General features: G+C 35.0%; 4 protein-coding genes across 4 annotated transcripts in view; 2 read left to right on the top strand and 2 right to left on the bottom strand.

Moving 5' to 3' along the window:
• Positions 1-3652, top strand: part of LOC112703415 (uncharacterized) — a 4719-nt gene extending 1067 nt beyond the window's left edge. The window contains exons 3-9 of the mRNA XM_025754850.3: positions 1-5; positions 379-451; positions 541-720; positions 2025-2122; positions 2582-2670; positions 2764-2937; positions 3276-3652. The exon at positions 1-5 is cut by the window's left edge and continues 179 nt beyond it. Coding sequence (XP_025610635.1) covers positions 1-5; positions 379-451; positions 541-720; positions 2025-2122; positions 2582-2670; positions 2764-2937; positions 3276-3447 — 791 coding nt within the window. The 3' untranslated portion in view covers positions 3448-3652. The remainder of the gene's footprint in view (positions 6-378; positions 452-540; positions 721-2024; positions 2123-2581; positions 2671-2763; positions 2938-3275) is intronic.
• Positions 3653-4554: 902 nt separating this feature from the next.
• LOC112703414 (photosystem II 10 kDa polypeptide, chloroplastic) lies at positions 4555-7119 on the top strand. Its single transcript, XM_025754848.2, has 5 exons — positions 4555-5056; positions 5158-5216; positions 5787-5842; positions 5955-6007; positions 6856-7119. Exons 1-5 carry the CDS (start codon positions 4900-4902, stop codon positions 6948-6950), a joined length of 420 nt encoding a protein of 139 aa, XP_025610633.1. The 5' UTR covers positions 4555-4899; the 3' UTR covers positions 6951-7119.
• Positions 7120-41195: 34076 nt separating this feature from the next.
• On the bottom strand, positions 41196-43153 carry LOC112701588 (protein FAR1-RELATED SEQUENCE 5-like). Its single transcript, XM_025752331.1, has 4 exons — positions 43142-43153; positions 42795-42860; positions 41608-42697; positions 41196-41500 (listed from the first exon to the last, which is right to left on the bottom strand). The coding sequence occupies exons 1-4, from the start codon at positions 43151-43153 to the stop codon at positions 41196-41198; spliced, it is 1473 nt and encodes a 490-aa protein (XP_025608116.1).
• Positions 43154-46415: 3262 nt separating this feature from the next.
• On the bottom strand, positions 46416-52878 carry LOC112703413 (NAC domain-containing protein 21/22). The gene is made up of 3 exons (XM_025754847.3): positions 52364-52878; positions 48539-48813; positions 46416-47241 (listed from the first exon to the last, which is right to left on the bottom strand). The coding sequence occupies exons 1-3, from the start codon at positions 52527-52529 to the stop codon at positions 46711-46713; spliced, it is 972 nt and encodes a 323-aa protein (XP_025610632.1). The 5' UTR covers positions 52530-52878; the 3' UTR covers positions 46416-46710.
• Positions 52879-72089: the final 19211 nt, after the last annotated feature.

Below are 72089 nucleotides of genomic sequence, written 5' to 3'. Positions count from 1 at the left end.
AGCAGGTTGAAATTATTCTTCACATGTTTAAATTGTTTTTGCATAATAATATAAGATAGGGTGTTGTCTCAGTTTTTCTTGTTCATTGATTATGGCGTGTTATACTTTCATTTTGTATAAATGTTTATGGTATTTTGGTTACGGGATAGAAGTTGGATGAAAATGATCATGATTGAAATCATCCATGAAAGTTTTCACTCAATTCATATCCTCCAGCCAAACATGCCCTTAGTGTTGTCAATGCTCATGATGTGTAACTTCCTCTGCATTGTTAACATCTTTCCATCATGTTTATAAGTGATGTATTGATTTGGATTGGATTCATGTGTATATATCATTTGTTAGAATAATTGCTTCTCTAACTTGAATATCTCTTAGGTAGGATTCAGCAAGAGATTTGTTGGTGTTCCAGGCATGAACTCGATATGTAAAGCATTATGCAATGAAAGTGGTATTTACTTCTATTTATGACTTAGTCTTTTTGTTCACAGTTCACTGTGGACCTAGTGAAGAGCTTATTTACTATGTTCTCATCATTAGGTGTGGAAAGTAAGTTCAGGGTAGGTATTGGAAAAGCTGAATGGTTGGATGATGAGAAATTGTGGTCATTGACGGGTGTGGACGGACAAAATCTTGGTCAGTTTAAGGGGCTCGTTGCATCAGACAAGAATATAGTCTCTTCTAGAGTCACAGAAGTCACAGGACAGCCGCCACCACTTGGTATGATGCCTTTCTTTCATCTCACTTTATTCTTCCATGTTCAAGTGATTCATGATTCATTATCCTTTGTGGGGACAATATTGTGCTCTTTTAATAGGTCTTCTTCCCAAAACTTCAGTTGTGAGCATTTTAGATGGTATGAGCCAATTGTCATATCTTTAAGTTGCATGCTAATATACATTTGCGTTGAATGGAACTTTCTGTCTCTTTTTCATTAAATCAGAATTTTCAGTATGAATGAACATAAGTAGAAATTGATGAGGGGAAGTATCGAAACTCACCTGATTTCTATACAATTTTTATTATGAATATTCTCTTACTTCAACTGCCATGTAACATGAAATTTACTTGTGTAATTAACAGGGAGGACGAATGATTTGGTTCCTGATAGATCAAATGCCAACGAATTAGTCACTAGACGGTCTTTATTTGTCTGTGTTGTTGCTAATGCACTAAAATAGTGTTGACAAAAGATATTTTGGGAACTAATTTGTCACTTGTCAGTTTGTTGATTTTTTAAGGACTAATTTGTTAGCTCATTGATCGTTGGGGTGCTCGAGAGAATATAATTTGTCACCAGTGATCTTTTGAGGATCAAATTGGTGGTTCTCCTTAATTAACATAAGTTAAATTTGGGAAGAGATCAAATTGTCAACTACGCAGATTCAACACAATATTGAAATCAATCTGGAAATGTATCTGTAAGAACTGGTACCTGCACGGAACAGAACACACACACACAAATAGAAACAGAGAGATTGATCAAGGTGATCTCACCCCAGTACTTTATTGAAACTATGAAATGCAGAAGTACACAGAGATGACGCTGGGCTGTGATTAGAGAGCCAGCCTTTCTCCTACTCGTATTCCAATCCTCACTCCAAATCTGTCCCTCTCTTTCTAAGTCTGTTATTCAAATACTCTCCTCCCTCATGCTTCCCTCACCCCCTTGCCCATGTGGCAAGTTAGTTAGAAAAATATTCCCAGTTGCATTTTTCCTATTCTTTCTGCTGTAGTGAAAAGGCAAGGGAGGAATCTTCCCTTCCTGATTCTTAGAAGCTTCTATTTCATTCTCTCCTGAGCTCACTGACCTAATTGGGTTTGTTACAGTATCCTGGTGTTTCACCTACTCCTAATAGGCATCCTTATGATAATCACATTGGTATTAAGACAATAACAGAGACACACATTCATATAATGAAAACAGAAAAAAGCTGTTTGTATGCCATGTGTGAAATCAACAATTTTTCGTCCATTTGCTTACTGGCTAATCAACAGTTTTCTTGACATTTGTGTGGTTGCAGATTTCAGTTTGGTGCCAGAGTTGTCGGCAAAATTGCAGAATCTTCCTGTTCAGCCATGTTTTGCTGTGATGCTGGCATTTGCAGAGCCTCTGTCATCAGTAAGATATAGCTATATGCTTCCCAAACTGTCAATGAATTGTTAAAGTTTGATTATTCATGAATTTGACATGAGTTGGACCTATTTCATTAGTCACACTTTTGTTTTGGAAACACAATTTATGTTTCCTTTTTATGTGTAGTCTAGTACAGTAGTATCTGGTTCTCTTTTCCTAGGGAAAAAATTAATGTAGCTTGATATCTACTATATCAAAAAAATGAAAAGTGACATGGGAGTTGTTTTATACAAAAAATAGTAGAACATGAGAACGATATTGCCAAGATAAACAAGTTGAGATGGCTTTTCTAAATAAAATTTCATGCGGGAAGATATTAGGCATAATCAAGTTGACTTAAAGGCTTTGTTATATCTAATGTTTTAACTTTCCTTCCAAGATCATTTTATCCATGATGTGGAACTATAAGGATCTTGATTCATCACAATGTTACTTATGATTCAGATACCATTCAAAGGCGTCTCTTTCGAAAATTCTAAGGTCTTAAGCTGGGCGTATTGTGATAGCTGCAAGCCAAACCGTGAGACCACGAGGTATGTGATCGATGCTGTTGGCACGTTGTGAGAGGATTTTCTAAGTTCAGATTCCTTTTATTGCTATTTAATTTCTTGTTGGCTTCTTTATAGTGAAAGATGGGTTCTTCATTCAACAGCAGAATATGCTGAGGGTATAATTTCTCAAACTGGAATGAAGAAGCCCTCAGATGCGACACTGAATAAAGTAGCCGAACAACTTCTCCAAGAATTCCAGAGTACTGGAATTCACATACCTGAACCCTTTTTTAAGAGAGCACATAGATGGTAAGTAACTATATATGTATATGTTTAGGTAGCATTACTATATATTTCAGGTTGCACTAAGATGGACAGTGGAAATTGACTCTGAAAGCTGTACCTATTATGCATTTATTTTGTCAGATTATAGAGTATCATCATTTGACTTTACCTCTGGTTGATGTTTATATGATACCAGTTAGCAAACCTTTATCTTGTTACAAATTTTGATCGTAAACAGTCTTTGCTTGTTGTTAAGTCGAGTCGCCTGTTATGGTTTAAGAAGAATATAAAATGACTACGGCAGCGCTGAATATGTGTTGTTAAAGATGAAAGGTAACTTGAAATGTTGTTTGTTTTTGTAGGGGAAGTGCATTTCCAGGTGCTAGAGTTGCCCCAGAGGAAAAATGTCTATGGGACAGAAACAAGAGAGTAGTAATCTGTGGAGACTTTTGTGTTAGTCCCAATGTTGAAGGTGCCATAGAGAGTGGCTTGGCAGCTGCATTAAGGCTTAAAGATAGTGCAAGTTGTTTATAGTTGCTCAAACAACACCATGCCTTTCTTTTGGTTGTTCATTTCTTAATTTGTCTGATCAAAGGTAGAAAAGGTGAAAATATGCTATCTACTATCACTATCTAGGTTTGAACAAAGCTATCTTATCCTTTCCCCTTGCTATGATATTTATAGGGGAATAAGGAACTCAGATAGAACAATTTGCAATAAGAATAGCATTTATTTTTAAGCCATTGCATCATAACTAAATAACCATCACCCATTTTGGCTAATAATATTGCTAATCACACATGATTGTGCAATATAATAATTTGTAGAAATTTATAGAAAATAAATGTTAAAGCTTGAAACTTGTTTATGCTCGGGAGAAGAAAAAAAGCAGCCTGCCGCACAAGTATCCTGCGTTAATGTAGGATCTGGGAAAGAGCTACACTAAAGAGTATAATTTGGCTAAAAAATTTTGATATAGAAGCAAAATGAGTGATATATTTAATATGGTAATTTTTGGTGTTTTTTAAAATTGTGGGAGTACACAAATCAGACTCTCCGATTTATGTTTAAAAAGTTGAAAAAATTAAATCGGACCATGCGAGTTGTTTGATTTTAAAATTTTGCTTAAAAATCGTATGGTCCGACTTGTAGTTAGGCAAATATGAATTTCAGAAGCTAGAAAACGGACCCTTCGAATTGTTTGTTGTTGTCAATTTTTTTATGAAATGGAATATCAAACACAATTCGGACCGTCCGTTTACTAACGGAGAACTCATATGGTCCGAGTTCTGTTCCATTGACACCACATGACTGTGAAGCACCTGTATTCCCTATATCCGAGTTTAACACCACTTTTGCTTCCATATTCAAATTAAAAAGTGGTATAATTTATGTAACCTAACTTAATAATCAGCTGTTTTCATGGTTCGGAGAAGAAAATTGTTATTTTTTACTAATATTCCGAACTCTTTACGAATATTCCAAATTCTGAATAGTCTTGAAAATATTTTAGAGCTATGTCCAGTTTAATTTGAGAATCAAATAAATAAATGAAGAAAAAGAGAAAGCTTATATAATATAATATAATATAATATAATATAATATAATATATTTGTCGTCAATATTGAAAGGGCTAGAGTTATTTTATCATATTTTCCATTCGATTATTTATTCCTTTTTCTTTTCCTATTTTACGTTTCCTAATAATTTCATAAAAGGAAGGAATATCCATGTGTCTTGCATCAAGATTTTGTATGTATGTCCCTGAAACAACAGGTGAAAATTTCATCCATTTAGATAATGTTTTGCAGCACCATATCCTCCACTCTGCCACATATATTCTGCCACGTGTCACAGCACCAATCACCAACCTCTTTTCACTCCTAATAATATCATCATACATAGAACCTTGTTTTTGTTGCCCCCTACACCACCAATTGAAGCAGTTTTAGAAGCACAAGAAGAGAAGCAGAAAAGTACAGAGCAATGGCATCATCAGTGATGGCTTCAGTGAGCTTAAAACCTGCACCTTTCACTGCTGAGAGGTCCTCAGTTAGAGGGATCCCATCCCTTTCAAGGGCACCCTCTTCCTTCAAAGTCGTGGCCAGTGGTGGAAAGAAAATCAAGACTGATAAGCCTTATGGTTAGCAATAATAATAACCACTTTTGTTAAATAGACATCAAAGAGGCCTTTATTTTTTTATTTTTATTCTTTTTGCTTATTTTTGTTGTGAATGATTGTAGGAATTAATGGAGGCATGAACTTGAGGGATGGACTTGATGCATCTGGCAGGAAAGGAAAGGTTTGTTTTATTTGCTTTTTTATTTTCTTCAACTTCAGCTTCTTACTCTTAACTAAAACATAGTGATAGATCACTGATAATTTAGTCATGGATTCTATTATTATTTTTAATGTAACTAACTTCAGCAAATGGACATTGATATGTCTATTAATTGTGTAAACTATCGTTTTTAACTGTGAAAAATTTGAACTGCACATAGTTTCTAACTTCTAACCGTAAAACAATGTAAATCAACTTAGATACTCATCAAGGTTAAATTAATATGGCAAAACTATCCAAAATGTTCGACAAAATTATCCAACAAACTACCGATCCTGGATAATTTTACGAGCGAACCCAATCTTTGATGGGTAGTTAGAATTGCTAGCATTTAGAATTTTGATGGTTAGAAATGGCTGTTTATTCTTTTCTAATTTTAATCTTAATTTTTCGTGTGTATAATTAATCAGACATGGATATTGCTTGATTACTTGAGAGGGTGCCCTTGTTGAGATATTTGAATTGATTTACTAATTATAATTTTGATTTAAAAATTTGATTCAACCTTCTAACTATTGAACTTCAATTCAGGGAAAGGGTGTGTACCAGTTTGTGGACAAGTACGGTGCTAATGTCGATGGTTACAGGTACACAATATCTTTTAGAATAATAATTTCAGGTGGCTTTATTATGTGTTAATCGAATTAATAATGAAAATTTTCACTAATTTCATATTTGTTTATATCGATTGTTGTACAGTCCTATCTACGATACAAAGGATTGGTCTCCCACTGGTGATGTCTACACTGGCGGTAAGGAAATTTAATGCCTGAAAATTGTATTGAGCACATAGTAGAGTTCAATTTGCTCATATATCTCTCTAACAAGCTTCATTTAGTTTGGACTCTACAAAGCATGGACACTTCGCTGAGTTATCGTTTCTGTGTGTCGGACACATTTCAGACACGACACTCATCGAATTCATTCGACACACATGTCTGCTATGTCGAACCGTGTCTTAATAAAAAATAAAAAAAAATTTCCAAACACACTTGAACATACTTAAATACCATCACGTGTCAGTCTGTCCAACCTTATTTTTAGCATGTATTTTTGAAATAAATTTAAAAAGAGTATATATTATTATTTACTAAAACAAAAAATATTTTAAATATTTTATATAATTAAAATAAGACATAAAAATTAAAAAATTATTTTATGTTTTAATATCAATAAAATATCAAAATATCATTATAATTTATTTAAAAAATATTTTATATTTCGTGTCTTATAAATTTTTAAAATTTGCATGTTAGCGTGTCCATGTAGTGTCGTGTCCGTGTCGGTAAATTGGTCATGGTGGACTCACCTCTGTTAAATAATCCAAGAAGACATTTGCATATAAAATAGAGAGAAAAAAGGGTTTCATTTTCATGCACTCTAATTAAGTCCCAAATTGGTCCTCTCATTGGGCCTTTGCACTAAAATAGTCATCGAAATCTCAATTGTACCTATTATGTCTTTAAAATTGACGAAAGTTCACTTAGTCTTTGACGCATAATGAATCACTTAATAGAAAAAAACTAAGGTAAGCTTTTGCCAATCTCAAAACATATATCTTTTTGGGATCTTAATTAATTTGTGGGTGTATAAATTGTAGGTACGACTGGCTTGGCTATCTGGGCTGTGACTCTTGTTGGCCTTCTTGCTGGTGGTGCACTTCTTGTCTACAACACAAGTGCTTTGTCACAATAGACCAAGTGTTATACAATTACATGTAACTAAGATTGAAGGGATATAATTGTTCAAGTACTTCGTGGATATTATGGTTTAATTTCCTTCAGTTTAGAGATGTATGTATGTTGTGTGTATTAAAAAGGTTACTGCTCCTTGTTCCTCTTTTAATCTAAGACCTCTTACGCAAGTCTCCAATTTTGTTATTGAAAATAACATACATTTCATGTAACGGTAAAACATGTTGCATTGCTGTCTATTTTCTCTTGGAGTTGCCGAAATAAAAAATGCAGCTACAACCTACAATCTACATATTCTGAATTCTTAAGTCAAAGATAAAAGCACAGATGATCTAATAACAAAAACACATTCGAAGTTCAAATTAAAAGGCAATCTCTTCACACTGAATACAATAATCCTACTATCTGTTGTAATATAGATAACTATCAAACATTCCTCCAATCAAAATTATTTGGGCGATTCAAACATTTAATGAAGAACTGTGCAATTTTTTTAAACTTGAAAAAGTTAACCTTACACGTGTATAAATAGGAGGTATAGTGAGAGACATACACGCATAGGACTAATAAAAGTACTTCTCTTTATATATTTATATATTCCAACAAATGAAAGTGAATTATCAAGTAATATATGAATTATCTGTGTTATATTGAGATAATAATATTAGTGAATATTAATATTAAAATTTTTTATTTATACTTTTTTTTATATTTATTTTATCTTATTTATTTTACAAGTTATCAGCACGAGACTCTGATAAAAATTTAGGAAGACTTAGGTAATAAATTTTTATTATATCAAAGCTTTCTCATCTTGAATTTAATACTTTTGATATATTTGGAAACAACTACTTATCATGGATATTAGATACCGAAATTCATCTTGATTCAATGAATCTTGGAGATACCATTAAGGATGAATATAAAATATCCCAGAAGGATAAAGCCAAAGCCATGATCTTCCTTCGTTGTCATTTTGACGAAAGATTGAAAAATGAATATCTCACACTAAAAGATCCTGCAGATATGTGGAAGAACCTTGAAAAAGTATAATAATCAAAAGACAGTGTTACTTCCTCAAACTCCAAAATGAGTGGACACACGGGGTGATCAAGGACTCTAAAGAATCTCAAAGTCGATTAGGAAGGAAAAGCAAGGAGAGGTTACTGAGGATGGAGAAAGTATTTAGAGGCAAGAGTTATTAGAAGGTCCCATAGGAGCGGATTCTCTATTCATTCTAGAACCATGAAGATGTATCACAATTTAAAGAAAGTGTTCTGGTGATCTGAGATGAAGATGGTGCAGCATCGATTGCGTCAAAAGTCTGATGTAACTAGAAGGTGAAGATAGAACATCAAAGACCATCAAGAAGGCCACAACCTCTCAAAATTTTTCACTAGAAGTGGAAAAGAGTTGCCATGGATGTCGTAAAGGGTTTGTCAAGGACACAGGCAGGATTTAGTGCAGTCAGGATAAATCAAGTGTGTTGTCGTTAGCACTAGCCGGAAACAACGAGGTTGTTAATTGACATTGATGGATGAGATGCTTGGACAATTTGATTAAGTTGATGACTGGTGCACGAATCCCCACACTTTTGTACAACTGTACCAGTAAGTGTACATGGTCGTCCAAGTAATACCTGAGCGAGTCAAGGTCGATCCCACGAGGATTGTGGTTTGATTATCTTGCAGGTCTTAGTCAGGCAGATCAGAAGGTTTTTGGATTACGGAGTTTAGAATTATTATAATAGGGTGCTAATACTTTAAGGATATAGTTGAGGATTGGAGTTGTGAAGGTTGTGGTAGGCTTAGAGAAGGGAGGGTTGAATCTATGCCTTCCTTTTGAGTTGCAGTTATGACCCTTTTAAAACAAACTTTCAATTCTGATTCTGTTTGTACTCAGCAACGGAAATTTATGAGACAATTTATTTTTGTCTCATGAATATCAGAAAACAGAACACAGTAGAGAAGAGAAAAGTTAACACCAGCATGTATCCTGGTTCGGTTGCCTTGTGCTATGCAACTTACGTCCAGTCTCCTCCACAACAATGGAGGAATTTTCACTATAGTTAAAAGTATTACATATACCAATTCCATAGGATTTGACCCAATCCTTTCACACTCAAGTTCTAACCTAACTTGACATTGGCTATTCTAATACCTAACTCTTCACTCTTAGTGCTAACCAAACTAAGAAAGGGATACCTAACAGGTACAAGATACAAGATACTTAATCAACCTAAAGAAATCTGAAATAACTCTAGACTTTTCTCTCAAGTGTATCACTCAGCCTTTTTCCACTCATGGCTTTTACTTGAGCTCTCTCACTATGCCTTTTCTCTCAAGAAATTACAGAAAGATAAATATAGAAAAGTACATCACAATCTGTAAAACATGAAGGAGATTGACTTCATCAACAGCCTCTTTGCTATGTGATAAACCAGATTTGCAAGCCTCTGATTTAGTTCTTCAATATTGGCCGAATGCTTCTTTGAAAGAAAGCATTATCCAAGTAGAGGAACTTCTTTACAGAACACAACTCACAAAGCTCTGGTTTTCTCTCCTTAGCTTCTGAATGAACAGAAAGCTTCTTTTATCTCCTTGCATGTTGCTTGGTTGCTCTTCCTAGGTTAACTTCTTGAGCCTTAAGCTTCACCAACCCAGCCATTCACTTTTTCTCATTTATCCTCAAAATAGGAACTTTGCTTCTGACTTCTCTATCTTGACCGAAAGCCACATTATCAGCAGAAAAAGATTTCTTCAATGGTAAGCTCAGATCTTGACCATTGAACCACAACTTGGTTCCCAAGTATCACTTGTGACCGTAGATACACAGCAGTAAAAAACAAAAATTCTCTTTTCCATATAACCCAAAATAGAGTGGCAGAGAGTTGAAGATGAAGAGAAGTGTGATGCATGTAAAAGGAAATGGGTTACCTTTAACCCAAGCTTGATTTGGTTTGAACTTGCTGATTTGACATCTGCCTTTCAAGCTTAATCTCTCTCTTTCTTGCTTCTTTGGTAATTAGCTTAGGGAAGAAGCTCTCTCTTTCTCTTGCTCACTTTTCTAAGATTTTGTGATTTGACATGGACAGAGAAACAAGGAACGTTGCTTTGGAAGCATGTTGGAGGGAATTGCTGAATTCAGATCGGGCTTGGATCGGATATCCATTAGGCAACCCGTTTGATTTCTTTGACTTTGTTTCTTGTGGGCTTCGCTTGATAAACCAGCCCACCAGCCTTGATGTTTTATTTTCATTCCAATTTGGGCTGCTAGACTAAGTTTTGGCCTGCAATATTTAATAAATAATTAGCAACATATAATTATTAACACTCTACACTAATTATTTATTTTGTCCAAAAATAATGTTTGCCACCACTAATTAATTCAGTTAATTTCTTAACTCAACAATCTCCCCCTTGATGACAAACATATTTAAGCAATAACCAATGGAATTTATTTTTAGCAAAGTTAGAAAACTTTCCTTTGATTGATGTTACTTGCTTTTGTGTTGCTCCCCCTTTCCTTTTCAAGAGTAGCTCCCCCTGGATTTAGGCTTTCCTCTTTGTTCCTATTTTGCATTATACTTATATAAGACATAATAAGGAGCTACACACATTCATCTTGACTATGAGAGTTTAAACAAACAACCACAAAATCAGCCCAACACTGAACATATCATATCAGCAGCAGAATATAAGCATCAAGTTTAATTTAGGGCAATTTATCAACATATGAAAGCAAGTTCTAATGCAGCAGTCAAACAAAAGACACAAAACAATAATAGTAGCTGCAGTAATACCAATAAAATTCACCAGTCACCCTATCCTATTGCTATTACTCCCCGTTTTGTCATCAAGGACGGATAATAAGCAAGATCAACAAAAATACCCCCTTAAATCCTGCAGGAAAGAGTTAGAGCACAGTTCAAAGTACTAACTAAACTACCAAAAGTGCAGCAATATTTAGAGTTATTACAGTCATCCAAGATAAAAAATAGTTCAACAGTAGCAAAAGAAACAGAATTCATGAGACAAAAAGAGAGCAGCAGCAGCAGTTTTCATGAGACAAATTCTAGGCATCAGAACCATTTTCCTCCGAACCAGCTTCCTCTTCAACATCAGTGGCAGGGTCTTCATCCTTTTGAAGGTTATCAATGAAAGTTTGGTGTCAATTGCATGATTTAAAAATTCTTGCATTTTTTGAAAATTCATGCATTCATAGTGTTCTTCATGATCTTCAAGTTGTTTTTGGTAAGTCTTCTTGTGATCTTGATGCTTTCTTGTTTTGTGTCTTTTATTGTTTTTCATATGCATTTTTTCATTCATAGTGTTTAAACATTAAAGATTTCTAAGTTTGGTGTCTTGCATGTTTTCTTTGCATAAAAAATTTTTCAAAAATATGTTCTTGATGTTCATCATGATCTTCAAAGTGTTCTTGGTGTTCATCTTGACATTCATAGTGTTCTTGCATGCATCATATGTTTTGATCCAAAATTTTCATGTTTTGGGTCATATTTGTGTTTTTTTCTCTCGTAATTAAAAATTAAAAAATAAACAAATATATTTTCCTTAATTTTCTCAAAATTTTCGAAAATTTGAGTTGACTTAGTCAAAAATTTTTAAAATTAGTTGTTTCTTACAAGTCAAGTCAAATTTTCAAATTTAAAAATCTTATCTTTTCAAAATCCTTTTCAAAAATCAAATCTTTTTCAATTTTTTTAATTTTCAAAATTTTTTAAAAATTTATTTTCAAAATATTTTTCTTATCTTTATTTCAAAATTTTGAAAACTTTACCAACAATTAATGTGATTGATTCAAAAATTTGAAGTTGTTACTTTTCTAAGTTCAATCTTTAAATTCTAGAATCATATCTTTTAGTTTCTTGTTAGTCAAGTAATCAAATTTAATTTTAAAAATTAAATGTTTTTCAACCATATCATTTTAATCATATCTTTTTATCATATCTTTTTCTAAAATTTTATCTTTTTCAAAAATTTGATTTCAAAATATCTTATCTAACTTCTTATCTTCTTATCTTTTCAAATTTGATTTTAATATCTTTTTCAACTAACTATTTGACTTTTTGTTTGTTTTTTATCTTTTTCAAAACCACCTAACTACTTTTCCCTCTCTAAATTTCGAAAATCACTTCCCTCTTTTTCGAAATCTTCTTAATTAATTAATTGTTTCAAATTTTAATTTTAATTTTATCTCATCTTTAATTTTCGAAAATCATTTAACTCTTTTTCAAAATTAATTTTCGAAATTCTTTCCCTCTCCTCTTCTTCTATTTATTTATTTATTTACTAACACTTCTCTTCACCTCTCTTCATCTCAAATCACTGCCCCTATCCTTACCCTTGTGTTTGGATTCTCCTTTCTTTATTCCCTTTTTCTTCTACTAATAATAAGGAACCTCTTTACTGTGACATAGAGGATTCCTCTTCTTTTTTTCTGTTCTCCTCTCTTTCATATGAGCAGGAACAAGGAAAAAGGCACTCTTGTTGAAGCTGATTCGGAACCTGAAAGGACTCTGAAGAGGAAACTAAGAGAAGCTAAATTACAACAATCCAGGGGCAACCTTTCTGAAATTTTCGAACAAGAGAAGGAGATGGCAGCCGAACCCAACAACAATAATGCAAAGAGGATGCTTGGTGATTTTACTAAACCCACGTCCAAATTTGATGGAAGAAGCATCTCAATTCCTGCCATTGGAGCAAACAATTCTGAGCTAAAACCTCAATTAGTTGCTCTAATGCAACAGAACTGCAAGTTTCATGGACTTCCATCTGAATATCCTTACCAATTTTTAACTGAGTTCTTGCAGATTTGTGAGACTGTTAAGACGAATAGAGTAGATCCTGAAGTCTACAGGCTCATGCTTTTCCCTTTTGCTGTAAGAGACAAAGCTAAAACATGGTTGGACTCACAACCTAAAGATAGCCTGGACTCCTGGGATAAGCTGGTCACGGCCTTCTTTGATAAATTCTTTCCTCCTCAAAAGCTGAGCAAGCTTAGAGTGGATGTTCAGACCTTCAAGCAAAAAGATGGTGAATCCCTCTATGAAGCTTGGAAAAGATACAAGCAGATGACCAAAAAGTGTCATTCTGACATGTTTTCAGAGTGGACCATATTAGATATATTCTATTATGGTCTATCTGAGTTTTCCAAGATGTCATTGGACCACTCTGCAGGTGGATCCATTCACCTAAAGAAAACGCCTGCAGAAGCTCAGGAACTTATTGACATGGTTGCAAATAACCAATTCATGTACACTTCTGAGAGGAATTCCGTGAATAACGGGACGCCTCAGAGGAATGGAGTTCTTGAAATTGATGCTCTGAATGCCATATTGGCTCAGAATAAAGTGTTGACTCAGCAAGTCAACATGATTTTTCAAAGTCTGAATGGATGGCAAAATGCATCCAACAGCACTAAAGAGGCATCTTCTGAAGAAGAAGCTTATGATCCTGAAAATCCTGCAATGGTAGAGGTAAATTATATGGGTGAATCTTATGGAAACACCTATAATTCATCATGAAGAAATCATCCAAATTTCTCATGAAAGGATCAACAAAAGCCTCAACAAGGCTTTAATAATGGTGGAAGAAATAGGCTCAGCAATATTGAGCCTTATCCATCATCTTCTCAGCAACAGACAAAGAATTATGAACAGAATACCTCTAACTTAGCAAATTTAGTCTCTGATCTGTCTAAGGCCACTTTAAGTTTCATGAATGAAACAAGGTCCTCCATCAGAAATCTGGAGGCACAAGTGGGCCAGCTGAGTAAGAAAATCACTGAAACCCCTCCTAGTACTCTCCCAAGCAATACTGAAGAGAATCCAAAAAGAGAGTGTAAGGCCATTGACATAGTCAACACGGCCGAACCTAGAGAGGAAAGAGAGGATGCGAATCCCAATGAGGAAGATCTCATGGGACGTCTCTCAAGCAGGAATGAGTTCCCTATTGAGGATCCAAAGGAATCTGAGGCTCATATAGAGACCATAGAGATTCCATTAAATATCCTTCTGCCATTCATGAGCTTTGAAGATTATTCTTCCTTTAAAGAGGATGAAGATGTAACTGGAGAGCAAGTTGCTCAATATCTAGGAGCCATCATGAAGCTGAATGCCAAGTTATTTGGTAATGAGACTTGGGAAGGTGAACCTCCCTTGCTCATTAGTGAACTTGATACATGGGTTCAGCAAACTTTACCTCAAAAGAAACAAGATCCTGGGAAATTCTTAATACCATGTACCATAGGCACCATGACCTTTGAGAAAGCTCTATGTGACCTAAGGTCAGGCATAAATCTTATGCCACTCTCTGTAATGGAGAAGCTGGGGATCATTGAGGTACAACCTGCCTTATTCTCATTACAATTGGAAGACAAGTCAGTAAGACAAGCTTATGGATTAGTAGAGGACGTGTTAGTAAAGGTTAAAGGCCTTTACATTCCTGCTGATTTCATAATCTTAGACACTAGAAAGGAGGAGGATGAATGCATCATCCTTGGAAGACCTTTCCTAGCCACAACAGGAGCTGTGATAGATGTTAACAAAGGAGAATTAGTCTTTCAATTGAATGGGGACTACCTTGTGTTTAAGGCTCAAGGATCTTCTTCTTTAACAATAGAGAGGAAGCATGAAAAGTTTCTCTCAGTATAGAGTCAAACAAAGTCCCCACAATCAAACTCTAAGTTTGGTGTTGGGAGGCCACAACCAAACTCTAAGTTTGGTGTTGAATCCCCACAACCAAACTCTAAGTTTGGTGTTGGGAGTCTACAACATTGACATGATCACCTGTGTGGCTCCATGAGAGCCCACTGTCAAGCTATTGACATTAAAGAAGCGCTTATTGGGAGGCAACCCAATTTTTATTTATCTAATTTTATTTTTTATTTTATTGTTCTTTTATGTTTTATTAGGTTCATGATCATGTGGAGTCACAAAAAAAAATTAAAATTAAAAACAGAATCAAAAATAGCAGAAGAAAAATCACACCCTGGAGGAAGGACTTACTGGCGTTTAAACGCCAGTAACGAGCATCTGGCTGGCGTTCAACGCCAGAACAGAGCATGGATCTGGTGTTGAACGCCAGAAACAAGCAACATCCTGGTGTTCAAACGCCAGGAATGCACCCTGAGGAGAGCTGGCGCTGAACGCCAGAAACAAGCATGGAACTGGCGTTCAACGCCAGAAACATGCTGCACATGGGCGTTGAACGCCCAGAACATGCATCACTTCGGCGTTTAAACGCCAGAATTGCATGCAAAGGCATTGTACATGCCTAATTGGTGCAGGGATGTAAATCCTTGACACCTCAGGATCTGTGGACCCCACAGGATCATCTCAGGATCTGTGGACCCCACAGAAACCTCAAAACCCTTCACCAATCACCTCAATCTCTCTTCCCAATCACCCCTTCACCACTCACATCCATCCATTCTTTCCCATAAACCCCACCTACCTTCAAAATTCAAATTTCTTTCCCTCCCAAACCCACCCTAAAAGGCCGAACCTACTCCCTTTCCCCTCACTATATAAACCCCTCCATTCTTCTTCATTTTCACACAACACAACCCTCTCTTCTCCTTCTTGGCTGAATACACCTCTCCCCCTCTCCTCCATTTTTTCTTCTTATTCTTCTTCTCTTCTTTCTTCTCTTGCTCGAGGGCGAGCAATATTTTAAGTTTGGTGTGGTAAAAGCATAAGTTTTTTTTTTCCATTACCTTTGATGACACCTAAGGCCGGAAAAACCTCTAGAAAAGAGAAAGAAAAGACAAAAGCTTCCACCTCCGAGTCATGGGAGATGGAAAGATTCATCTCCAAAGCCCATCAAGACCACTTCTATGATGTTGTGGCCAAGAAGAAGGTGTTCCCTAAGGTCCCTTTCAAGCTCAAAAAAAATGAGTATCCGGAGATCCGACATGAGATCCAAAGAAGAAGTTGGGAAGTTCTGACCAATCCCATTCAACAAGTCAGAATCTTAATGGTTCAAGAGTTCTATGCCAATGCATGGATCATTAGGAACCATGATCAAAGTAAGAACCCGAAGCCAAAGAATTATCTTACAATGGTTCAGGAGAAATACTTAGATTTCAGTCTGGAAAATGTGAGGTTGGCGTTCAACTTGCCCATGATGCAAGGAGATGCACGCCCCTACACTAGAAGGGTCAACTTTAATCAAAGGTTAGACCAAGTCCTTATGGACATATGTGTGGAAGGAGCTCAATGGAAAAGAGACTCCAAAGGCAAGCCGGTTCAACTAAGAAGACTAGACCTCAAGCCTGTGGCTAGAGGATGGTTGGAGTTCATCCAACGCTCCATCATCCCCACTAGCAACCGATCTGAAGTTACTGTGGATCGGGCCATCATGATTCATAGCATCATGAATGGAAAGAAAGTAGAAGTTCATGAAGTCATCTCCCTTGAACTCTACAAAATAGCTTTTCCTCATCTTATTTGTCATCTATGTTACTCAGCTGGAGTTATCATAGAAGGAGACATCCTCATTGACGAGGATAAGCCCATCACCAAGAAGAGGATGGAGCAAACAAGAGAGACCATCCACGGATCTCAAGAGATGCATGAGGAAGCTCATCATCAAGAAATCTCTGAGATGCCTCAAGGGATGCACTTTCCTTCCAACAACTATTGGGAACAACTCAACACTTCTCTAGAAGATTTGAGTTACAATGTGGATCAATTAAGGGTTGAACATCAAGAACACTCCATCATTCTTCATGAAATTAGAGAAGATCAAACAGCAATGAGGGAGGAGCAACAAAGTCAAGGAATGGACATAGAAGAGCTTAAGGACATTATTGGTCCTTCAAGAAGAAGACGCCACTAAGGTGGACTCATTCCTTGTTCTTATTTTTTTCTGTTGTTCAGTTTTTATGTTATATGTTCATCTATGTTTTGTGTCTCTACTTCATGATCATTAGTAGTTAGTAATTATGTCTTAAAGTTATGAATAATTCCATGAATCATTCACCTCTCTTAAATGAAAAATGTTTTTAAATTCAAAAGAACAAGAAGTACATGAATTTTGAATTTATCCTTGAATTTAGTTTAATTATATTGATGTGGTGACAATACTTTTTGTTTTCTGAATGCATGCTTGAACAGTGCATATTTTTTATCTTGTTGTTTATGAATGTTAAAATTGTTGGCTCTTGAAAGAATGATGAAAAAGAAAAATGTTATTGATGATCTGAAAAATCATAAAATTGATTCTTGAAGCAAGAAAAAGCAGTGAATAGCAAAAGCTTGTGGAAAAAAAAAGAAAAAAAGTGGTGAAAAAAAAAAGAAAAAGAAAAAGCAAGCAGAAAAAGCCAATAGCCCTTAAAACCAAAAGGCAAGGGTAAAAAGGATCCAAGGCTTTGAGCATCAATGGATAGGAGGGCCCAAGGAAATAAAATCCAGGCCTAAGCGGCTAAATCAAGCTGTCCCTAACCATGTGCTTGTGGCATGCAGGTCCAAGTGAAAAGCTTGAGACTGAGTGGTTAAAGTCGTGATCCAAAGCAAAAAGAGTGTGCTTAAGAGCTCTGGACACCTCTAACTGGGGACTCTAGCAAAGCTGAGTCACAATCTGAAAAGGTTCACCCAGTCATGTGTCTGTGGCATTTATGTATCTGGTGGTAATACTGGAAAATAAAATGCTTAGGGCCATGGCCAAGACTCATAAAAGTAGCTGTGTTCAAGAATCAACAAACTTAAATAAGAGAATCAATAACACTATTTGAAATTCTAAAGTTCCTAGAGATGCCAAAACTGTTGAGAAGCAAAAAGCTACAAGTCCCGCTCATCTAATTAGAATTAATATTCATTGATATTTTGGGATTTATAGTATATTCTCTTCTTTTTATCCTAATCGATTTTCAGTTGCTTGGGGACAAGCAACAATTTAAGTTTGGTGTTGTGATGAGCGGATAATTTATACGCTTTTTGGCATTACTTTTAGGTAATTTTTAGTATGATCTAGCTACTTTTAGGGATATTTTCATTAGTTTTTATGATAAATTCACATTTTTGGACTTTACTATGAGTTTGTATGTTTTTTTGTGATTTCAGGTATTTTCTGGCTGAAATTGAGGGACTTGAGCAAAACTCTGATAAGAATGCTGACAAAGGACTGCTAATGCTGTGGGAATCTGACCTCCCTGCATTTGAAATGGATTTTATGGAGCTACAGAACTCCAAATGGCTCGCTCTCAACAGAGTTGGAAAGTAGATATCCAGAGCTTTCCAGCAATATATAATAGGCTATACTTTGTTCGAGATTAGATGACGTAAACTGGCGCTCAACGCCAGTTCCATGCTGCATTCTGGAGTCAAACGCCAGAAACACGTCACGAACCAGAGTTGAACGCCCAAAACACGTTACAACTTGGCGTTCAACTCCAAGAGAAGCCTCAGTTCGTGGATAGATCAAGCTCAACCCAAGCACACATCAAGTGGGCCCCGGAAGTGGATTTATGCATCAATTACTTACTTCTGGAAACCCTAGTAGCTAGTCTAGTATAAATAGGACATTTTACTATTGTACTAGTTGTCTTTTAACCACGTTACATCTTTGGTCTCAGTTTTATTTTTACTATCCATCCTAGGAGACTATTGATCATGTTTTGGGGGCTGGCCATTCGGCCATGCCTGAACCTTCATCACTTATGTATTTTCAACGGTGGAGTTTCTACACACCATAGATTAAGGGTGTGGAGCTCTGCTGTACCTCAAGTTTCAATGAAATTACTAATATTTTCTATTCAATTCGACTTATTCTTATTCTAAGATATTCGTTGCACTTCAACATGATGAATGTGATGATCTGTGACACTCATCATCATTTTTACCTATGAACGCGTGACTGACAACCACTTCTGTTCTACCTTTGACCGGGCGCATATCTCTTGGATTCCTTAATCAGAATCTTTGTGGTATAAGCTAGAATTGATGGCGGCATTCATGGAAATCCGAAAAGTCTAACCTTGTCTGTGGTATTCCGAGTAGGATTCCGGGATTGAATGACTGTGACGAGCTTCAAACTCGCGATTGTTAGGCGTGATGACAAACGCAAAAGAATCAAGGGATTCTATTCCAACATGATCGAGAATCGACAGATGATTAGCCGTGCTGTGACAGAGCATTTGGACCATTTTTATTGAGAGGATGGGATGTAGCCATTGACAATGGTAATGCCCTACATACAGCTTACCATAGAAAGGAGTGACAAAGATTGGATAAAAGCAGTAGGAAAGCCGAAATCCAGACGGAACACAGCACCTCCATACACTTGTCTGAAATTCCTGCCATTGAATTACATGAGTAATTCTATCCTATTTTATTTATTTTTGTTTACTATAATTTCTTAATACAGTTGAATCTGCCTGACTAGGATTTACAAGATGACCAAAGCTTGCTTCATACTAACAATCTCTGTGGGATCGACCCTTACTCACGTAAGGTATTACTTGGACGACCCAGTACACTTGCTGGTTAGTTGTGCGGAGTTGTGACAAAGTGTGATTCACGTTTGAGAGCACCAAGTCTTTGGAGCCATTGTTGATGATCACAATTTCGCCTACCAGCTTCCACTCGGGCAACAGGAGTAAAGGATTCATCAAAGTCTATTGCTTCTTCTTGGTCATATCCTTGTGCCACTAGCCTTGCCTTGTTTCTTACAATTCTACCATCTTCTCCTAACTTGTTCCAAAATATCCATTTGATGCCGGTCACTTTCTTTCCACTTGGCCTTGGAACTAAAGTCCACACTTGGTTCTTCTCAAACTCAAGAAGCTCATCCTCCATTGCTTTAACCCAAGAGGGGTCACTAAGGGCTTCTTTGACATTCTGAGGCTCCATTTGAGAGAGAAGGACAATGTTTGTCTCTTCATTGGCCTTTCTAGTTGATGACCGAGTTCTAACCCCATGAGATACGTCCCCAACAACAAATTCCTTAGGGTAATTCTTCAAGAATCTCCATTCACGAGGTCTGGTGGACTTGGAGGCAGATTCAGGTACCAATAGATTCTGGGTGCTGCTGGCTTCAGAATTTTCTTCAGATTCATGAGATTAAATGGAATTGTCTCTTGAATTTTCAGCAGTTGCAATTTCTGGTTCAGCTTGTCCATAATTTTCATTTTCATGATTTTGAGCAGTTTCATTGTCCTTTTGAACTTGATTCCCTGCATAACAATCTTCCAACATACTTTGCACCAAGTTAGTATCACAAAATATAACATGTATAGACTCCTCAATAATCCTAGCATCTTGATGATAAACCCTATATGCTTTACTAGTTGTGGAATATCCTACAAATAAACACTCATACGCCTTTGGATCAAATCTACCTAAATTATCCTTGTTATTTAAAACAAAACATTTGCATCCAAAGATGTGCAAGTAGTCTAAGTTTGGTGGGTAACCTTTCTAAAGTTCATAAGGGGTTTTCTTCAAAAATTTCCTTATAATTGTTCTATTCAAAATGTGGCAAAGCCGTGTTAACCGCTTCAGCTCAAAGGAATTTTGGAACATTACTCTCACAAAGCATAGCTCTTGTCATCCCTTGTATGCTTCTATTTCTTTTTTCCACAACACCATTTTGTTGTGGTGTCCTTGGACGAGAGAAGTTGTGAAATATTCCAAATTCCTCACAAAAGGATTCAAATAAATTGTTTTCAAATTCAGTTCTATGATCACTTCTTATTGAAGAGATTTTTAAATCCTTTTCATTTTGAATTTTCTTACAAAAAGGTTCAAAGGCCGAAAAGGCTTCATTTTTATGTGCAAGAAATAAAATCCAACCAAACCTAGTATAGTCATCCACAATCACTAAACCATAATGTTTACCACCTAGGCTTTGAGTTCTTGTTGGACCAACTAAATCAATGTGTAGCAACTCAAGTGGCCTTTTAGTAGAGATGTCTTCCTTTGGTTTAAAATAACTTTTTGTTTGTTTTCCCATTTCGCAAGCATCACAAGTGATGTCTTTGTCAAACCTTATCAAAGTAAGACCTCTTACTAACCCTTTCTTTTACAAGTTTGTTTATTTGAAACATACTTGCATGGCCCAATCTCTTGTACCATAGCCACTTTTCAGAATCTTTAGAATAAAAGCAAGCTACATTTTGATCATTTAGTTCATCAAAGGTAAGTCCATACACATTATTAAAACGCTTGGCAACAAGAAGCACTTCATTTGTCTTCTCATTAACAACACAACATTCAAGTCTTTTGGAAGTCACTAAATATCCTAAATTACACAGCTGACTTATACTCAAAAGATTGTACTTCAAACTACATACCAAAAATACATCATCAATGAAAGTAGATTGTTCATTACCTACTTTTCCAACAGCAATAATTTTACCTTTACCATCATCTCCAAAGGTCACAAAATCTCCATCATACTTCGTTAGTTTGATGAAATAAGTTGACATTCCAGTCATGTGCCTTGAGCATCCACTATCCATGTACCACATATCCTTTTTGTTCTTGGATGCTAGGCAAATCTGCATGAAGGGTTTCAAGTAGTCTTAGGTATCCAAATTAATTTGGATTCTTTGAAGTTAATCCATCTTGGTTGCCCAAGTGCATTGAAATCACAAACAACATTGTAAATTTTGTTTCCCACAACTCTCTTTTCAATGAAATATTGTGCATGTGAGTGACCAGATTTCTTGTAATTTACACAATGATTTTCTGATGTGTATCACCGAAATTGAGGTGAGATGCTTTGCTGGAAATGATTAAAGGGTTGAAATTTTCTGGTTTTTGGAAGAGGTGCATTTCTTTTGACAAATGATTTTTATTAAAATTGTCTCTCTTTGTAAAAACATTTTCACCAGAATTTTTTGAAACATTTGGACTCTTCGAATATGAGGTTTTGTTGTAGAAAAGTGGATTTTTGAAAGCAACCTCCTTATTCGAAGTATATCCCAAACCTGGCCTATTTGAACTGTGTTTGGTTCTTGGTGAAGGTTCAGTTTCACTTGTGTATACTTCATCAAATTTTTCTTCAAATGTTGGAACATATCCAATACCAGATTTGATTGGTGTGGATTTAATATTAGATGAAGAAGCCACAAATTTTATAGAGAAATCATTAAAAACTGCATCTTTCTTGGCTATATAACCTAAACTAGATTTTTCAAATAATGGTCTTTGACTTGCAAGTAATTTGTCCAAGTTACTAGAACTTTGAACAAATTTTGCTAAGTCACCATTTAGCCTTTTAATCATATCATTTAATCTTTTATTTTCAGCAATTAACTCATGAGAAGGATCCACAATGTGCTTTTCTTTTAATTTTTCAAGTTCAGATTTTAGAAATCTATTTTCTTCAATAATGTCCAAAGCACATTCAGTTTCCTTCACTTTTTCTTTTAAAAAATCATTTTCAGCTCTTAACACATCTCTTTCAGATCTGCATTCATTGTACTTGTCAAGCAGTTTTAAGGTATTTAAGGTGAGATCATCAATAATAGCATGTAAATCATCAATGGTCAAATCATAATAATTTACCTCATCAAGATTGTTGTTTCTAGTCATGAAGCAGTCTTTATCTTCACCTTCAAATTCTTCTTCTTCATTTGAGTCGTTCTCAAGTTCCTCCCAAGCTGCCATGAGCACTCTTTTCCTTTTTTTCTTGCCTTTATCCTCCTTTTTGAGCTTGGGATAGTTTAGCTTGAAGTGTCCAGCCTCCTTGCAATGATAACACGTCACTTTGCTCAAGTCCATCTTGTGTTCCTTTGAGCTTGAACCCTTGTGCTTGCCCTTGTTCTTCATCATTCTTCTAAATCTCCTAACAAAACATATGAGTTCATCATCTGAAATACCATCACTAGACTCACTCTCTTTGGGTTCTACTTTTGACTTGAGGGCTATTCCCTTTTTCATTGAGTCCGGGTTTGTGTGTGTGGTTTCATAGGCAAGGAGTTTTCCTCTCAGTTTATCATAGGTTATGGGGCTTAGGTTGTTGCTCTCAGTTAGGACAATGGAAGTGGTTTTCCATTCTTTTGTGAGGCTTCAAAGGAGTTTTCTCACCAAGGTTTGTTCTGCATAGTTTATACCCATAACATCAAGGTTATTGATTATGATTGAGAATCTCTCAAACACTTCATCAATGCTTTCTCCATCCTTCATGTTAAACATCTCATACTCTTTTCGCACCATATCAATCCTCATTTCTTTGACTTGTTTAATGCCTTCATGTGTAACTTGGAGTTATTCTCAGATACACACATACGACTAATAAAAGTACTTCCCTTTATATATTTATATATTCCAACATATGAAAGTGAAATATCAAGTAATATATGAATTATCTCTGTTATATTGAGATAATAATATTAGTGAATACTAATGCTAAAGTTTTTTATTTATACTTATTTTTTATATTTATTTTATCTTCTTTATTTATTTTACAACACGTTATCAACACGAGACTCTGATAAAAATTTAGGAAGACTTAGGTAATAAACTTTTATTATATCAAAGTTTTCTCATCTTGAATTTAATGCTCTTGATATATTTAGAAACAACTACTTATCATGGATATTAGATGTCGAAATTCATCTTGATTCAATGAATTTTGGAGATACCGTTAAGGCTGAATATAAAACATCCCAGAAGGATAAAGCCAAAGCCATGATCTTCCTTCATTGTCATCTTGACGAAGGACTGAAAAATGAATATCTCACACTAAAAGATCCTCCAGATATGTGGAAGAACCTTGAAAAAAGGTATAATAATCAAAAGACAGTGATACTTCCTCAAACCCCAAAATAAGTGAACACACAGGGTGAACAAGGACTTTAAAGAATCTCAAAGTCGATTAAGAATGATAAGCAAGGAGAGGTTACTGAGGATGGAGAGAGTATTTAGAGGCAAGATTTATTAGAAGGGTCTCATAGGAGCGGATTCTCTATTCATTCCAGAACCACGAAGATGTATCACAATTTAAAGAAAGTGTTCTGGTGACCTGAGATAAAGATGGTGTAGCATCGATTGTGTCAAGAGTCTGATGTAATTAGAAGGTGAAAATAGAACATCAAAGACCATCAAAAAAGTCACAACCTCTCAAAATTTTCCACTAGAAGTGGAAAGGAGTTGCCATGGATGTCGTAAAGGGTTTGTCAAGGACACAGGCAGGATTTAGTGCGGTCAGGATAAATCAAGTGTGTTGTCGTTAGCACTAGCCGGAAACAAGGAGGTCGTTAATTGACATTGATGGATGAGGTGCTTGGACAATTTGATTAAGTTGATGACTGGTGCACGAATCCCCACACTTTATTACAACTGTACCAGCAAGTGTATTAGATCGTCCAAGTAATACCTGAGCAAGTCAAGGTCGATCCCATGAGGATTGTGGTTTAAAGCAAGCTATGGTTATCTTGCAGGTCTTAGTCAGGCAGATCAGAAGGTTTTTGGATTACGGAGTTTAGAATTATTATAATAGGGTGCTAATACTTTAAGGATATAGTTGAGGATTGGAGTTGTGAAGGTTGTGGTAGGCTTAGAGAAAGGGGGTTGAATCTATGCCTTTCTTTTGAGTTGCAGTTATGACCCTTTTAAAACAGACTTTCAATTCTGATTCTGTTTGTACTTAGCAGCGAAAATTTATGAGAATTTATTTTTGTCTCATAAATATCAGAAAATAGAACACAGCAGAGAAGAGAAAAGCTAACACCAGCATGTATCCTGGTTCGGTTGCCTTGTGCTATGCAACTTACGTCCAGTCTCCTCCACAACAATGGAGGAATTTTCACTATAGTTAAAAGTATTACATACACCAATTCCACAAAATTGACCCAATCCTTTCACACTCAAGTTCTAACCTAACTTGACATTGAATATGCTAATACCTAACTCTTCACTCTTAGTGCTAACCCAACTAAGAATGGGATACCTAACAGGTACAAGATACAAGACACTTAATCAACTTAAAGAAATCTGAAATAACTCTAGCCTTTTCTCTCAAGTGTATCACTAAGCCTTTTTCCACTCTTGGCTTTTACTTGAGCTCTCTCACTATGTCTTTTTTCTCAAAAAATTACAGAAAGATAAACATAGAAAAGTACATCACAATATGTAAAACATGAAGGAGATTGACTTTATCAACAGCCTCTTTGCTATGTGATAAACCAGATTTGCAAGCCTCTGATTTAGTTCTTCAATATTGGCCGAATGCTTCTTTGAAAGAAAGCATTATCCAAGTAGAGGAACTTCTTTACAGAACACAACTCACAAAGCTCTGGATTTCTCTCCTTAGCTTCTGAATGAACAGAAAGCTTCTTTTATCTCCTTTCATGTTGCTTGATTGCTCTTCCTATGTCAACTTCTTGAGCCTTGAGCTTCACCAACCCAGCCGTTCACTTTTTCCCATTTATCCTCAAAATTGGAACTTTGCTTCTGACTTTTCTATCTTGACCAAAAGCCACATTATTAGCAGAAAAAGATTTCTTCAATGGTAAGCTCAGATCTTGACCATTGAACCACAACTTGTTCCCCAAGTATCACTTGTGACCGTAGATACACAGTAGTAAAGAACAAAAATTCTCTTTTCCATATAACCCAAAACAGAGTGGCAGAGAGTTGAAGATGAAGAAAAGAAAGTGTGATGCATGTAAAAGGAAATGGGTTACCTTTAGCCCAAGCTTGATTTGGTTTGAACTTGCTGATTTGACATCTGCTTTTCAAGCTTAATCTCTCTCTTTCTTGCTTCTTTGGTAATTAGCTTAGGGAAGAAGCTCTCTCTTTCTCTTTCTCACTTTTCTGAGTTTTTGTGGTTTGACATGGACAGAGAAACAAGGAACGTTTCTTTGGAAGCATGTTAGAGGGAATTGCTGAATTCAGATCGGGATTGGATCGGATATCCATTAGGTAACCCGATTGATTTCTTTGGCTTTGTTTCTTTTGGGCTTCGCTTGATTAACCAACCCATTAGCCTTGATATTTTATTTTCATTCCAATTTGGGTTGCTAGACTAAGTTTTAGCCTGCAACATATAATAAATAATTAGCAACATATAATTATTAACACTCAACACTAGTTGTTTATTTTGTCCAAAAATAATGTTTGTCATCACTAATTAATTCAGTTAATTTCTTAACTCAACAAGTTGCTTTGACTTTCTGAATTAACTCTGGTATTACTGTATTCTTTGCTTGTGAGTGATCTCTTCTATGGCAGGCTATATGTGATCAAAGCCATTGCCCGTGGTTATTGATCTCTTCTGCTCCAGATCAAACACCATTTCCTGTGGTCATATGATCTGACGGAGGGTGAAACTCTAGCAGTTCATTCTCTTGGTGATCCTACTCAAAACGCCACAGACAAGGTCGAATCTTCCGAATCAGAGAATGCTGCTTCTTTGGATTCTAGCCTATACCACAAAAACCCTAATCTCCCTGAAAATTGGCTGAAATGGTGTCTTGAGAAGTCCCCAATGAAGTCGTGGATTAGCCGTCTGAGAGATGTATAAACATAGCCGTTGGTTCGTGCTTTCCGGCCACGTATTAACACGAACCCAAGTTGACGCGGGTGTTTGTTAGGAACGTTCATCTTAGTATGATGAACAGAGATGATTGTCACTGATCATCCTATTCACCAAGTTGAAGATCAAATATACATCTCAGAGATAAATCAAGCACGGATCAAAGAAGAAACGGTGATACTTTTATTCATTCATAGGACTCAGCAGGGCTCTTCCCCTCAACCTAGGGGGTTTAGAAACTCATACTGATGTGAAATACAAAGTAAAACTCGAAAAATAGCATAAAGAGGTCTAGATGTTGTTTGAATGATTATGTAAAAATAACTTTAAATACTAAACAGATGACTAGTAAGGGTAAAACAGTCAATCTAGTGCTAAAATTCACTTCTGGGGCCCCCTTGGTGAGTATTTGGGTTGAGCTTTGATGAGATCCACATCCTATGAGGCTCCTAGAATGTAAAACGCTGGCTAGGGGGTCCTCTCTAGGCGTTTCGAAGCCGAGCTCTGCTCTTGGGCGCTGGACACCAGGAAGGGGGCAGAAAGCTGGTGTTGGACGCTAGTTTTGGGCCTTCTAATCCGAAGAAAAATATGAACTATTAGACATTTCTGGAAAGCTCTAGAAGTAAGCTTTCCATAGCCATTAAGAATTCTCCATTTAGACTTCTGTAACTCCAGAAAAGCTATTCCGAGTGCAAGGAAGTCAGATTCGGACAGCATCTGCAGTGCTTTCTCTATCTCTGAATCAGACTTCTGCTCCAGCTCCTCAATTTCAGCCAGAAAATATCTAAAATTGTACAAAAACACAAAAACTCATAGTAGAATCCAAAAATGTGAATTTAACACTAAAACCTATAAAAACTTAATAAAAACTAAACAAAAGATGCTAAAAACTATATAAAAACAATAATAAAAAGCGTATAAAATATCTGCTCATCACAATGCCAAACTTAAACTGTTGCTTGTCCCCAAGCAACTAAGAACACAGTAGGATAAAAAGAAAATTAAGATACAATAAATTTCTAAGTTTCCAATGAAGCTTAGTTACAATTGAATGACAAGACTTAGTAGCTTTTTGCTTCTGAATAATTTTGGCATCTTACTATCCATTGAAACTCAGAATGGTTGGCATCTTTAGGAACTTAAAATCCAGATGATATTATTGACTCTCCTAGTTAAGTTCTTTTTTATTCTTGAACACAACTTTCAGAGTCTTGGCCGTGACCCTGAGCACCTTGTTTTTCAGTATTACCACCGGATACAATAATACCACAGACACTTTAAGTGGGTGAACCTTTTCAGATTGTGACTCAGCTTTACTAGAGTCCCCAAAAAGAGGTGTCCAGAGTTCTTAAGCACACTCTTTTTGCTTTGGATCACGACTTTAACCGCTCAGTCTCAAGCTTTTCACTTGACACCTTCACGCCACAAGCACATGGTTAGGGACAACTTAGTTGAGCCGCTTAGGCCAAGATTTTATTCTTTTAGGCCCTCCTATCCATTAATTCTCAAAGCCTTCCTTTTACCCCTACCTTTTGGTTTAAAGGGTTATTATACATTTTTGGAAAGCTCTAGAAGTCAGCTTTCTATAGCCTTTAAGAATGCTCCATTTGGACTTCTGTAGCTCCAGAAAAGTTCTTCCCGAGTGCAAGGAGGTCAGATCTGAATAGCATCTGCAGTGCTTTCTCTGTCTCTGAATCAGACTTCTGCTCCAGCTTCTCAATTTCAGCCAGAAAATACCTGAAATTGTACAAAAACACAAAAACTCATATTAGAATCCAAAAATATGAATTTAACACTAAAATCTATAAAAACTTAATAAAAACTAAACAAAACATGCTAAAAACTATATGAAAATAATGCCAAAAAGCGTATAAAATATCTGCTTATCAATGACGTTAGGAGAGGAACGCTTCTTGGAGGAAGGAGTTTTGTGAATATGGACGTTATTCATTTTAAAGATTAGCAGAGAATTGAGGAACTACGAGTTGGAGAAAAAGAGAACAAAGTTAGGGTAGGTTTCAAATTGGTGTCAATGAACATTGCATGTGATGGACAAGTTTAAGGATTATTAAAAGCTCGGGAAGCTATACGTTGAGTTGAAAGAGATCTACTCTCGTGTGTTTATAAGGTGACTCACATTTTCAAGTGGGAAAATTTTTATTAGAAGGAAAAAATGTAAGAATCGGAAATAATTAACCAATTAATTAACGTAAAACAAAAATAATTTAATTGCCCGGAATAGGCTCAAAAATTTAGAATTTTCATTAGAAAATTTAAATATGATATTTGGACTTACTAGATTTTTCTGAGTTGGAAATGTAATTTTCTACGAAAAATTGTGTAAAAACGCATACCGGTAAATAAGCCGACAGTACCGGCTTAAGTCTGTTCAGTACTGTACGAGAGTAATAAAAACTGTAGAAAAGTTTAGAAAAATAATTAAAGTTGAAAAACGAGCGCTAATTCTAAAGGTTTGGCCCGAAATTGGGTATAATGGACCAAAAACACCAACAGGTTGGATCGGGCCCAACTTGGGCCCAAACCCAACATATATATACCTCACTTAAGAGCCAATTCAGCTTATTTCCACCCCAAAATAAACAAAGGGACGCTGCTGAGTTGAGAGAAGAGAGGAGAGCATTTACTATTCACCATCATCTTCCTCGAGCCATAACTTGAGCTACGGAGCTGCGATTGACGAGCTGTTTGTGGCCACACGAAGCTGTTGTTGTGCTCTTCATTTTTAGCTAAACAAAGTTGGTAAAAAATCAAAACTCGCACTCCAATTTCTGCCCTAATGAAATCTGTGATTTTACGTTTGGTTTTTTAATAGATTTTGTGATTTTGGTTGTTTAGGTGTGATCTAGTAGCGGTTTATTATTAGGTTTTGTCCCAAATTATAGTGGGTAAGGTAAGATTTCCTTAAATCCTCATGAAATTATGATTTTGGTAAACCCTAGGTATTGATTATGATGAATTAAAAGTGTATAACTTGGAATTTATGATTATTGGAGCATTTGGATTGTGTGTGGTGGCTTGTTGAACTTGGAGACTTGTGGAAGCTTGGTTGAGGTCAAATTTTGGTGTTTGGGGCATATTTGGAATCGGTGAAGGTATGGTTTCATTTTTTTTATGTAATATGTATGTTTCTTGACACTTAGGCTAGTTGACTCTAAGATAGGTGATAAACCCCATTTTTAGGGTTTATCTTGTGCTTAATTTAGGGGATTTTATCACCTTTCCTGACATTTATCCAAGAAAATAGCATGGTTTTATGATTGCCTCCGAATTTGTGCTTAAGTGTGAAAACATGCTTTTAGGCCCTTAATTGCTAATTTTGATTCACCTTTGATTCCACTAGATGTTTTGATATGTTTGTTAGTGAATTCAGAAGGGAAAGGCTAGGAATGGACCGAAAGGATGGAGAGGAAAAGCATGCAAGTGGAGAACTCATGAAGAAATAAGGATATGGGATGCTGAGATCGACGCGCACATGTGGATTGTGGAGTCGCCTGGAATTTTGCTTCCACGCATACGCGTGACCCACGCGTACGCGTCGATGCTCGCACGTGACTCACTTAAAGGCAAAATGCTGGGGGCAAATTCTGGGCTTCCCAAGCCCGGATCCAACTTATTTCTGGGGCTATTTAAGGCAAAATTCAAGGGGGAGTCAACACTTTCCAACACATTAGTTTAGTTTAGTTTAGTTTTGGAGGAAAAGTTAGTTTCTAGAGAGAGAAGCTCTCTCTTCTCTCTAGAATTAGGTTAGAGGTAGATTAGGAATTCTTAGATCTAGGTTAATTTCATGCTTTGATTTACCTTTTCTTTTGTAATTCTTGTTCTTCTACATCTCCTCTCTCTAGTTTAGCATTTAATTCTTGTAATTCTCTACTTTTATGTTGATGCACTTTTGTTTCTCCTATGTTCCTTCTAATGCAATTCATGTTTTGATTTCCTTTATTGCTTAATTGAATCGTTGTTTTTAATTTTCTTGCAATTGAGTAGTGTAGATTTACTTTGCAATCTTATTATGCTTTCCTTTTACGCCTTCCAAGTATTTGATAAAATGCTTGGAAGGATGTTAGAGTAGATTTTAGTGCTCTTGGCTTGGAAAGGTAACTTAGGAATTCTTGAGTCACTAATGTCCAAGTGATTGATAATTAGTAGCCATTGACTCTATCTTTCATTAATTCAATTAGTGAGTGGCTAGAACTTATGGACTTGGATTGATATAACTCATTTGACTTTTCTTTACTTGTTAGAGGATGACTTCATGGGATTGATCCTTGTAATTATCATGTTGTGGTTAGTGATAAGGATAGAGATCCTTGACCACCAAAACTTGCCAAGACCTCTTTTTGTCATTTGATTTTCTTTGCCATTTATATTTCTTATCTATTATCTCAAAACCCCAAAACATACCTCATAGCCAATAACAATAACACTTTATTGCAATTCCTAGGGAGAACGACCCGAGGTTTGAATACTTTGGTTATTAATTTTAGGGGTTTGTTACTTGTGACAAACAAGTTTTTGTATGAAAGGATTATTGTTGGTTTAGAGACTATACTTGCAACGAGATTTCATTTGTGAAATTCTATACCATCAATTTTTCATTCATCAATAGGATTGAATGATGGTTGTGTATGATTAATTATATGTGCAATTATGTTTGATAATGAAGAGGATGATATGGAATGTTGGAATGTGTGATATATGAAATATGATGAATATTGATGTTGAATATGATTATGATGAGTGGTGATCAATATTGATGATGATATTGGGTGTTGAATGTTGTGGTTAGTGTTAATATTGAATGGTGGTGAATGAGGTTTATCAAGAGTTAAATTATGTGAAAATTGTTAAGGTTGAGATATTGAATCATGAATCATGAAATTTTTTTTTAATTATGGTGAAAAGATTGAGTGAAATGGGTGTTGATTTGATTGAAGTATAATGGAATGGTAAAGTGTAGTATGTGGTAGTATTTTGTAATGAAATTGGGTATATTTTGGTTTAGTTTGGTTATGGAATTTGGAAACTAGAGAACTTTGATATTTTTGTGTAAAACTTGATTTTTGGTAAACTTTGGCGTATCATAACTTGAGCCTCAGATATTGAAATTTAATGATTTTTTTAAATTAAAGATTATTTTAAGAGCTTTAAAACGTTATAAAGTTTGAAGAAAATGGAATTTTGTAAAGGAAGTTATGCTACGGTGAGTCTCCTTGTGACTTTCAAGAACCACTACCATACGCCTATGAGTCATATCCTCAACATAGCCCTCAACCATACTCACAAGCCCTCTACCACCAAGCACCTCCATTTGACCCTAATCCTTATCCACCATACCAACCACCTTTTGAGTCATATGAGCTACATATAGAACCACCACCATTCCAATATTAATACTCCCAAGAACCACCTTAATATACACCACCACACCCTTATCGAGAAGAACCACCTTCCTATTATGAACCCTTTCTCCAAAACAATGAACCCTTTTATCCACCCCAAACCTCAATGGATGAAACCCATGGCCTTATACTTCAAGGGCAAGGAGAAATGCAAAGGGAGAAACTAAAATTTGTGACTACCTTGACCGAAGTAGTAAGCCGATTAGCCTCCCAATACTTGAGTACTCAAAATACTCCCATGGTCACATGTGGAGAATCAATTGAAGAGCATAGCATGAAAGAGAGATTGGAAACTCTAGTGGAAAATAAGGGGTGTTTCTTTGTTTTAGAACAATTGGAGGAACCTATGATTATTGAAGAAAAGGAAGAAGTGGTGGAAGATTTAGGAGATGCGGAATCTCCATGGGAACCTAGTATCATAGAAAATTCTTCCAAGAAGATTGAATTTGATGTTGAGGAGGAGAGTGAACAACCTCCAAAGCAATTATTGAATGAAGACTTGGAAGGAATGAAGCAAGAGGTGAGTTCCCATAGCAATGAAGATCATGCATCAAACCTTCTTGGTGGTGAATCCTTTAAACTTGAAGAACCTTCTCCCGGTGAATTAGAAAGCAATGTGGAGGTAGATTTCTCTCATCCTCCCATTTATGACTTGAGTGATGGAGAAGAGTTAGATGAAATTTATGAACAAAGGATTGAAAGTGAAGAGGTTTGTGAAGAGGTGGACGTGGTCAAGAAAGAACATAAGAGAGTAGAGCTTGCAAGGACATTGGAAATACCTTTCCCCAAGCCATCACCATCCATTATTTCATTCAATTGGGTAAATTCCTTATACTTAAGCTTCATTATTCCCTTTGAATATGGTTTGCTTGAAACGGATGGTCAACATAGACATCTTTGTGGCTTTAAGAGCAAAAGGGAGATGGTTAGTAGTTGGCATTGTAAGTCAGAGTCCATGATGGTCACATGATTAAGACTTAAAAGCAAAGGTTGGTGTAGAACTAGATTGCTTGGGTTAAGGATGGTGTTTGGTCACTTTATTGAGAATTTATTTTGTATGCCACCCGAATGGATTAATGGTGATTAACTTGAAGACAGGTGTAGAAATAAGATTTGGGATCCCGGCATACATGAGGATCACTTTTAGGAGCCCATGGCTTGTGAGGAACTCCATCAAGGCTTGGAGTTATTGACTTTGAAGAATGGAGCTTATTGGAGATTCAAGCATTGGTGGATGTTCAAGGATGGATTCAAGCACAAGTCACCTTGATGAGGAGCTCCCCATAAGTCCAACTTGAGGAAAATAAATAAAAGTGCTAGGTGGGAGACACCCCACCATGGTAAAATCTTTTCATTTTCTCTTTTGTACATATTGGTAAAGTTTGTTTAATTTCATGTTTTGTTTAGTTAGTGGAGTTTAATTGGCAGTTTAGCATGTTAAATAAGGTTTTATGGTGTTTTGGTAGCTGTTTAAGGGATTGGAATGCTTGGCTTGGTGCAAAAACATGGAAAAATTTTGAAAAACAGAGCACCAACCCACGCGTATGTGTGCCCAACGCGTACGCGCGCCCCAAGCATTTTCGCTTCCACGCGCACGCGTGCTCCATGCGTACGCGTGGATCTGGAAGTACCACCGCTCCATACATCCACCCGAGAGTTGCGCCTACATCGTGCGAACATTGTGCCTGAGGCACAAAATCAACCCACGCATACGCGTGCCTCATGCGTATGCGTCGTCTCTCTGGTTTGCTATGTACGCGTACGCGTGACCTCCATTTCGCCACCACCCATGCGCACGCGTCACTTACGCGTACACGTGGGTTGCCTTCCTTCATCATCTTCTTTTCTTCTATTCTTTTCATCTCTTTCCTTCTTCTTCCTTCTTCTCTTCTCCTACCCCTTATCCAACACTACCAAACACCATCTATAACCAATTCTTATAGTTAGTTGGTTAGTTTGCTCAATTTTCATTTCATTTTCTCTTTTTCATTATAAGTGTTGGATTATTGATTTTGTTCACTGCTTATTGCTAACTGAATTCTATTTTAGCATAATTGTTTTTGATATTCATTGTTGGATTCTTTGTTGAGGTTACGATTCATTACTTGGTTTTGCATTTTTTTTCATGCTTACCTTTTGCGAACACCAAGTACAAAGGACTTTGCCTTCAAGCTCTTAAATCTTTTTGAATTACATGATTTGGTCACCATGTGATTTAAATTCCTTTCTTTGATTAGGCAATTTCTTGATGGATGTTGTGCATTTATCTTAAGGCCTTGGGCTTCTTGATCATATGCATCCATATATTTTTGGCTTGAATGCTTTCATGCCTCCTAATTTCTTGTTTGGTTGTTTTAACCTACAAGTTTAGAGCATATCAAGCACACTAGAATGAGTGAAGTGCATGCTTCTTTTGTGACATCGCTTTTCATGTAATGTGTGTTGTAGACCGCATGCATCTTAGAACCCACACACTTAATTCTTTAATGTCACACTAATTCACTCACTCAATTCTAGTGGTTCTTACCTCAGTTCAACAATCCATGCTTCCTTACTTTTGCATTTACTTTTCTCACTATCCTGCCTTTTATTTTCAGGACGAGTTATTATAGGCTAAAATGGAAGTGGAAAAAAAGAACACGCAGCAACCGGTTGACCCACCAGCTGAAGGTAGCAATCCGAAGAGTCACCGTACCCCCTTGCTCATCCTTAGATGCACTGAGGACGGTGCAAATTTTTAAGTGTGGGGAGGTCGTCCGACCAGTCGGCACTTTTGGGTGACAAATTTCTAAACCCAATATTTTTGCATTTCATTTTTAGTTTTTTTTAGGATTTTTACTTGCATTTTCTTATTTTGCATATATATATATATATATATATATATATATATATATATATATATATATATATATATATATATATATATATATATATATAATAAGCTTAGTCAAAATAATGAAATTGTTCAAGAATTTATTTATAGGGCATTAACACCCCAATTGATTTGAGTAAAAACTTTTCATAGAACTTGCTTGAATTATATATTTGGTGAAACATGTTTTGAGCTAAGAACGCAAGCATGTGAGATTTGAGCCTAATGGTGTGGTTACATCTTATAATCACTTATTTCCCTTCTTGTGTACAATTGTTCTCTTTTTATGATTGTAATCTTTGATTTGTTTGATTCTTTATGTCCATTATTTCATGTATACATGCATTTATATGATTGAGGCCATCATTTCATTAGCTTACTTACCCAAATAGCCTTACATTTTATCAACCTTTGTTAGCCAACTTTGAGCCTACGCTTAACCCAATTGTTCTCTATTTTAGCACATTACAAGCCTAAAGCGAAAAATAATAAATGTCCCTTGCTTGGATCTTTGATTAGCTTAGGCTAGTGAGAGTGCTTATTATTCAAGTTTAGGAAGATTTGGGAACACTGGTTGGGATAAAAGGGTGTTTTGTATTTCTATATTTGGGAATTGAGTGCATGCTCATGTATTAATCAAATGTTAAACCTTATGCATTGATGTTCTTGTATATAGTTTGAAAGAAAGAAGAAAAAAACAAAAATGAGAAAAACAAAAGAAAAAAGAAAAGTAAATATGAAAAAAAAAGAAAAGAAAGAAGAAATATAGAAAAAAGAAAGAAAAAAAGAGAGAAAAGCAATAAAAAGGGGACAAAATGCCCCAAAGTAAAGTTCAATAAGAATCAATGCATAAGTGTTATGAAATGAAAAGGAAATGCATGAGTATGTGAAAAAGTGAATTATGGGTAGTTAGGTTAGCTTGAATTTGTATAGGTTGTTATAGGTTAGGTGGGAAAGTCTAGGTTAATCAAAGATTCAAATTTAAATCTCACTTGACCATATGCATCCTACCTTGACCCTGGAAGATCTCATGATACTTGTATGTATGCATGGGATAATTGTTGATTGTTAGATGAAAAACAAATCTTGGAAAGCATGATTAGGGGAGAATTGAGTGAATCAACCCTAAACACTTGAGCGACTAGAGTGCAAACACTTCCAGTGAGGGTTCGATTGCTCAATTACATGTTTTCACCTAGAATCAACACTTTTCTTGAAAGTTTGTAAAATCTTTAATAACTCAATTCAATTGTGGTTTGGCTTGGTTGTTAATACCTTTAGCCCTTATGCTTATATATGTATTTTTGGGAATTGATTTATTTTGACCAAGTAGTGCATTCATTTAGATAGTTGCATATAGATAGGATGCATTTAGTTAGTTGTTACATTGAATAAATGTTGATACTTTGTTTTCTTCTTGATTTAACATGAGGACATGCTATGGTTTAAGTGTGGGGAGATTGATAAACCCCATTTTTAGGTTTTATCTTGTGCTTAATTTAGGAAATTTTATTACCTTTTCTGACCTTTATCGAAGGAAATAGCATGGTTTCTTGATTGTCTCCTAATTTGTGCTTAAGTGTGAAAACATGCTTTTTAGGCCATTAATTGCTAATTTTGATTCACCTTTGATTCCACTAGATGCCTTGATATGTTTGTTAGTGAACTCAGATGGGAAAGGATAGGAATGGATCAAAGAGATGGAGAGGAAAAGCATGCAAGTGGAGAACTCATGAAGAAAGAAGGATATGGGATGCTGAGATCGATGCGCACGCGTGGATTGTGGAGTCGCTTGGCATTTTGCTTCCACGCGTACACGCACATGACGCATACACATGGAAGTAAAATGCCAAGCAACGCCTATGCGTGACCCACGTGTACGTGTGACCCAAGCATACGCGTCGATACTCGCATGTGACTCACTTAAAGGCAAAACGCTGGGGGCAAATTCTGGGCTTCCCTTGCCCAAATCCAACTTATTTCTGAGGCTATTTAAGGCAGAATTCAAGGAGGAGTCAACACTTTCCAACACATTAGTTTATTTTAGTTTAGTTTTGGAGGAAAAGTTAGTTTCTAGAGAGAGAAGCTCTCTCTTCTCTCTAGAATTAGGTTAGAGGTAAATTAGGAATTCTTAGATCTAGGTTAATTTCATGCTTTGATTTACTTTTCCTTTTGTAATTCTTGTTCTTCTACATCTCTTCTCTCTAGTTTAGCATTTAATTCTTGTAATTTTCTACTTTTATGTTGATGCACTTTTGTTTCTCCTATTTTCCTTCTAATGCAATTCATGTTTTGATTTTCTTTATTGCTTAATTGAATCGTTGTTATTAATTTCCTTGCAATTGAGTAGTGTAGATTTACTTTTATTGCAATCTTATTATGCTTTCCTTTTATGCCTTCCAAGTGTTTGATAAAATACTTGGAAGGATGTTGGAGTAGATTTTAGTGCTCTTGGCTTGGGAAGGTAACTTAGGAATTCTTGAGTCACTAATGTTCAAGTGATTGATAATTGGTAGCCATTGACTCTAGCTTTGATTAATTTAATTAGTGAGTGGCTAGAACTTATGGACTTGGATTGATATAGCTCATTTGACTTTCCTTTACTTGTTAGAGGATGGCTTGATGGGATTGATCCTTGTAATTATCATGTTATGATTAGTGATAAGGATAGAGATCCTTGACCACCAAACCTTGCCAAGACCTCTTTTTGTCATTCGATTTCCTTTTTCATTTATATTTCTTGTCTATTATCTCAAAACCCCAAAACATACCTCATAGCCAATAACAAGAACACTTTATTGCAATTCTTAGGGAGAACGACCCGAGGTTTGAATACTTCGGTTATTAATTTTAAGGGTTTGTTACTTGTGATAAACAATTTTTTGTATGAAAGGATTATAGTTGGTTTAGATACTATACTTGCAACGAGATTTCATTTGTGAAATTCTATACCATCAATTTTTCATTCATCAATAGGATTGAATGATGGTTGTGTATGATTAATTATATGTGCAATTATGTTTGATAATGAAGAGGATGATATGGAATGTTGGAATGTGTGATATATGAAATATGATGAATATATGATGAATATTGATGTTGAATATGATTATGATGAGTGGTGATAAATATTGATGATGATATTGGGTGTTGAATGTAGTGGTTAGTGTTAATATTGAATGGTGGTGAATGAGGTTTATCAAGAGTTAAATTATGTGAAAATTGTTAAGGTTGAGATATTGAATCATGAATCGTGAATTTTTTTTAATTATGGTGAAAAGATTGAGTGAAATGGGTGTTGAGTTGATTGAATTATAATGGAATAGTAAAGTGTAGTATGTGGTAGTATTTTGTAATGAAATTGGGTATATTTTGGTTTAGTTTTGTTATGGAATTTGGAAACTAGAGAACTTTGATATTTTTGTGTAAAACTTGATTTTTGGTAAACTTTGGCGTATCATAACTTGAGCCTCAGATATTGAAATTTAATGATTTTTTTAAATTAAAGATTATTTTAAGAGCTTTAAAACGATATAAAGTTTGAAGAAAATGGAATTTTGTAAAGGAAGTTATGAACGTCGAAAATTCGGTATAAAAATCTGATTTCTGCAACTAAAAAAAATTTCACAAGTTTAGGAGTGCATGCATACGCGGACACCTTTGTACGCGGACGTGCGTCTCTGCCAAGCTTTTCATGTACGCGACACATACATGCGTACGCAGAATGGTCCAATTTTACTTGGATACGTACGCGGAGCCTTGGCACGCGTACGCAAAGTCACTTTCTTCATAGGGGTGTGCAATGCTTGCAAGGCAACTTGCTAACCTCTTAACAATTAAAGCAAGAGCCTCTTTGAATCAGAAAGCATTGTCAACTGTGAGAAGTTCTAAGTTATTTCTAACATCAAATCATAAATGCAATTGGAACTCCTAAATACCATATCTTTTTCATTTCTTGTTTATTTTTTGTGCAAGTCCACATAAGCAGAGTTATGTAAAATGATATAGTTGCAAGCTTGTATTTAGTTTAGAAAATAAATCATGTGCATAATTCCATATACCTTTGAGCTTTGACCATATAGTTCAAGTTCTTCCATAGCACCATAATTAACCCCTGACTCAAGCCTGACTCAAGCCAGATTTGCAATCTTTCTTTGCAACGTGGAGACTCTACAAATAGTATTCCCTCCACAAGATTTTATTGGGTATATTGTAATTGATTTAAGATAATAACCAGTATTCAGGGAACCCTTCTCAACACCTGCATGTGATAGTAAATCCTTTAAAAAAAACTAAAAATAAATATATTTGGAAATATTATATAGTTTATCTTAGAAGCGGGGACAGACCTTCGAATTGATTCCCATGGCCAATGTCATTTTGAGATGAGATGAAGGAACTTGCTACAAAATCAATAAATTTCTGTAGTCCACAAGACAAAGGAAAAACTATATTAAAACAGAAAAGAAGTGAGATTTAGATTTGTTAAGAAGTCAACAAAATCTTGACACGAAGCATAATATAAAACCAAACAGAACTAGAAATTAACAACGATTGTAGTAGCCTAGCAAGAAAACTAGTGAGCATTAGCAATTACAGAAATTACCAAAAACTAAAGGAAAAAAATCCCAAGGATACAATCAAAAATGGCATTGAGCCCTCGCAACCTGATCCCTATATAACAGATGCTCCTTTAAAACAACTTACCTGACCTCTAAAGCAAAGAAAAGCGGGCAGAGGTGGACTGGAACAGCCGGAGGGCAATGGCCGCCGTGCTACCATGACCCTGTTGATGTTGTGAGCTTCGTTTTGATCATGTTAGGCTCTTCATGCCCCCCTTTTGTTGGTGACCAGGGTGGGCCGCCACTTTGAAGTGGTACTAACACATCGCTGTACACGACTCCACTTCGACGTTATAGTTATCCAACCCGCCATTTTAGAAATTTATGTCATTGGGTTTAACTAATTGAATGGGTATTTTGTTTGCATGTGTTTCCACCGTTGCATGCCATGAACCACTGCTTCTTTTTTTGTAAAATACTTGATTACCGTGCGCTGGATGTTAAATTAGCACGGATTAAATTTTATCTTCCTTTTCGTATGTAATTCAATGGAGTATGCAATATAGTACACTGCCTTTATTATCATTCCCTAAACAAAGCCCCTTGTGGATTGTTTTTTTTTCCTTCCCAATGGATAATGCCATACTCTTAGTACCAGGAAAGCCTAAGCCATCAACGAAACAAAGTTTCAAAGTTATAGGCATTTTCAACTCGAACTCCGACATCCCTAAGCCATATAGCTCTCCAACGCAATGAAAACTTTCATTTGGCAACAATGTCTCGTTATAATTCCTTGCGTCCCACCCGCCAACCACATGACTCGGATTATATTAACATGTCGTTTCTAATTTAATTAATCAAACACAAACGCAACTATTGTTACAACACAGACCAACACATTTAGGAGGCACATCCTCACAAGCTGCATTACATAATCCATCATTTTAAATGCAAGCAATATAACCAGAACTAGAGCGTAACTCACATAACCTATGCATACGCACCTTCGGATGTCACCTCAACAAGTAGAACGCGTAGCAGCCACCTATATTCAATCCAGCACGATGCGTAATCTCCAACAAGAACAGTTCTGCCAACTCACTCAAATTCGTAGTAGTCCTCACGCCCCTCTCTTACTTCCATGCTATCGTAAGCCGCGCCCGCCTCAAAACTAGGTTCTCCCCAATACTTGATTATTGACACTTGCGAGAATTGTGTCCGCCCTTTCCATACAGTCGACACCTCTGAACACGGTGGAACTTATCCCGGGAAGTGACAACTCTTCGACCGCATCCTTTGTACCTTGCCCGCAACGGGTCCCGAACAGACACCCTGCTGGCCTCCTCAGCAACACCCAACCTTTGGCGATGTTTGTTCCGCAGGGACTGGCGCTCCTTTGCCAACCTTGTTTTCACGTCCACGTAGTCCTCGAAGAACCGGCAAGACAAGCTCACCAACTCCCTGCAATCATCCAGCATCGCCGCGTGCATGCTCATGTATGCCGCGTCTAGGATCTCCCCAACACGTACTCTATCGCTATGTGCATGCAGCTGCTTTGTCCTCTTTGTCCACCCTTCAAGTATTAGGCTTCTGGGGTTAGCTGTCATGTTCAGATAAACCACAACCCCAACCAAGTGGACACAAGGAAGCCCGAAGGACTCCATTCGCTGACAAGAACAGCTGAATTTGTTGTCTTCCTCAGCCCACGACACGGCCCATGATCTCTACTTGCAGTACATTGCAACCTCGAACAAAACACAAGCGCTCGTCCTCTTGTGGACACAACTCTAACATTGCTGGCTAGCATCAGCACCTCCCGAAACAGTTCAAAAACCTCTCTTGTATAAACCGTCACAGCGAACTGCTCAATGGCCTCGAGCTTCGTCTTTACAATAAGCTCGCCGACGCAGACTTGTAGTCTGCCACTAGTTCTCTCCTCCTCATGAATTCCAAAGAGTGTTGGAAGTGCTCCACAAACTCCCTCAGATTATACCCATTGTGTATAAATTTTCTAAGCTGCATATTCAAAGCCTCGCACCTCGATGTCGTCTTCAGTCCCACGAAGAATTTCCCCTGGATATGGGCATTAGACCATGAATGCTTCTTTGCATACATGTCCACTATCCAGGGATGATCCTCCAACATGTGGTCTGCCACGCTGTCCGTCCATATTCTCTCAAATTCGTCAATCTCTAGACTCCCATGAGGCATAGATGGAATTTCCTAAGAAAACCCGGCCGTCCAACTCCAGCGGTGGCATTCCTTAACAAATGCCAGCTACACAATCTGTGATGTGCACCCGGGAAAACTGTGCTAACGGCACTCTTTATGGCGAGGTCCCCGTCCGTGATGACAGACTTCGGCTGTTTTCCTTTCATTGCCTCAAGAAATGACCGCAACAACCACACATAGCTTCCTTCGCTCTCGTTGCTCAAGATGGCGCAGCCAAACACCACCGTCCTCATATGATGGTCCACCCCTGAGAATATTTCCAAAGGGCACTTGTATTTGTTACGACCGTACGTTGCATCAAAACCCAGGACATTCCCGAACACGCTGTAGTCATAAAGACTTGTACCATCGCACCAGAAGAGATTTTCCAGCCTCTTGTCAACATCCAGTGAGTACTTCCAGAACATCCCAGAATCAGTGGTCCTTAAAGTTCCCAAGAACTTCAATGCGGCCTCAGCATCTGTCGCGCCAGCCCGCCTTTGCTTCTCTATCTCTTTATATATGTCCTTTATCTCGAACCCAACAGTCTCGAATCCTCCTGACTGATTGGCAAAGGCGTGGAAAATCGTCGGCACTCGCAACCCAGATTTCATCATGGAATTGATTTGGTGCAAATCGCCTTCCTTGACTGCTCTGTGTGACCGCGACAGACCCCTGAACCTCGCATCCAGCATGGGATGATTATGGTTATCGCAGAATTGTTCAACAAACCATTGCCCGCTAGCATCATCAACGTGGACCTTAATCCGTGCTTCACACCCGCACCGCGTGATCGGTCGAGGATCCATCTTCCTGTCTTCCCGCTGCATGTGTTTCCCGTCTCGCTCTCCTTCCCTCGAGCACACAAATATCTGCCAAATAATTTCGCCCTCTGCCCCCTGTTTTGTTCTGCGACCCACCTTGGACCTCCTGATCGAGAATCCCTTGATGCGACCGTATTCGTTGTAGTAGTCATAAGCTCCCTGTAGGCTTGTGAACTCCTTCGTAAGAACATCCTTGGCTGTTAGGGAAGAAAATTCAATTGCGCCAAAGGACCCTATCCCGTCAACAATCCTCACTGCTGCTTCTGCATCTAGGTCCGCATCTGCGGCAAACAAATCTATCGCTTTTGCTTCCTCTACCGGCACGATTTCGCCGCTCATTCCATCATCAGCATCCTGCAACGAACAACATGCGGCATGTGTGACAACAGGTGGTGGGCCACATCAACATAAACCAGTCAACAAAAACTCATAACATGAGCAACAAACACACCTGAAACGCATGGACTCGGTCAAAATTGGATGAAAACTCATAGCTAGGCTCCACAAACCCATTCAGCTGTCACAGTTCAAAAAATCGCAGTGAGCGAACAGAATATCGGCGTTATCAACCATAACTACGAACATGCAGCCATAATTCTAGACACTCTAAAATGATCCAACTAAAACTCATTCAACTGTAAGGACCAACCCCGATTTTTGGTACAAAATTTAAAAAGTAACAAATCTAATTCGGCTATGTGCCATAATAAATGGCAACCCCGAAAAATCAAACAGTTAAAACTATTGGGGACACAAGGAGGCACGGCCCCCCCAATTGAAATCAATTTCTGCGCATACCTCCCCCGGCATTATCGGATGGTGTAAAAACCTCAGTGACACCGACAAAGCGTACTTGCGAATCTCGTTGTCCTATGTGGTCCATTTCCATCCTTTATTGTGAACCTCCAAACAGCTAGATCTTGATCTGTGCTTCCGCGCCGTTCAATTCCGCGTTCTCCTCCGCCGTGGACCGCCGTCTCCACACAGGTCGACCAAACAAAGCTAAGCTTTACACTGAACCCAACACAGCTTTCACCTACCTATTAATGGAGTTCGGGACTTTGATTTAATACCGAATTTTCGTCTCCTGTCCCTCTTTTTATTTATTTTGAATTTTATTTCCAACTGCTACTTTTGATTATTTGTGAACTGACTCCAATCTTTTTCGAAAATTGACTTTGTTATCTGATCTATTAAAATCTTGAATATACTTTTTCTACCGAAGAAACGTCCAATAAACATTAATTTAAAAAAAAACAAGTTATAGAAGAAAAACACCAAACAAAGTCAGCGAATCTTTAAGGATGAGGTCACAACAGATTTAGTCTCCTTTAACCGGTGTTGTCTCTTCCTAATAATCACCCCTGTGAAAGTGACACTTTCAACATTATAAACTTTGCTTTATGTTCATGTGTTTGACATTACACTACTTAGGTGTGTTTGGCAAACACGTTGCGAAGGAGAGAAGCCCGTTTGAACTTCTTGAAAGTTTCACTTTGATGTTCGGCAATTTTTATCTTTGTGAACGCAGAATTGATTCTGCCTCTGAACCCACGTTTAGGAGAAGCTCAAATTTATAGCTTCTGCATTTCACGTTTCACGTTTCACGTTTAGGAGAAGCTAAAATATTTCTTTTTTACCAATCCTACCCTTTCACAGTCATTCTTTGTAATTCTTCCTACTTCTTCATAATTTTTTAGTTCCATTTTTTTCATCAAAATCGTTCAGATTTATTTCAATCACTAACAAATTGAAATTTTTTTATTTTTATTTAATTTTATTCATATGAATTTTATTTACGTTTTATGGTATTTTTTTGTTCATATGATATATGTTGTTGGTTTTATGGAATTTTTATTATTTCTTATCTGTATAATTTTTTTTCTATTCTTTGATGTACTCTATTTTTGTTTTGTATTAATTTTTTATTTTTTATTCTGAATTTGTAAAATTTGTAATTGTAATTATTATATACTACGTTTATTATCAAAATTTTGAATAATATAAATTATGATCCTATAAAAAAGGACAAAATAAATAAAAAATTAATTATAAGTAACAATAGAGTCATAAATAATAAAAATTTATAGTCTAAAATAATACTAAATTAAAGAGTATTGACGATACTAAAAAAAATTATAGAATATTTTTTTTTGTGACATTATAAAATTTATAGTACTCTCTTTTATATTTTTATTTTTATTTTTTATTATATTTATTTTATTTATATTATAAATATTTTTTATATTATTTTTTATAGTATTCTGATTTTGCAGGTATATAAAATTGATGTCTATTTTAGTAATTTTTCATCTAAAAGTGATTTTGAGTAGTATAATCCAAACAACATTTATTTTACTATAATCAATTTTGATATAAAGATTACCAAACATAAATCACGTTAACCCAAACTAACTTATCATCAAAATTAATTTTACAAAATCAATTTTATGCAAATTCTAGTTTACAAACTGTAATCCAAACACACACTTAATACAAGCTTTTTTCACCTAAACAAAAATGATTTCTTAGCATTCAAATCAAGGGAAGAGAAAGATGATGATCCATGTGTCAAATATCCCTGTTAATAAACTAATTTTTTTTATTGTTATTGTTAGGATAAAAGCATTAAAAGATAATATTATGGTTGAAAAAGCAGAGTGTTAGAGACAATCAAAATTAATTATTATTTGTTATTATAGGTTAAAGTATGTTGTTAAATTAATAAACTAAAAAAATTATGTTAATGAATAAAAATAATGACCAAAAATAATAAATTTTGATGATGTTCTAATATTTTTTACCGAATTAATGTTCTTCTAAGTGCTAATCTACTAGCTTTGCCACCACTGCTTAACAAAATAATTTAGGAATAAATAATATATTAACAGTTTTCTTTTAGTAGAGATATCTTAATCTACAATCTATGATATTGTCTGAATTAATAAAATTAATAAGTATTACATCAGATTGGCCCATTAGTTATTTTAGATAAATGATCTTCATTTTTTACTATAACCACGCAATTATAATAATAATGATGAAAGTACTTAATCAGCTTATGGATCATCATATAAACGACCTTCATTGTTTATTTTGGGCTGCTACCACTAATCCACTATTATGAACTATGACGAGATAATTACATCAAAGATGTATTATCTGCCATAAAAGGAAATTAGCTTTATTATTTGTTTTTTGATCAATTATTGTGTTGGTTGCATGGAAGATCCCAAAAAGGATTATTATAGTATATACACTTTTTTACTCAATAAAATTTTTTAACATAACCCGATTATAGCAACTACTTCTTCAAGAAGATTTGGATTATAGCCAGCTCCACATATATATATATTCATAAGCGCTTGATAATTTTCATTAATTAAACTGGTTTTTAGGCTTAAGTTAGTTTAATTTAATTCTAATAAGTAACATGAAAATATATTATATGTGTATTATTAGCTAGGCCAGTCATAGGTAAATATTTAATAATTTTGTAAACCCTAAAGGTAACTCAAATAATGGTTGTTGGAAAACACTTAACCACATGGTTTTAAATAATGTCTGTGATACATATGAGCAATATTTTAATTTGTGAATTTTTTTTTCTTATACATATATATGATTGAGTTGTCATATTTATCATCCTTAAATAATATGTGAAATATATAGAAAAAACTGTGTGTGAACTTAACATATGAGCCAAAAGAGTATAATAAATCATTTATCTAGTATTTCCACATGAAACTCCTTAGTCTCAAAGCTACATGGTTTATACATGTGATCCGTCCTTTATAATTAGTAATTAACTAATTATCAATACATGCCCATTATATCAATCGTCATCTAATTAATTAATGAAAAATATGACACTAATTTTTATTAATCAACATTAATAATCAATTTTTTTAATTATAAAATTTTTTAAAGGATTTAGAATTTATAATTTAATTAGGGTCTAAAGTTTGATGATTTGAAATCTAAAATATAAGATAAACAAACAATTTTAAAAAATTAATTCATATTAATTAAAAAAAAGGGTTGAATTCCGAATATTACTACTCTTAGTTACTTGGCAAGAAGAAACAATTCATCCACTAACTAAAATTAACTACAAATATTTTTGAGTTTGAATTACAAGTCCCGTTTTCCTAATATATTGGGGACATGCACACAATGGGTGAAACGCTAGATACCCACCACAATGACTTAAAATTCCAATGAGAATTTCCCCCTCCTCCAAAATTCTATTGATTCTTCATATATATTTTTTCCACTTCCTTGTGGCATATGAAGAACATGGATGGATAAATTAATTTTGGGGGAAAGTATATAAACAAATTACAAAGCCTATAGGGACTACCACATCAATAATTGTTCCACAAGTTGGGCATGCCAACCTCAGATAAGTAACTCTCAGAACTACCTTCTCCTAAACTTGGTGACCCTTTTATACTATTTGTATTGTTGTTATTATTATTAGGTATGTTTCTTTCCATATTTGTGAGCTGACTCAAAACAGCTTTCAATACTTTCCTATCACATGAAAAAGGGTCTAAGCAAGAACCCAAATTGGGTGTTGTAGTAGTTCCTCCTCCACCATATAAAGTTGCATTATTGTTGTTGTTGTTGTTGGTAGGGAATAACTTAGGCTCCATTATGTGGTTGAAAATAGGGCTTGTTTGGGCGTGAGAGAAAATGGAGAAGCAGGGCACTTGCTCATACTCATCAGCATGAAGATGGGTTTGAGGTTGTTGTTGTTGGTCAAAGCTGATGTAAGAATCCATTAATGCTGGAAGAGATGAAGAGCCTGTGTCATCATAACAGCTTCCCATGCTATTAGGTTTGCCACTAACTTCTCTGTTCTTGTAGAACACCCTACACAACACCCAATCTTCCTGTATGGGAAAAAAAAACACACTGAGGAAATGGGAGGAAAGAAATATGGAGTGTAATGGTGGGATAAATTAAAGTATAAACATATAGTATAGATACTAAATTTTAGTAATAGCCTTAAGGAGTATTAATATTTCTTAGATCAATAAATCTATGAGAATTAGGTGCTTTCATATTGCTTACATATTGCATTTAATAAAAAATTCAAAGAGAATCTTAGGTCAGCTACCCCATATCTTTCTGAAGTCACATTCTAGCCAATAAGCATGTGAGACAAATTTGGTTTCGGTAGAGCTAGCAAAAACTGATTGCAAAAAGTCAAAATCCTTGAAAAGAAATTAATTACGTTATCACAAGCTAAGTTTCTTCCATGAATCATGCAATTGTGCAAAGAAAATAATACAAAATAAAATATAATAATACCGTTTGCTATTACTCTATACGTGTTATATATTATAAAGAAAATTACTTTAATGAAATGATGATTCTTGTTTAAAAAATATCACTTATTTGTTTAGTTATATTTTAAATAAAGATAGTATTTTTAATAACATATAAAAATCAAACTTTATAATTTATCATTCAATAATTAAAATAAAATATCTTCACACGATTATAATTATAAAATTTTCATTGGTTATAAATAATAACCGATAAAAAATTAACCAAAAATGCATACGGCTAATGGCTAATGAAATAATATCATACAAAATAATTTAGACAAATGCATATAATTTAAATATTTTATTTTTGTATAAAAAACTAAATTAAAAATTAACCTTAATATACTAACCAAATCAATTAACTAATATATTAACAATTTTTTTAAATTTTAAAAGTATTTTCAATTTGATAGGCCAAAGAATAATTTAATACAAATTTAAATTTTATTTAAGAATTTATTATTAGACAAATTATTACATATATAAAATAAGATTCAAACTTTTAATACTTGTAAAATAATTATTGGAACCAATCTAAATTGATTAATATAATAAATAATATGATATATATAATAGGATAATATCAGAGAAAAGTTTTAGATAAAATTAATAACTTAAATAGAATATAATATAAAAAAATGCATGTATATATATTAAGCTGGAGACATTACAATGATTCAAGTGTCTTATTATTGGATAAGCTAAATCTTAATTCGGATAATGATAGAAAAATTGAATTCATTTTTGGAAAATATTAAAAAAATAAAATAAAAAATGTTGTATTTAGAAAATAAAAGAAGAAGCAGTTATATTATGAAGAGTAAAAAAAAAGGAGAGAGTGGAAGTGAGGGGATACCTTAGAAGAAGTAGTGTTGGGGGGAGGAAGAGGAGGTTCAACGCGAAACTCATGCATGACCCACTCAGTCTTACGGCCTTTGGGAGCCCGACCTTGATAGAAGACAAGAGTCTTTCGCATACCAACAAGGCTGCCCTTCCTAAGGATAGGCCTGTCCTTGCCAGTGGCCTTCCAATATCCTGATGCCGTTGCTCTGTTTGTACGCAGACCCGTTGCATACTTTCTGTCTCTCTGTGTGTAGAAGTACCACTCCTTCCCTCCCACACATGCTGTTTCTGCCCAATCCAAATTTTGCTTCCATCAATCAAAAATCCAACTTCTAATAATGCTATTCATAATTATTTTTGTTAATATTAGACTAATAATTAAATTTAGTTAATAAAAAAATTTAGATGCGTAACATCATTAAAAAAATAAAAAGGTACTTATTTAATTTGACATTTATTATTGAGTGCGTGTTTTTTAAACAAACACTATTAAAAATTTTGTCATTATATAACTTTTTATCTTTTACATCTGTTTTTAAGATGACAAAAATTGAACTCTAATTTTTTATAAAAATTTTAATATTACGTTATAAAATTACTTTTTTAATATAAACTGATAATTATATTTTTGACAGAATTTTAACTACAAATATTTTTTTTAGTTATATAAATTTTTAAACTATAAAAGTCTATTTACGTATCAGTAGAACAAACATAATAACTTTTTTTTTCCAAGTTATTAAACCTTTAACGTAGTCTATGATGTTCGGTAAGATTGAGGAACATGTCCCGTTTGGTCAACATAAGGTGTGAATTGAATTTTTTTTTTTTTTTGAATTTCAACTATATGAGTGGCGACTTGAATAATTTTGACATTAACAATATTATCCTCTCTTGCTTATAATATAACCCTTTAATCAAATTCTCTTATACTTTCTCTTCTTTTGTCTTATTAGAATTGATAATATTGACTGGAACAGAAGGGGGAAAATAAATATTAAAAGTCACGCGCGCTCGTTCAGTCAATTGACTTATAATAAGACTTTCATTGTTTCATATTTATCTTTAGAAAATTACATACTTCTACATTATTATTATTATTATTATTATTATTATTATTATTATTATTATTATTATTATTATTATTATTATTATTATTATTATTATTATTATAAATGCGGGCAAATTAGTTACTATCTATATAGGTCCCATATATAACTGTAGCTTCGTGCATTGATTGGAATTGTTTCTTCGGATTATGCCCACCCTTGTCAGTTTCTTTTCATTGATGACATGCGTGTGTTAACATACAAAAACTAATTATGGTGCTTTCACAATCAAACAGTTGATATTTTTCTCCAAAATAATATGTAAACTTGTATAAATTAAAGTAGGAACACATGGCCTATCACAAACCAAAGCATTAATGTTGACCCATCATATCATGCCCTAGAAATCTCTTTTGTCATGCTACATGAAAATTTTACTTAAGACAAGTAATACTTCTTAATTAGGAAAGTACTCACTTCAACCTATCCAATTAATAAGGATTAAAAAATGATCTATTAAAGTCAAAAACAAGTTGCAAATTAATTTAACCGTCTTATTACTTTAACTACACTTTCCTTTTGCTTTGAAACTTCAATAATAGACTAGGTGGGATACAGCTACAATAATCGTAAGACTTCATAGAGTTTAAAGTTTAAACAATTAATTAAATTATGATATGGAAGTTAATCATGCATGTTCATGAACATGCGTATGGTTGAAATGAATTAATGTTAGCACTATATGAATGAATAATGAATAATGAATAATGAAAATCACTGTCAAGCACTTTAGAATAGGACAAGGGCAATGCGTCATTTCACCTAAAAATTTTTGAAGGTGATACATACATATACATGCATTTGCCTATACCGTTTAGATGCAATTACAATACTACCCCCCATATATATGTATGATATTTTTGAACTTCCCATTCAAAGCTTCTAACCAGAAATAATTAGATTCCTTTCATTCTCGGGTGTATGAGTTTGAGCATGTGTGTACGTGTTATCCATAAAAAATTTTATAGCAAAATGATGTTTAAGTATAAAACTGAAAATTAATCACTATCATGGTGTATATGTATGGAATCTTCGGTGGACAAAATTTATTTATAACTTTTATAGATTAATTTTATAGCTTAATATAAAATAGGTTATATTGATAAACCAATTAGAAGTTTTCTTTATATATAAAAAACATTTGAGTAGCTAATATGTCAATAATCAATAACCAGCTTCTAAAATTAGATATATAATCAAATAATTGTATAAATTATTGATAATATATTTAAAAAAATCTAATTTTTGATATATAAAATATTTTAAATTATTTCATATGTGAAAATGTATTATACTTTTACTATGTGGGCAAGTAAACTTAATTAATTATATTTTCAGTTCGATCTTCATAATATTGAATATGATTGGTTGCAGCCACCTATATATCTATATCTATGTGAAATTGGCTTGGATTGAATGAAACTTATGACTTATATGACCCTCTTGAATATGCATAGAGGCTTATGTCAACGGGTATCACATGGAGGAATATTCACTTAACGTGATTTCTTTTTTTCCCATTTCATAAAAAAAATGTCCTTTTGATTAAATTAATACATCAAAAGATCAGATTTATTCAAGCATAATTGCATCGAAATACATTAACTTTTGAATGTATTAATTAGTCAAAATTAAATTTAACAGTTACTTTTTTTGTTTATCTTATTATATTTAAATTATTTTTTATTTTTAAAGAATGAAAATAATAAAAATTAAATTATAAACCCTATGATTATAAAATTAAAGTTCTATTATATCATATATATCATAAAAACATTTATTCTAAAAATTTATACTGTTAGATATATATATATATATATATATATATATATATATATATATATATATTCAATGCACTGTATTATTGTTGAATATAATTAGTCTAATAAATTCAATGTTAATTATTTTCTAATGAATTATTGATTTGAACAATAATCAAAGCTTGTGATGTGTTACAATTATCTAAGTCACACAGTTGGCAGGTATCACTTCCCCATCAAAGAACATACACATAATAAGTGGTCTTATAGAATTGGAATCTATTATAGCCATTCCAGTTGCTATCATTATGAACCTCACTCTCAAAGCCAAAGAAAGAAAAAGAAAACTTTATCCTTATCATCATAATTTTGAAACTATAGCACACAAGAATACAATACAGGTTGAAAGTAACAACTCTTTTGTACTTTACCAACCAAAATAGCAAACTCAAACCGATCAAACACTTTCATTATTAGTATGTATCATGTGATGGGTGTCCCTAACGAGACTCATCAAGAAAAAGAGAAAACTATAGGGAATTTTATTTCCGATTAAATAATAATAGTTTCATATGCACCCATGCCATTGCCCTCAAACTAAGTTTTTTTTTTTCTTCTTTAGTTAATTTAAAAAATTAAATCATCATGAATTACATATCCAAAACACTAATTTATAAGTTTTGCATAGAAATTGATCGCTCTTTCTAAGAGAGTAGCTATTTTTATGTGAATATAATGTTAAAAATTGTTAGATAATTTATCAATTAAATATATTCAGTCAAACATATCAAATTATCTAACGAATGTTTTTATACAAAGATCTCTTCACAAAATAGCCACTTTTTAAGAAATATGCAATCATATATATGATGAGGCAACAACAACAAGAATGACAATAATAAGAATAATTATGTATTGCTAGAGAATAATGCATGATATAAAATGGAAAGAAAATTATTAGTGACTAACCAGGAATATCCCATGGCTCACACTTGTTGAGGTCGACATCAATCATGAGAAGGGATTCATTGTGCGTGAACTTCTTCATCAAGTAATCACACACAAGCTCTTCATCTTTTGGATGAAATCTGAACCCTGGTGGAAGCCTTGCCTCTACCAAGCTTATGTTGCTCATTATTCTTTTTTCTATTTAATTTCAACAAATTAAATTAATATATAGTGAGAGCCTGCTTGCTAGGAAGAAGGGGAGAAGAGAGAAAAGAATAGGTCTGAGAGAAAGATGTTGCAAACTCCCAAGGTTTGATTGAATTATTGATGATTAGGTTTGAGAGATATTAGAAAAGGAAGAGGTGCTAAGGTGTATATATAAATGGGAGAAGGAACTCACAAGTGGCTAAGTCAACTTGTTATTAAATGCAACAATGGAGGGTAATATTGTAATTCTATAAGGAGAGAATGGGCATGATGACGTGGACAAACCAATTCCTGCCAACTTGCTGACATGTATCTATATAATTCTAGCTAGGGATCATTTGCTTCTTTTCTTTCCATCTTTTTAAACAATTTTTGTGCATTGCATTAATTTAGTATGGAGATAATGCTAAGTAAATAATTTCCAAAATAACAATAATATAAGACATTTTATCATTATTATTTCCAAATATAAAATTAAGCAAATTATATGATAATAATAATTAGAGTTGGCACACAAAGCCCTAGTGATGATGACATAGTCTCATTCGTTTGAATTTTGGCCATTTCTGCTTTATATACCCATATCTATTATCTTCCCTATTAATTTATTATTTCTGATTCATGATTTATCTTCGTCATAAATTGATGGGTTTTTGTGCATCTGCCTGGTCTGAAAATTGTGATAAATAATCTCCATATGAAGAATTATTATTATTATTATTATTATTATTTAAATTAATTAGTTGTGTTCATCAAATTGGTTGTTGATAAGCTGGCATCCACAGGAATTTCTTGAATAGCCTTTTTATTTAAAACAATAATATGTAAGTCGTTATTTATCAATTTTATGCTCGTAGGTCATATGGTGAATAATTTTTATATCTAATGGCATGGAGACAAATTAAGGAAGCGGATATATTGGCTGAAGAGTATTTTGTGCTGAAATCTGATAGGAGGACATGGGAGTTAGGTGATCAATTTCAATTCGTCAAAATAATATATTATATATTAAAAAATTGTAAAAACTAATTGGTGGGTTGGTCAAAAGATTAACTTATTCATCTATTGAAATAAATATCGAAAGTTTGAATCTCATCTTATACATACAATAATTTATTAAATAATAATAAATTTTAAATAAAATTTTGATGATAATAAATTAATTTTTATCTTGTCAAACTAAAAGATGCCATAAGAGATGAGAGGAAAAAAAATTGTAAAGACATATAGAGAAAATACTTAGACTCAATTTAGGTAAATAATTTAATTAAGTTTTTTTTTTAAAAAATAGTTCAAATAATAAATAATTATATTAAAAGTAGCTTATAAATAAAATTATTTTATGTTTGGGTTTTTAATTCTAATAAAAATACTTATTTTATAGAAATATAAAAAAAAGTAGTAATATTATAAAAGAAGTTATTTTTTTTAATTTCTCTATAAGCTCTTAAATAATTTTTTAAAAAACTACAATTTGATTTTAAAAATTACACCAAACATTAATATTACTATTTTTATAAATTAAAAACTTAAAAAAATTATTTTTAAAACTTTTTAACCGGACCTTTAGCCATAGTTTAGCTTGAGTAATAATTGAAGTGACGGTATAAATTAATCCAACAGTTAAATAAAAGAGGTTGCTCCTCCGAAACTTCTATTTAACCATATAGGTTAGTGAATATTAATTAGTTAATGAATTATATAATACCGCTTAATTATGAAACTGAAACCTAGAGTTTGAGCAACTCTTGGCAATGATGAGAGAGAAGTCAATCCTCGTGGTTAATTCTTTTTACCTAAATTAAACAAGACCTTCAATTTGCTGAACTATTCACTCAACAAGGAGGTTGAATTGAAGATATTTTCTTTCCATTTAAAAGTTCAAAAAGATGAAGTGAGATTTCGTGATTAGTATAGGGTTATCAAGTATAATTTTCAAAAATATTTAGAAGACACTAAAAAAAATAGTAAAAAACAATTTAAAATAAATTTATTTTATATTTTTTAATTATTGTTAGAATAATTAGATAATATTATCTATAATAATATGTAATTATAACTATTATATATATAAAATTATAGATATTAAGTTAAATAAAATTACTTTAAGTTATTGTCTCCACAAAATTATTTTATTTTGTAAAATTACCTTATTTTCTTTATATCTTATGAAAATTCAACAAAACGGCTAATTTTGTACAAGAATTTCTTCAATAAAATAATGGATCTTTATGTGTAAGGAATCTATTAATTAACTAACTTAACCTGGTGTATGTTTATCATCTTCCAATTTATTATATTTAAAACGTCAATGTCTTTATATTTTATATTTATTTAAAATGTTTGACTAAATTAATGTATAAATTGAATATTATTTTTAGCCCCATATTAATTTCAAATAAATGCATGACCACTTTATAACATTTGCAATTAAAATGTTAGTCTTAATTAATTTTGTTTGATGATATAATAATATAATCATTCACGTAATTTTTTTTATTAATTTAAACTTTTAGGACAAATAATTTTATAATATTGTGTCACCTTTTATACCCATTTGCTAAAAATTACTCATGTGTTTAGAATTGTATGGAATTAAAATTAATAGATAATAAAAAACGGTGAATTAGTTTATAAATCTTGCATATTTATAATATAACTAAATTCAAATTCTTCTATTTTAAAAAAAAATTGATTAAAATCGAAATGATTTGATGTCCTAAAATATAAAAAAAAATATTTTTATCAGGTATTAATGTAACTTGAACCGTTTGGGTAAATCGTCCAATCACTCAAGACTACCAGAACAAATCACCTCTATTATTCGAGATAATTGATAAAAAATTAATTAAACTTTTTGCAGCGATCGTTCGACTGATTGTGGTTATTAGCAATAATAAAAAATTATGTAGTAAATAAAAAATAAAAATATAAAATTAAATTATTATATATTTTTAATCAAATCAATTCTTTATGTTACATCATTAATTTCAAACATAATAATTCATCTCCAATTTAATTCATTTAAGGTCAAATTAAATCTATTCATTTTTGTTCTAAACACATCCATGGTTACCAAGTAATTCTCGAAGAAACAGACATAGTCATTTATATAACTTTACTTAAAAAAAGAGGATAAAGATTTGATTATTAGCCAACAAAGTTATTTGGATTTTATCTTTACATTTTGTTGTTGTTGGATATTTCTGTAGTTTCATAATTAAGTATTCTTCAACACTGAATACTGTTGTCGGTGGTCTTATAACTAATTTCCTAACAATGCATTTTAAATTAGATATCATCAAAAGACTTGCTATAGTAAATTGTAATAAAATAAAAACAATAATGTATCAATTGAACGGATAGAGAGCATTCAAAAGCTCAACCATTTACTTATATTAATTTATTTTTAAGAAAACAAGAACTTGCCAAATGTAAACACTTTAGGGTAATACATGCATAAGAGCCTTTTATTTGCAGTTAAAAATCTTCTGTACGTAGAATATTGTATAGGTTAAGGAAGGAAGAATACTTATTATAATACAAAAGTTTCTTTAATTTTTCTTTTTTAATTTCCAGAATAGCAGCATCTCATCAAAACTCTAAAAGGGAATGAAGCTAGTTAAAACCCCAATCAGAACAAGAACATAGAGATAAGATTTAGATTTTGTTTTACAAATTTTTCACAGATCAGTGCATTTATATTTTAATTATTACAAAAATATTTGGATTGGTTCAATATCTAATTTCTGAAAGCAAAAGTGCAAAACCTACTCTTTTTTTTTGTAAATATCAATTTTACCATTGCATGCATCAAAGTCATTTCCTTTTTCAGGATGAAAAAGTAAAGATCTTTAATATATTTTTTTTTAAATGACGAACTAAGATATCAAAAATAACCTAAGTCCTTTGGTCGTCACTTCATTTATAAGCACCTCTTACCAATTCTGTTATTACATGTCGATCTAATACTGACTTTTAAAAATAACCGTTCCCATTAAGTACCACTTGATAATTGTCTCCTAAGTCAGTAAGTCACGTTTCACCAAATTTAAAAACGAAAAAGGTTAGAAATTAGTAAATTTTGTGAGTTGTTGCTATTAATTAATTATCAATAGTGATTTTAATGATATGATATTTTATTTAATAATAAAAAATTATTTATTTTTTTTTTACTAGCTAACTACTGATTAAATTTTAATAAAAATGCTGATCCATAAACTTTTTCTATAAAAACTACTTTACCATTTAGTTGAAAATAATTCAGTCAAATCTCTTCAAACACCATGATATCTACACCAATTTGGGTTTTGGACAAAAACGACAATGCACACAGCAATGTTAAATTCTCTTCCACATCCCTTTGTATAGAATCTTCCTTCGATTTTGGAAACTATATAATCATTCTCCATTTATCATTATCAACATTTCTCCAGTCGATTAACAGATTTATATGCTTGCCATAATTGCTTAAGACATTATTAAATGGCTATATATAAATACAAAAAAATATTAAATACTATTGAATTTACCATCGATTTTAGCGTCGAATATTAGAGATAAATTTATAGGTAGATTTGATAATAAATTCATTAGATAAAAAAGTTATTGTCAAATTTTATTTTTCGATGATAAATTTATTAGTAATATTTGAAAGAAAAAAATTGACGCAATTATTACTGACGGATTTATCCGCAGATAAAAGTTAACTAATAAAAAGCTGTGTTTTGGTCACACGCAATGCATTACTATTGAATTTATCCGCCAATAAAACTCACAGTAGATTTATCCTAAATTGGAATCGCACGCCCTCTCCCCTTATTTGGAGGATTGTTTCAACTTCAGCAAATCCTCGCAAGGGTTGTCGAACTGGGATGGGCCGAACTGAATCTGCATCGCGGTGGATAAGGTAAACCAACCTTGGATCGGGCTTGTTATTTCGAGCAATTGAAACCAGGATAGAGCTTTGCCTTCCAGGTTCATGGCGGCGAGGTCAACCTTCTGGTCCTCCAGGATGTCTTGGATCTTGAAGAAACAGTCGGCTCGATAGATCCACTGGAGCACATCATCGCCGCTGGAGAAACGGGATGCAAAGATCGAGTGCGGTTGATTTGCCGACACCGACCCCTCAGCACGTTGAGCGGCATGAGCCTGAAGTGAAGCCAGGGATTGATTGATGGCAGCAAGTTGTTCCTGATGGGCCTCGGAGTGTTCGGAGAGTTTGTTGATAGCGGCTTGCATTGTTTGCAGTCGAGTATTGTCGGCCATGAAAATGGAAGCAAAATGAAAGCAGCAGTTGATATAACTATGCAGGCATCGGCACTTAATTTGAATGAAGGGAGTACGAGGGGAGTACAAAGGTTCAACAACTAGAAAAACAAGATGAACCAGTTCACCTAACAGATAACAGAATTGAGAAGTAGAGTTGAGGAAGGGAGAGCTTCCTGCAGCAGAGAAGAAAGAGATATTAGTCAAAATGGCCAATAGTAAGAATTAACAGAGAAGGGCAATTTCAGAGGGTGAAAGGGTCAGAGCTTACAACTTCTATGTCATTCTCTTAATGCCTTTCTTCCTATATATTTGTTGTCATTTCTGGGAGTTTGTTGCCTCCATATTACTAGTTGAGTTGTTATACCAGATACCCCATTTCTCTTTCCTTCTATCAGAGACATACACTGACACAGAGATATAAAGACATAAAATCGTACTTGACAGATAAGACATGAACAGAAACATTATATTTAGAAACATTAAATTAGTGAATTTTATGTCTATTTCAACAGAAAGAACACAAAAATAATAACAAAATATATAACTTATTTTTTATTTTTTTATTAATTTTATTAATTTTTTATAATTATATTTTTTATTATATATTTTTTAACAAATTTTTTAAATAAAAATAAATTAAATTTTTATAATTATTTTAATTTATCACCAAATAAAATATATAAATATTAATTTTTGTGTATTTTATTTTTTTCTGTTCTCAGAGTGAAGCGCAGCCATCGCTACTTATTCTGTCTATCAAAATTCTTAATGTTATTTTGTCATTTTTGTGTCTCTTTAATCACCAAAATTAAAAAAATAAGTGATGAAGATGAAAACAATATATACAAGACAATAATTTAAAATCTGTCTCTCTAATCACCAAAATTAAAAAAAAAATGATGAAGATGAAAATAATTTATACAAAACAGTAATTTAAAATCTGAAATCATTTCTTTTATATATATTCTCGAATGTCTCCTATAGTCCCACGATTAGGAATTTCTGAAGCTTTTTAACATTCAATTGCAGCCATAAAATTCTGCACCTGATCATTTTTTTTTTCTTTTTTATTTCAATTTCTTCTCATTAGTAATAATTATTCATACCTTTATCTAACAATTAAAATCAAAGTCAATAAAAATAAGAGACCCAATTTATAAAGGAGGTCTCCAACTCATACTGGAATCTTTTCTACTATCTCTATCTTTTCTAAAAGATAGATACTAACAAATTCCTAAAACAAAGGAAACGATTATTTATCAATAAAAATAGAATTTCTCCAACAAAGATAGTTATTGATTCTACTATAAGTATGCTAACACCCTTCAGGTATAATTTACATTCTAATCTATGAAAAACCTGCAAAAAGTTCTTACTGACTTAAGTATCGTAGTCTCTTGTAGGTACTACTCCTACCTCACGAGGAACTCGGACGGCGGCACCTCGGCACCAAACAAGTCGGACGCTACCTCAGAAGGATTCTGGACCTCACGTCTAGGTCCAAATCAACGTTTCAGGTAACCTTCGGAACATTGACGCCGTTGCCAGGGACCTAGGATTTAACCCTTGATAATGACAGACCACTAGTTTAAAGACGAGCATATAGCATCCAAATCTGAACCTGAGCCATAACAGGAGGACCATGCCCTAGTCATACTTCTACCACAATAAACACATGTCCCCAATGGAGAGGGAACATCAGAAAATCCCCCAACGAGATGAATTTTCTCATAGATCCACCACCTTGAAAATGAGGAACCACCACAAACAATGGAGATACTGGTCTAGTCCATGGTCAACGAGAACGACTAGAACAGCTCAAACAAGAAGTTGAGCGACAACGAAAAGCATAACAGAAACTATGAAGAGAGGTAAGGCAACGAAGGGAGCTGGAAGAAAAGCTCTTAAGATTAGAGGCCGACCTTCGAAACTGGAATAGCTGAGCAGATCGGGATGAAAGCCCTAGGAGGAGAAGATTTGTTCGAGGAAGAGATCATGTGGGCTAAAGTTTCTAAGAATTTCAAAACTCCCAACATAGATCTCTACGACGGAATGACCGACCTGAGACACCATCTCAGCAACTTTAAGAGCCGGATGTACCTGGTTGACGCATCTGATGCCACTCGCTACAAAGCTTTTCTGACAACTTTAAACTAAACCAGCAATGAAGTGGTTCGATAACTTATCTCCCAAGTCAGTAACTGGCTTTGAGGACCTGGTAAGGAAGTTTCTTACTAGATTTTCTATCCAGAAGGATAAGGTAAAGCATGACCCAAGCTTGCTAGAAGTTAAAAAAGAAACAGGGGAAAGGCTTCGAGATTATATAGAGAGATTCAATAAAGCATGCTTGGAGATACAAAATCTACCTACTGAAAACGTGATCATGAGACTAGTTAATGACCTCAAAGAAGGGTTATTCTCTTAATCCATATCTAAGTGACACCCAACTTCCATAAATGAAGTACAAGAGCGGACAGAGAAATACATCAATATGGAGGAAATTTTCCAACTAAGAGAACCATTCTCGAGGACCAACCTGCCTATCCACCTCAGAAAAAAGAGGAAGAAGCAAAGAAGAAGGAAGAATACAACCTGGAGAAGCCTCGAAGATACCACAATTATACTCCCATCTGGGTCTCTCTAGTGGATGTTTACAGAGAGATATGCCACACAGAAAAGCTTTCACCCCCTAGTCTAATTAAACACAAGAAGGCATGAAGTCGGACAAAATATTGCAAGTACCACAAATTTTATGGCCATTCTACTAATGACTATTATGATTTAAAGAATGTCATAAAAAGTTGGTCAGAGAAGGTTGACTAAACAGGTACTTGGCTAACAGATCGGATGACTCAAGGAAAAGGAAAAGAGATGAAGAAAGGGGACGACAAGAACGTCCACCTCAAACTCCCGAGTGACACATACATATGATAAACAGAGGATTTGCTGGAGGAGGAGTATTTAAATCGTCACAAAAAAGGGATCTTAAGGAGGTGAACTAAGTCGAGGAAGATAATAGATCTCCCGACTTGCCCACCATCTCATTCACCAAAGAGGATGCTCAAGGAGTAACCCTGGCCACGATGATCCTGTGGTATAAACAATGATCCTCGCCAATGAAAACCTTCACAGAACCTTAGTAGATCAGGGTAGCTCGGGGAATATACTATTTAACCCCGCCTTTGACAAGCTCGGCTTGGAAGATAATGATCTAAATGCATAACCGGATAATCTCTTCGGATTGGGAGACATGCCAATCTGACCTCTTGGGTACATCTCTCTATACACCCCTTTTAGAAAGGGTGCAAAGTCAAAAATATTGAGCATTGATTACATTATGGTCAACGTTACCTCGGCATACAATGCCTTAATAGGTCGGACAACCTTGAATCGACTTGCAGCTGTTGTCTCTATGCCCCACCTCTGTGTGAAGTTTTCCACATCAGAAGGAGTTGCTACCATCAAGGGAGATCAGAAACTAGCACGTAAGTACTACAATGAAAGTCTTAATTTATAAGGCAATCCTGGGAAAAAAGAGATCAACACTATCAAACTTAGTAGTGTCCGAACTCGGGAAGAATTGCGCCCCCAACTTGGAGGCAAAGTAAAGGAAGTACAAATCAGAGATCACCCTGGAAAAACAACAAATTTAGGGGCTAACTTGGAAGAAGATCTGAAAAAATAGCTCATTGACCAACTAAGAAGGAATTCTGACCTCTTCGCTTGGAAAGCCTTCGACATGCCTAGCATAGATCCCAACCTGATGTCCCATAAGCTTGTTGGATACCCGGGCTCTCGACCTATCCAACAAAAGTGTCGAAAGCTTGGGCCAGAAAGGACATAGGTCATGGAAGAACAAGTACAAGCCTTGCTAGAAGCAGGATTCATAAGGGAGGTAAAATATCCATTGTGGCTAGCTAACGTCATTTTGGTGAAAAAATAAAATGAAAAGTGGAGGATGTGTGTTGATTTACACCGACCTCAATAATGCTTGTCCTAAGGATCCACATCCTCTCCCTAGTATTGACGCTCTGGCCGACTCGGCTTCAGGATATCAATATCTATCTTTCATGGACGTTTACTCAGGATACAACCAAATCTCAACGTACATGCTGGACCCAAAGAAGACCTTATTTATAACCACAAAAGCTAACTATTGCTACATAGTAATATCTTTTAGGTTAAAAAACATTGGAGCCATGTACCAGCAACTAATGAACAAAGTGTTTTCTTCCCATCTAGGGAAACTTATGGAGGTATATGTAGACGACATGCTCGTCAAAAGTAAAGAGAACTCAACATTATTGCCTGACCTCTCTAAGGTGTTCTCTATAATAAGGAACCATGAGATGAGGTTAAACCCCTCAAAGTGTACCTTCGCAATAGAAGCAGAAAAATTCTTGGGTTTCATGCTAACTCAGAGAGGCATAGAAGAAAACTTGGACAAGTGTCAAACTATACTTAACATGAAGAGCCTGACCTATCTCAAAGAAGTTTAACAATTAAATGGAAGGTTGGCAGCTCTATCCGGATTTCTAGCGGGGTCAGCTCTGAAATCACTACCTTTATACTCCATTCTCAAAAAGGGTAAGCATTTTGAGTTGACTTCAGAATGCGCGCAAGCCTTTCAAGATTTCAAAACCTTCCTGGGTTAACCCCCCATACATACCCGACCTATTAAGGGGGAAGAACTCGTACTATATTTAACAGTAGCGAGCTGAGCTATAGCTTCAGCGCTGATCCATGAAGATGAAAAGGAGCAGCAACCTATCTACTTTGTTAGCAAAGCCCTACAGGGGACAGAGCTGAATTATCAAAAAATAGAAAAGTTTGTGTATGTCCTTATCCTCACCTCTCGAAGTCTCTAATTTTATTTTCAGTCCCACACTATAAAGGTCTGTACCAACCAACCAATGAAATACATCCTGCAAAAGACGGACTTGGCAGGGTAAATGCTATAATGGGATGTGAAGCTGTTCGAGTTCGACCTAAAATATGAAATCCGGACAACCATCAAGTCCCAATATCTCGCTGACTTCATTACTGAATATGTTAAAACTCATGGAAGCCCAACTACATGAAGCCTATATGTAGACGAGTCATCCAATAAAGGTGAAAGTGGTGCAGGAATTATCCTAAAAAGTGAACAAAGAACTTAGATAGAACTTTTACTAAGGTTTGAGTTTTCCGCTTCTAATAACCAAGCAGAATATGAAGCCTTACTTGCTGGCTTGAAGCTTACTAAAGAAGTAGGGGCAGAAAAGCCAATAGTATTCAGTGACTCTTAAGTAATAACCTCACAGATTAACGATGCCTATCATGGCAAAGACTCCACCATGAAGAAGTACTTAGATGAAGCACGTGAACAGCTAGCGCACTTCTCAGAAGGAGAGGTCCGATATATAACCTAGGAATCAAATGTTCGAACTGATGCCCTCTCCAAATTAGCCAGCACCAAGCCAGGGAGCAATAATAGAAACCTTATCCAGGAAACTCTACATGCACCATCAATATCAAAGGGAGATGACAACTCAAATATAATGACAATATCTAATCAAAATTTATGATGGATGACCCCTATAGTCAACTACCTTAAATTTGGTATCCTCTCTGAAAATGAAAAGGAGGCCCGAAGATCTATAAAGGAGGCACAAAACTATACATTGGTCCACAATATCCTATACAAAAGGGGAATATCCATGCCTTTCTTGAAGTGTTTTCGGACCTCTAACACCAACGAGGTCCTAGAGGAAGTACACAACGGCATATGACCTGGGAGTTCGGTCACTAGCTAAGAAGGTGATCCGGTCCGGCTTCTTTTGGCCGACCTAACAAAGGAGGTGGCTGAGTTTGTTAAGAAGTGCCCGGCTTGCGAGAAGCATGCTAACTTTCATGTTGCGCCTCTTAAAGAACTTATTAGTGTCACCTCGCTATGGCCATTTGCAAAATGGGGCCTCGACCTCCTACGACCATTTTCCTAAACCCCAGGACAAGTCAAATACCTCATAGCAGAGATTGACTATTTTACTAAATGGATCGAGGTGGAACCACTATTAATTATCACTGCCCAAAGAAGTCGAAAGTTCCTTTACAAGAACATTATCACAAGGTTTGGAGTCCCCCACTCTATTACCATGGATAATGGAACCCAGTTTACTGACTCAACCTTCAGAAATTTGGTGGCCGACTTGAAAATAAAGTACCAATTCACATTGGTAGAAGATCCCTAGGCCAATAGACAAGTTGAGGCAGCCAACAAGGTCACACTGGCTGGGTTGAAGCACCGATTGCAAGAAGCAAAGGGAGCATGGACAGACGAGCTCCCTCAAGTCCTATGGGCATATTGGACAACCCCTCATTCCACGATAGGGGAGTCACCCTTGCAACTTGCCTACGGAATGGAAGCCATGATCCCTACAGAAATTGCTGAAGAGTCACTACAGGTTATATTCTACAATGAAGGGGCCAATACCCACGCACAAAGGGAAAAGCTCGACCTCCTTCTAGGAATCTAAGAAAGAGCTTGGATTAGGGAGGAAGCACTAAAACGAAGGATGGTCCTAAGTTATAATCATAAGGTAATCAAAAGGAGCTTCACCCCCAACGACCTCATACTAATCCAAAATGATATCGGAACTCAGAAGTCGGACGAAGGGAAACTAGCAGCAAATTAGAAAGGACCTCACAAGATTGTTGAAGTCTTAGGAAAAGGTTATTACAAAGTGTCTGACCTTCAAAGACAAGAGCTCCCTAGGTCGTGGCATGCGTGAAACCTAAGGAAGTACTACAGCTAGGAAGTAAGCCTTGTTTCATGGTGTACACTTTTTTCAACCTCAAGATTTTTTTCCTAAAAAGGGTTTTTTCTAAAAAGGAGTTTTAATGAAGCACCAAAGTAAGGGCTAAGGGTACTCAAGCCCTTAGTAAATAGGCTTATGTAAAGAAATTTTCCATTTATTTATGAAATTCTCATTTTTCTTCAAAAGGTTTCCTATTAAAACGTATTAATTTAAGCTCGAAAAATTGGAAAAATTATTGTTCGACCTAAAATGGTCGGCAAGATGAAGCGACGAGGTACAAATTAATGTAAGAAGTTATATAAACAACTCGTAAAAACTGACCTCAATTGTAAGGCGGAATAAAAATGAAACATAGAAGTAACTTAGCAAAGTCTGACTACACGAAGTCAGAACTCGAAAAAAGGAACCCCTATAGAAAAGCTAATTACTTAAAACTAAGCAAAAGGACAACATCAGAAAAAAATTGCTAAGGTAAAAAATCAAGCTAAGCAACTACCCTGCTTCTTAAAAAGATCTAGCTCCAGTTAGCATAAAGGTTCATTAAAGATACTTGAATACGAGAAAGTTGTTAAAAAATTACAAAAGTATACGGAAGAACTAATAGCTATTACAAAAAATGGAATCGTCTAAAGACCCACAAGTCGAGCCATCTCAAAACACAAGAAAATCACAAAGTGGAACCAAACAGAGGGTTGAAGTCTTCTCTAGTCTTGACATCCTTACCCTAGACGAGAGAGGTCGGAGGATGGACCAATACCGGGATGGCAGGGATAGGACAAGAAAGCAAAGAAGGGGCTTCAGTGTTAACAACTTTGGGCTGGACCTTGGGGTTCCGAGAAACCTCGCCACCCTGAGTCTTCGGGTCGGGCAGAGGCTCCTCGTCCTCGTCCTCAGGAGCCGAGATGATCTTACCATCTAAGATGACGTTGTCATGTCTTAACAAAAAGAGGTCGAGGTCGGGGGCAAGGACTTGAACTTGAGCCTTCAAATTATTGAACATTTCGTCCATCCCCTTAACCACGGACTCTTGAAGAGAAGAATATTCCTCCTTGACATTTTTCAACCCTTCTTGGAGGTCAAGCTTCTCCCCGTAGACTTGGGTATAGCTCTCCTCTTTCCTCTTCTTAATCGCCTCCGCCATGGTTGCAATAGCCTCCACTGTCTTTACCCGAGCCCGAGCCTTATTCAAGCTAGAATTAAGCTTAATCTTCTCCTCCTCCCACTCCTCTTTCAACCCATTTAATCTTTCTATCTTGGCTCGGGCAGCCTCAAGGGAGCTCTGTGTGGCATTAAGGGGAGCCTTTTTTAACTCCTTGGACAAAGCCATGCACATCCCAACTATCCAGATCCCATGCTGGGCTATAAACTAAAGATGGTTTTGGATGGCCACATCATCCATGCTGATGTGGCTGTGAGGAAGAATGTTTTTTTTTTGTCTCAAGCAATTCTGTCAAGTCTTTATCATAAATACTCATACTTTCGACAGTTTTTTGCTTTTTGGAAGGCGGCTCTCATGACGAGGGAGAAGGAAGAACAACAAAACTCTATTGAAGAGGATCAGAAGGGATTAGTCGACTTACGGAGTTAGGATGAACTTCTTCTGAGCTGTGGGCCAGAATCTGACTTATTGGGGGAAGATCGGGAGGAAGTGTCCCCGGCCTCTTTATCTTGAAGACCCCGAGATGCTACAGTCTTTCAAGTCTGATGTAAATGTTTCATAGCAGCAGTCTTAGGGGTCATGGAATCTATAAAACAAGAATAAAAGCTCATTAGAAAAACAAAATACAACTAACAAGTCATAAAAGCTAAAGGTTAGGAGGCTACCTAGCTCGGACCGAAGCTGATCGGGCTTCCCTAAGAATCTTTTTGTGTCCAAAAGAGGAGGATGGCCCTAGCACTCTTGCAACACGTCCACAAAATATTTTTCGACCTCATCTAGATTATTTATACTGTACTTAGCTATCATGGGCTCTTCTTGCCAGTACAAGGAAAAGGAAGACTGATCATTCTCATCTAAATAGAAAGGTCAGGCACCCTCTACAGCTCGGATTTTAAAGAAATAATGCTTGAACTCATAAAAAAATTTATCAAAAAATGGAGAAATTTTCTAACCTCGAACAACGCGAAAGGAAAACCAATAAGCCTTCCCTTTCAATGACTTGGGTTTAGTTAAAACAAACAAGTAAAAAAAGACCTTAGCAGAAGGTCGAACCCCAAGCTCTTGACATAGAAGCTGGAAAATTTTTAAGAAAGCCCAGGAATTTGGGTGAAGTTGATAAGGGACAACGTTGCAAACCCAAATAATGTGTTTGACTCAAAATCAGTAAAGGGGAGTGAAATGCCTAATTTTGTAAAAAAGCAATCATAGGCATAGAAGAAAAGACGTTCCGACCTATCTAAGGGAGGAAAACATACCCTCTCCTCGAGATCGGGTACTACTAACTCGTAATTACTCCCATTATCTCTATTCTCATATATTTTGCGATGTCTATGGAACACCTTATAGTATTCCTTATCAACTATGGGGACACACGAGAGGACAGAAGTATCTACCCAATTTAAGAGGCTAAGGGGAACTCTAGTCAACATATTGATAATAACAGAGCACACTATAATGGCTACACCTACATATACAAAATAAAAGAATCGTTACTAAAAGAGTTGGGACGTCATCCAAAAGAAGTCGGGCAAAAACAAGCAACACTAACGAATGCAATTTCAAAAGTTTTCATATAAAGAAAGTGACGAAAATGGCACCCCTACCGTCAGTAGTGATAACATTAGGGGCAGTACAAATACAACCAAATAAACAACATAAACGGCTATAGTTTTTGAAAATTTCAGAAATCCTCAGATGATTCAAAATGCCAAAAAGCGGTTTCAAACAATTACAGTTCTGTAAAAATAATAGAAACACAACCAAACACTTTACATCAATCTCAATCGGTAAAAATGGTTCAAAATGATTTTCTCAGCAAAAATAGGCATGGCAAAAATCTCTGGCAGGATGGGTATCCGCGGGGATTTATCTGTCGGGGGGTAGGTATGGGGGATGATTTTACCCACGGGGACGGGGGATGGAGCCCGGTATAATAAACGGGGTGGGAGCTGGGGTAGAGTTTCCCAACCCGTGGAGACTCGTTTAATCTCAGTTTATATGAAAAAAACTAAAATATGTGTGTGGAGAAGAGACTCTCTGAAGCAGTGAAGCACTGAAGCTTTAAATTTTTGACAGCTAGGGTTCTTCTTCAATGTCACACACACACACAGAGTCTCTTCTCCTCTCCTTTCCTCGTTAAACCCTCAACCTCTCCTCTCCTAAACACTGCCGACTGTCGACCATCACCTTCCACACTCTCGGTCCCTCAGCGCCACCTCCTACCCCCTGGGTGGCTCAATCGCTCACCGCACCTCTCGAGCTCACCGTCACGCTCACCTTGTCTTCTTTTCCTCGCCGCATCGTCGCGAGTCATCGTCTTCTCCTCATCGCGTCATCACCAGTCATCATCTTCTCCTTGCTGCGACAGAGCAGCGTTTTCTCCTCGTCGTCATATCTTTGGAATGAGCTTGGAACCACAGCTAACATAGGGTTTGAGTGCTACATAATTAATAGCATTGAAGCAGATGTTGATGTAAGAAAATTACTAAATTATATACAATACTATTTTTTTTCATATTATTGATATATTCTTGATTTATTTTACGATTTTAACTTTTAATTTTATTCTTCTTTTTTATGTAGGATTCAAACATATCAGAATCTACCATCACTACCATTACATCATGAAAAAAGGCTTGAGGATTCTACAATGTGATGAATTATACTTTGTAGTTTTTAGATATGTGATAAACTACTATTTTATGGTATATTTTTTATTGAATTGAGTAGATTTTGTCAAATTACTTAAGAATGAAAACATGCTTCCTAGGTTGTAAAATTGCTAATTTTCAATCCTCTCTTATTACCATTCGATGCCGTGATATGTTTGTCAAGTGATTCCAGAGATTATAGGGTAGGAATGGCATAGAGGATGAAAAGGAAGCATGCAAAAGTAGAAGGAATACAAGAATTAAAAGTTTGAGAAGTTGGTCCCAACGCGTACGCGTGGCTGATGTATGCACATGACCAAGAGCATCGTCCATCAACGCGTACGCGTGACTGAAGCGTACGCGTGACCTTGCGCAAAGTTTGATGATACGTACACGTGGCTGATGCGTACGCATGACAAGCAATATGTTTGATACTTTGGTTGTTTTATGGATATGTTTGATATTAAATGTTTGTTGTTGTTAATGTCTTTGGAGACTATGAACATGTTAATGTCTTTGTTGGTGTTAATGTTGTTAATGTCTTTGTTGATGTTAATGTCTTTGGAGACAAGAAACATGATGTTTGATATGATTTTGTCATTTTTTTTAATTTTTGTAATTTTTTGAAAATCCACAGATATTCATGGAGTCTCTGGTCTCTAGTGGTTACGAGGTTCTTGTTATCCGTTGCGGGGACGGGACGAGGACGGGGAGTGGATATAGAGGCGGGGGGCATGTCCTCGCCCCCATGGGTATTGTTTCCATGCCTAACTAAAAGTAACAACAATGACCGTGACTTAGAACCAATCAAGGAAATCTAAGAATCAAAGACAACATACCAGTATCAGCGTCATTTTTCGGGGACTACTTAGAACAATCTCATGGAAACAAAACCACGAACGATCCTCGCCACACTAGCAAGACAAAACCTTTTAGAGAACCCAAGATAAAGAAATCTTGGAAGCAAGAGTGATCGAAAAGTTTGAATAGAAAGAGAATGTTCTTTATGAAGAATGGAAGAAATGGAAAATCTTTTAGAAATGTGGAAAAGAAGAAGAAGGAGAACCAAAGCGCTTTATAAGAGAGAAGGGGCAAAAAAAGTCCTCTCAAACCCCTCTTAAAGATGTGCGCATATCTCAAAGAAACTGTTGCGCAAAGTTAGCCTCTCATTTAAGGGGGGTAACGTTCAAAATTTTAAAACACGTCGCGTACCCGACTTCTAGAAAGACAGTGTACCCGACGTCAAAATAAAGACCACAAATTATTTGAGTCCGACCTCTTGAAAGCTTAGAACACAAGGAGGGGCACTGTTCATATCCTGACCCAACAACCAAAGCCAGACTCAATAAAGATAAAAGGCCCAATCCATAAAGGGGTCTCCAACTCATACCTGGCCTCTTTGAAGAGGCCGGCCGGCATCACAAAGGAGCCATGTTCTGTTTGCCCAAGCAAGTAACTGCCTTTGCAAATCTCTCCCACTATCTCTATCTTTTCTAAAAAATAGGTACCAACAAATTTCTAAGATAAAGGGAATGGTTATCCATCAATAAAGATGAAACTACTCCAACAAAGGTGGTTATTGACTCTATTATTAGTACACTGACACCCCTCAGGTATAATTTACATTCTAATCTACTAAAAACTTGCAAAAAGTCTTTGCTGATTTAAGTATCAATGTCTCTTGTAGGTACCATCCCCTCTTCATGAGAAACTCAGACGACGGCACCTCGACACCAAACAAGTCGGACGCTGCCTCAGAAGAATTTTAGACCTCACGTCCAGGCGCAAATCAATATTTCAGGTAACTCTAAGAACAATAATACTGTTTAATTCTTCATCATCATGCATAATAGTGGATTTTGGTAATCCTATTTTTGATTTACTTGTGTCCATTGGACTAATAATATTTTTTAAGAAATCAATATTGTGAGATACTAATTTTAACATATTTCTTAATATATACAATATAAAAAGTAAATTATTTAAGACAAACTAAATTTTATTTATTTTAGTCACAAAAAAATAAATTTTATTTTCTTAAGGTTTGGGAAACTTGATTTAACTCTCCTAAAACTACATGCCCAACAATGTATTTGATATATATACAACGAGGTTAAGTATACACAATAAATTAGCTATTGAATTAATTATAATGCAGAATATATATTAAAATATAAAATATATACATAATAAAAATAAATTAAACAATATATATATTTATATACAAATATATAATAATTTATTTGATGATTAATTTTTAATATGTATATAATATATTTATATAACCAATTGTATTAACTATAAAACACAATAGTAATAAATATAGATATAAGTATGAGAATGTTAACATCCTCTAAAAAAAATCAATATCACTTGATGAATATACAATACAAAAAAAAGTCACGAATTTCACCAAAGATTAGAGAGATTATATAATTTATCTTATTAATTTATACATATTCATCATCACATCAACTTGCTCGTGTAAGCTACATTGATCCAGCTTTCTCCTACTATGCATGAAAAGAAAAAGTATTCATGATGATGGATTATAATCTATTGGAAGTGACATGCATGTTGAAAATATTGGGTATAGGTTACAATCTATCTATGGAATTATGACGAACATTTTGTATATGCCTGCCAGATGGATCGATATATATAATACAGCCACACCCACACGTGAATTATTATTTGATTGTCAATGCAACTTTTATCTCTCTCACTCTTTCATGAGTTCCAAAGTCAACGTAACGTAATTGACAATTTCCTCCTACCCTGACTTCAAATTCAATACATTAACAGAAATAGAGGAGAAATCTGTTTCTTTTTATTTTTAATATAAAAAGTCATCAAGAAAACAGGGTTGGGGTGGTGCCTGGATATTATTATTATAACTATGATTTGAAAATTAAAAACAGATATATAATGTTAATTATTTGATTGAGCTTAAAATAGATGAGAAAACCGTGTGCATTTTGAAATAATCATCATCATATAAAAAAAATAAAAACTAATAATCATGCACAAATCGTACATCAAATTCAGGAAAATGAGTTTTGTGTATATATAGATATTATTATATCTCTCGCTATTAATTTTATATCGCATACATATCTTATTATTGAAAGGGTTTGGAACCAATGGCGAAACTTGAAGATAAAATTGGATTGATAGCGTAGGATATGACCAATTCTATTAATCAAACTCTTTGAGATAGTTCTACTATTTTCATGTGATTTTAATATTATAGATTCAAACCATAGAATCAATCACTAATCTAATTATTAGGTTAGTATGTTTATATTATATTCTTTGTGTATAGTTCTTTTTCAAATTTTACATTAACATAGATGGTTGTGTACCAGATTGCAAAATTAATTTGTTTACGGGTTTATGTCTCATTATTGTATAAAAACAAGAATGAATAGTGGAGAATTGGAGAATTTGATGATGGGTTTGGCAGATGAGAGACCTATGTGGTAGCAAATTAAATTGACTATTAATTTCCATATCTTTATTTTTATTATTTTATTTGGTTAGGTAGTTATAGGTTCCCCATTATTTTTAGGTATTGAATTTAGGCGAAGAGGGGTCACGTGTGCCACAAAATGTCTTCATGGTAAGGTACAGTGGATTCATATTGTGGCGGCAAGTGTAGT

This window comes from Arachis hypogaea, chromosome 7, assembly GCF_003086295.3.
Source record: "Arachis hypogaea cultivar Tifrunner chromosome 7, arahy.Tifrunner.gnm2.J5K5, whole genome shotgun sequence".
NCBI classification, from domain to species: Eukaryota; Viridiplantae; Streptophyta; class Magnoliopsida; order Fabales; family Fabaceae; genus Arachis; species Arachis hypogaea.
The sequence above is the reverse complement of the archived record's forward strand: the minus strand, read 5'-3'. Positions and strand labels throughout refer to the sequence as shown.

Excerpts from the sequence above, each read along its gene's own strand:
- LOC112701588 (XM_025752331.1), bottom strand. Across the intron at positions 42,698-42,794 it reads ACCGAGTCCATGCGTTTCAG|GATGCTGATGATGGAATGAG; the intron begins GTGTGTTTGTTG and ends TGTTCGTTGCAG. Across the intron at positions 41,501-41,607 it reads CGTTAGCACAGTTTTCCCGG|AGATTGACGAATTTGAGAGA; the intron begins GTGCACATCACA and ends ATGGGAGTCTAG.
- LOC112703414 (XM_025754848.2), top strand. The coding sequence starts at position 4,900 with ATGGCATCATCAGTGATGGCTTCAGTGAGCTTAAAACCTGCACCTTTC. Across the intron at positions 5,217-5,786 it reads CATCTGGCAGGAAAGGAAAG|GGAAAGGGTGTGTACCAGTT; the intron begins GTTTGTTTTATT and ends ACTTCAATTCAG. Across the intron at positions 6,008-6,855 it reads TGGTGATGTCTACACTGGCG|GTACGACTGGCTTGGCTATC; the intron begins GTAAGGAAATTT and ends TATAAATTGTAG.
- LOC112703413 (XM_025754847.3), bottom strand. The coding sequence starts at position 52,529 with ATGAGCAACATAAGCTTGGTAGAGGCAAGGCTTCCACCAGGGTTCAGA. Across the intron at positions 48,814-52,363 it reads TGAGCCATGGGATATTCCTG|AAACAGCATGTGTGGGAGGG; the intron begins GTTAGTCACTAA and ends TGGATTGGGCAG. Across the intron at positions 47,242-48,538 it reads CCAACACTACTTCTTCTAAG|GAAGATTGGGTGTTGTGTAG; the intron begins GTATCCCCTCAC and ends TTTCCCATACAG.